This window comes from Lissotriton helveticus, chromosome 3_2 (assembly GCF_964261635.1).
Source record: "Lissotriton helveticus chromosome 3_2, aLisHel1.1, whole genome shotgun sequence".
Classification (NCBI taxonomy): domain Eukaryota; kingdom Metazoa; phylum Chordata; class Amphibia; order Caudata; family Salamandridae; genus Lissotriton; species Lissotriton helveticus.
Genome location: NC_136062.1, coordinates 259,925,744 through 259,997,832, shown reverse-complemented (window position 1 = coordinate 259,997,832; position 72,089 = coordinate 259,925,744).

The following is a 72,089-nucleotide window of genomic DNA, read 5'->3' as shown; positions in this document are numbered from 1 at the left end:
TGAAGAACGCGTTTACTTCGGCTCCTGTTCTTGTGCATGCCAACCCTGACTTGCCCTTTATGGTGGAGGCTGACGCATTGGGAGCGGTGTTGTCCCAAAGAAATGAAGACACCGGACAGCTTCACCCCATAGCGTTTATGTCCAGGAAGCTCAACTCTGCTGAGATGAACTACACTATAGCAGAGAAGGAACTCTTGGCTATAAGAGACGCCTTTCTGGAATGGGGGCATTGGCTTATGGGTGCGCGTCACTGGGTTATCGTTTACACTGACCACCGAAACCTGCAGTACATGCGAGCCACCTGTCACCTTACTCCAAGGCAATTACGCTGGATGCTGTTTTTCGAGGAATACCATTTTCTGTTAACCTACAGACCAGGGGTGAACAACAAGAAGGCGGATGCCTTAACACGCCAGGAGAACCCAACACTGCATGCCATCACGCCGAAAAGAGCCATTATCAAACCATCCAAGGTGGTATGCGCGACACATACCAACGATTTCCTGATGAAAATCAGACAAGGAACACAGACTTGTGTGTGGAAAACGTGGCTCCGACACCATAAGGACTGGAAAATGAAACATGGCATACCTATGAAAGGGTCACAGGTGTTAATCCCTACCATCGTTCTGCGAAAAACTGTGTTTTCATGGTGCCACGACTCACCCTGTGCTGGACATGTCGGATACGTCAAAACATTGGAGAAAGCGTTGCGACAATTCTAGTGGCCCTCCATACGTCCTGATTTGCAAAGATGGGTGAAAGAGTGTTCCAAATGTGCCCAGATGAGATCCGATAGGCAGCAACCCCAAGGGTTGTTGCTTCCTATGCCCACTCCTGAACTTCCTTGGGAAAAATTCTCTGTTGATTTCATTGTGGGCCTTCCCAAAGACCAGGGCAAAACAGCCATAGTGGTAGTAATAGATTACCTCACAAAGATGGGCCATTTTATAGCCTGTAACCAAGTCCCCACAGCAGGACAGTTGGCACAAATTCTTCTGGTTCATGTTGTTCGTTTACATGGACTCCCAAGGGTTATAGTCTCAGATAGGGGAACACAATTCACCGCCCGCTTCTGGAAGACCTGGTGCACAGCCTTACAGATTTCCTCTTCTCTTTCCACCAGTTTCCACCCCCAGACTGACGGACAAACTGAACGTCTTAACCAGGCACTCAAACAATTTCTATGTTGTTATGTGCAGGATAACACCGATGCCTGGGTGGATTGGTTGTTGGTGGCGGAAATAGCGTACAACAGCACACAGCATTCATCAACACTCCACACCCCTTTCTTTAGCTCTTATGGGCATCATCCCCGGTTTAATCCTATGCTGCTTCCCAACACCAATGCCAGGCTGCCTGACGTCAAAGAAAGAATACTGAGGGTCCGCCGTATTCTCCTTGCCACACGTGCGAATCTTATCCGAGCCAAGTGTAGGTACAAGGTTCAGGCAGATAAGCGGCGTAGGCCTGGCCCTGTATACAGTACTGGGGATTGGGTGTGGTTGTCCACCAAGCATATACGGTTCAAGAAGCATAGCGTTTTTAACCCTAGGTTTATTGGTCCGTATCGTGTGATGAAACACGTCAACCATGTGGCAGTGATGCTGCGCTTACCGGCGCACCTCAGGATACATCCTGTTTTCCACGTGTCTCTCCTGAAACCCTCGCTGTGTCCGGTGCGATGTGCACCCTTGCCTGTGTGTGTGCAGCAGGACTATGAGTATGAGGTTCAGAGGGTACTTGATTCTAGGTTGGTGAGGGGTAGGGTGCAGTATCTGATCTCTTGGAAGGGGTATGGGCCTGAGGAGAGTTCGTAGGTGCCGGCCCACGAGGTACATGCTCCCCGTTTGGTGGCTAGGTTTCACCGTTTATACCGGGTAAGCCTGGTGCCGGTCAGCATCCCTCAGGAAGGGGGATGTACTGTCACGAACTGTGTAATGTGCCGCTGACTCTGCTTCTGTTGTAGTTTCCCCATATGAGTGCGGGACCAGAAACTACAATTCCCGACATGCCCGAGACGTAAGGGCCGTGGCGCGCGTCACCGCGCTCAACCAGGAAATAAATATGCAGCGAGGGAGACAGACGCTGCCGATTATTCTTGCCGTGGACCCGGTGTTTGTGGTGAGCCTCCAGCTACGGATGAAGAAAGTGCTCAGACTGCTTTCAGCACACATCCTTTTGTACCCCGTGTTGGGTTGGGTACAAACTACAGATTTAGCGGACTAACGCGAGGTGAGAGTCCTTCTCCTCGTTTTGGTCTTTCCGTTGTTGCTCCGGTAAGGAATCTCCAGGATCGAGAGATTCCACTTTTGGGGTACTTCAATCCTGAACTGTGAGGGTTGTGAGCTACTATCATTTAGTTTTCCTTTTGTTATAAACATTCGAACTGCCTAAGGAGACGGTGTGAGGGAACCAAACTTTGTTGCTATCTGTTTGGCGACATTAACGATAGCTGGTTCCACTGTTTCCAGAATAAGTTCGTCCAGCAACATAAACATTGCATATGTACAAGGAACGTGTACAACAATAAGGTACAGATCGTATTAAGAGGTATTAATTGATCCTGTTGCCCACATCTTCGTTTTCTCTCCACAACCTTTTGATTTTGTCTCAACCTCAGAAGAGAGATCACAGGGGATTCAGGGAAGCCACAGACCTAAGAACTGTACCTGAGACATGTTGGTATGATGCGAAGAAACTTGTTGCATGTTATATTGTCAACACTTCAGTGTTCTCAATCTGTTCTTTGTTTCCTTATGGTAGGTCTGGTCCCTGGTATTTCCTTTATCTCTTCTGGTATTTGAGGCTACCACCTTTTTCCTTTCCAGGTAGGATCTTAGACATACTGTAGCTTATAGGTAAAGGAAGGAAACTCTTTTGACATGTGTACAATCCATTGTGTGTATACTTAGTGCACTTGTATTGTTGTTACAGCTCTCCCTCCCTGCTGTCCCCTTCCTTTCCCTCCCTCGCTCGACTGCCTTGGTGATCTGTATGCTTTCAGCTAGACACCGGGGACGTAGGGAGGTGGAACCCATTTATCTTCAGCACAATTCCGAAGACAGGAACGACTGAGCCTGACAATGTGGCATAAGACCACACACCCAACAATTAGTGGTGTTCATTACTAACTGGTGTTGATGCAGAAGCTGTACAAAGGAATTATTAGTAAACTCTGACCTCCTAACCAGTTCATGTTCAGGTAAAGTATGGAAAGAATGCAAAGAAGTAGTAGTAGGAAGAGACATAGGTTGGGAGGTGGGTATAGATGTCAATTGGGTAGCAAAAACAATCCAACCCACAAAAGACAACGTCATGCTTAAAAATACTAGAAAACACGTTATTAAGAACATATAGACAACAGGAGAAAGTAATGACCACTATTACAAATGAAATTATCATTTTTCACAACTCTAAGCAGAAAGAAAATCCTAAAATTATCTAGTAACATTTTTATGGCTCCTATGCATTTCAGTAACTTATTATATGTTCAGGTGAAACAGTGGTGATCCTCATCAATGCTCTGAGGTGAAAAGGGGATAGACTTTCACAAAGAATGGATTTTATTCTGCTTTTACTAAACAGAATACTACTTTAAAACAATGCCAGCAAAACAATAAGAATCCTAATACCCATTTTATGCAATCACACGGGAAATACCCAGAGTCCGTCCAAGCCTCTCCCGCAGGCTTCTATTGTTCATCAAATCATCTTCTGTTGTTTTCTTCCGCATGGGCCTCTTCATTCAGGCCTTTCATGAAAAATGGTCCTTCTCAGTATCCGTTGGAGTGCCCTCCTGGCAAACACTCGCAGCTTATTTGAAAGTCTCAATGTCTCAAGGCAGTGCACCAATATCTCTCCTCTGCGGCAGGCACTACATATAGTGTGCTCTTCATTGATCAAGGGCACAGATCATCTTATGCAGATCCGGGTCCACATTCTCAGGCTCCAACACTCATTACTCAGTGTCAGAGAATGCTCAGGCTGCTCTTTCATGGGCACCACAATGTAGTGCCTTTTGCCACTCTTGGATCCTCGGGTGCACTGCACTTCCATTGGAGCAAAGGAAAAAGGGTGTGTGGCCAAAACTCAGGCCAAGGGGCTCAATGGACTGCCTACTGTCAGAGGTTACCAGTACATGACAGGTGAGAAAACTGAAACAACAGAAATCCTTCTCTTTTGCTCTTTTGCACTGAAACTTGTTCTGTGATGTCCAATGCCGTCTGAAGGAGCAAGTACGATTCTTTGGAGATACCATGGATGGTGCTCTGGCGATCACTTTCCAGCCTTGCTGCTTTTCTGAGTGCTGAGACTGTCACTGATCGGAATTAGCTTTTCATCAAAGGTCCGCAGGTTATTATGACTTAATCCCGCAGAACCTAGTGACGTAGGAAATGGGACACATTTGTTATGTTCCTTCAATTTAGTACAAAACAGTTTGTTTTTAACAAGAGGATTGCAAGCAGGTTGACTGCAATCTGCGAGGGAGTGGCCATACGCCATGAGACAATTCTGGTCTAGAACACACTGTCATTCTCATAGAATACAAAAACAAAGGCAATAAGCAAAACAGTGCCTCTAATTTCTTCAATTGTGTTTCCATGTGAGAGCATATCCTCTCCCATCTAAGGGTAGATAACTATATGAGAATTTTATCTAAATGGATGTCCTCACACATAGTGACATCGTCTAATGGGGTAAACATATTTTTTCTCTCAATGATTAAGTCTAGGTGTTCCTAAATTCCTTATCTAGAACATCTCAAAAGAGAAATCGCATAATACAGATTATCAGGGACGTGAAGTAGGCCTAAAGAAACTTCTTAAAAACCAGTCTGGTCATACAAAAGGGAATTATACATAATATAGGGGTTTCTGGTACATTACTGCAATCTGGAAGTGTGAACCTAATACAATAATAATAATAAAAGAAGGCTAACTGGTGAAAGAATTATGGAAAAGGGAAAATGGGACTAGGACACAGCTAAAATCCCCAATTACTAGGCACGATGCAACATCAATCAGAGGAGAAGTGACGAAAGAAAAATCTATAGGCATAACAAGAAATTACTTGGGTGAACAAAAATGAAAAATAGTTCAGAAAAGTTAGCTCTACCGCTGGTCGCTACACCATATACGATAATCTCAGCTAATGTTCCAGTTCCTTCTTTAGGGAAAAATGAAACCTTGTTTCCTTTATGGTACAAAGCCATACACTACTTAGGAAGCAGAACAAAACTGACTAATGTAATATAGAAATTAGGTCACCATGTACAAGAGTCACAAATCTATAATTTTATCCTTACGTCCAATCAGGATACATAAATGTAGGGCTGCCTGTTCCTTAAGGGGAGGGGCAGTACGTGACTAACAGCATGTGACACACTTTGATCCTGTATATCTCTTTTTTATTTTCCTTCAAATACCATTAAAGCCAAATTTGACATACACTGATGAAGTGTTGTCTGTCTATCTGTGAAATTTAGTGTCAGAGCAAATCTACCCAACTGTTGTGCAGGATACACATCGTCATGTATATCCCTTCACAACACAGGTAAACTTGTAATAGTGTCAAAAGCAGCAACATAAAACAAAAAACATGCAAAAAAAACGCACAAAATGGACATGTCAAGCCATCAGATATACTTGCTGTATATCAAGCACAAAAAGCATAGACAAAACAATAGCATATATAAATGAGCGGTGACGCATAACACCGTGTCAGGTTTAAAATCCTTACCCTCCTTTTTGACAGTAGATCACCAATTAGTGGATATCTGCTGTCAAATACAACTTTCAGACACACAGAACAAGCAAGAACAATTCATGATAGTGTGGTAAATTAAATTTACTTATTACCTCATTTCTGAATTTTTATGCTTAATAAATCATAATTTCTTGTCAATGCAAAGCGAGGAGTCCGTGGTGCTCAAATGAAGGAGGAGGAGACCAATAACTCGAGTTAAGGGGAGCGCTTCCAGCACCAAGCGGGCACAGGAGCAATCTCTCAAGTCCCTCTCTTGAAGTGGGGGTTTTATTTTCAACAGCAGGACATTTATACAGTCTTGGTCATGAGGCAAAATAGAGGAACAAACAGGTCATGGCAGATAGAGGAACAAAAATCAGCAAGAGGAGCAGATTGTGAAGAAATGGGGGCGTGTCTTAGGCTTTGTGAGGGGACTTGCGATGTGAAATAGTCTGACAGTTGGAAGGGGGAGGCTTCCTCATTTGGGGTTTGTGCTCGTGCTTCATGTCAAAAAGAGGAACTATCTTGTGTAAAACAGAGACCATCTGCTCTCTGGCTTGCAGTAACTATTTCTTAAAACAGGAACTATCTGCTGGTTCTGGGAATTGGCTGAAACACAGGAAGGGGTGGTCAATGAACTAAGATGCCAGGTGCAGGGTGTCTTACAGTTAAGAACAGGAACTATCTGCTGCTGGTTCCCAGAATTGGCAGAACCACAGAAATGTGTGTGTTCACAGTGTACAACCTTGTGCTTCCTCTATTAGTTGGGGGTGGTCACAGGGCAGTTGGTGTGACAGGCTGAGGTACCAACAATGGACAGGATGTGGCTGAGTCTCTGGCACAACTGGGGGAAGGCACACAGGCAGGCTTCTTGGAATTGGCTCGACCACAAGGAGCAGGGGGTTGTGCAAGATTCAATGGAGATGTGAAGGACAGTTTTCAGACAAGTTGCTGAGAGCATGTCACACACAAAATGGGTGTTTGTCTGAGAAAAATGGCTGTCAGGCAGAAACAGGGAAATGATGGGGCACAATTGCCAATTTTATTTCCACATTCCCTCCTTGCCCCAGAGTGTACCTACATTACATCTCAATTTGCATGAGATCATTAATACATTCTTGTAGCATAATTCTTCCCCTTTCTCTCTGCTGGACAAGAGGTTTAGGAATGCAGTTTGCAGCGCATAGACCGCACAGGGCAGGGACACATTGGATGCAAAGGCAGCATCCAGTTATTATCAAGAATATTATACCTGCTGCTGACAGCAGTTGCCATCCCCAGGACGATATTATCTTCCAGAACCAGTCAGACCACGTCCAAGTGCCAGGTTCTTGATGTAAACTTACGGCTATCTTGTGTAATTTTGTTATGGCCGTGTATACAGATGGGGAATTATCAGGAATAAATATACAGCAGCTAGAGCCTATAATTTTACAGGCTCCGCCTCTGTCAGCCAAGATGATGTCAAGGACAAGGCGATTTTGGAGAGTAACCAATCGTATGGCAGACTGCTCCTGGGTTAAGCTCCCATGGGCAGACGCCATCTGGTTTACAACAGCCTCTAAGGTCCTTGTCAACCTGCGTATAAGCTTGCTGTTCTGTACAGGGCCAACAAAGAAGAAGAACCCTTTGTTAAAATCTGTATACTGTTCCCATGAGGTTTCCGTTTGGTCAACCAAGGAGGTATCGATCGTTCTTTTATGTCTGACATGGGGCACTAGGAGGTCTCGGTGGTAAGTGGATGGGGCCACAAAGACAGGGGGTAACAGGAATGCTATATAGCAAGTTCCCCCCCAGTTCAAGGGCAGCTGCACATAGGCCGTTTGGCCACAGATGAAATAAGTATGGCAAGATGCTAGGAATGAGGACTTTCCTCTGTCTTCAAAACTTATAGTGGTATGACAGTCACTGTGTCCTAATGGAACAGAGCCATTTTTCTGGATGCACAGGTGTCCTTTTACTGGTGAGACCGAGATGGAAGGGGGACCAGCATTCTTTTTAGGTTTGGTATTTAACATCTTGTAGGACATGGTCATGTTCCCTTGCTTGTATTCTTCACTTTCTAGGACTGTACTTGTCGCCTGAGGATCTCCCTCCTTATTAGGGTAACAGGCAGTATTGAGTACCTTGTTTAAATCCCCCCAAGCCCACCCATTCTTGCATGAATTATTTCCGTCAGGGCAGGAGGTGGGGGTAGTATCGTCAGCTGTTATTAGGGCGAACCAGGCTTCACAAGTTCCATTATAAGAGAATGGGAAAGGAAAAAGAGGCATCCCTCCCTTTTTCTGATGAGGTGGGATGCGGCCACATATCCAACAATTGGTGCTATTACTGGCCTGCTGAGTGTGGTGTAGCATCTGTATGAAGGTATTGTTTCGCAAGGCTAGTCTATGGGCTTGTTCATGAGGGGGTAGGTCGTGATAGGTGTGTTCCTGAGTGCTGTTGGGTGTATGAGAGGTGTGTTGTGTTGGAGGAAAAACAGTGTGGAGAATCCAACCAAGACACGTCATAACTGCCATGAGGAAAAATAATACTGTCAAACATATAATAGGACCATTATGTCTTTTTCTAGAGTTCATTTTTTCTTTCTCCCACATAGTCAAGGTGTTAAAATCCATTCCCATGCTCCAACCGCTTCACCACTGGACCGACGCCCAATGGACTTAATTAGCCAGAGTCCGAATGGCAGACCTTAACTTTGATTTGTAATCCTGTTGTGGGGTTAGTTCCAAAGGCAATAAAGATTGTTCAGTCACAATGTCAGTGGGATTGGCAGGGCCCTCAGCAACAGTGTCTTTTTGTCCAAAATGTTTCCGGCAGTGGCTTGCGTGGAGCCAGCCCTTCCTGCCCTCGACCTTCACTGCTGTCCGTGTTGTTAGTAGTACGAGTCTTGGCTTCTTCCACCTGGACTGGAGGGGGCTGGTCCGGTCGAAGTTCCTCACGAGGACCCAGTCCCCGGGTCGGATGGTGTGTTCTTCCGGGTTGGTTTTGTCAGGGTAGGTGGCAGCAACCTGAGAACGACAAGATTGGAGTGCAGACATCAAGGAAGCCAGGTAGTCAGTCAGCATAGTACTGTCAACATCAGTTATTCTTTTAGGCCTTGGCGTACCCCACATATTTGGTGGTCTGCCAAAGACCACTTCATATGGAGATAAGCCAGTCCTGGAATGGGCTACCATACGCATGTAAAAGAGGGCAACCGGTAAGGCTACCATCCAGTCCACGCCTTTGTCAGTGCATATCTTGGCCAATTTTGTCTTCAAAGTTTGGTTGTGTCTTACTACTAGACCTGCTGCCTGAGGATGTCTTACACAGTGAAACTTCCAAGTGTACCCTAACAGAAGAGACACTTGCTTCATGAGTTCAGAGGAAAAAGGTTGGCCGTTATCTGAGTAGATGACACGGGGCAACCCATACCTCGGGAAAAACTCTCTAACTAATTGTTTAGCAGTTGTCGTTGCAGTGTAATCTGGGACGGGATAGGCTTCTGTCCATCTGGTCAGAGCACACACTACAACTAGTACATACTTGTGACCTCTACATCTCTCCATCTGGATATAGTCCATCTGGAGAACTTTAAATAGATGGTCAGGGGGTTGGAATCCTCCCTGTTCCACCTTTGTGCCTTTTCCTGGGTTGAACTGATTACAAATCATGCACGTTTTAACTTTTTGTTTGGCTGCAGTTCTCAAATGTTTGTTGTGCCATATATTCTGTATGCTGTCTAACATTGCTTTTCCTCCCAGATGCGCTGGTCCATGTATGGTGTTTACCATAACCTGTACCATGGCATCCGGTAGAAACCATACTGCTCTTTCAGGTGTCATCCAGCCTTGATCTGTAAGGACCCCTCCTTTTTCCTTCCATTCTAGCAGTTCCTGTGGTGTGGCGTGACTTTGGACATCCTGGATGTCAGAAAAGGGGTCTCGTATTGTATATTGGCGGTGTGGTATACTTAATTCTGTGTTTGCTGCTAACTTGGCTGCACTGTCTGCAGAATCATTTCCTTTTGATATTTCATCTGTTCCTTTTGTGTGCGCTTTACATTTTAGCACTGCGATTTTCTCTGGTAACTGACTGGCCTCTAAGAGGGCAGTGATGAGTGTAGCATGCTGTATTCTGGACCCATGTGATGTGAGAAATCCTCTCTCTCTCCACAATGTACCGAAGTTGTGTACAACTCCAAAGGCATATTGTGAATCAGTGTAGATGTTAACTGACTTTCCTTTTGCTAAGTGACATGCTCGTGTTAGGGCTATGAGTTCTGCTGCCTGTGCCGACAGTATCTCTATCTTGTGTGCTTCTAAAGTGTCTGTACAATTTGTGACGGCATAGGCTGCTGCTAATTCTCCTGTGGGGAGTCTCATACATGAACCATCAACAAAGAGTGTCATTTCTGCCTTAGCAAGGGGAGTATCTTATACATCTGGTCTTGGTTTGGTCACTAAATCAATTATGTCAATACAATCGTGAATTTCTTCAGTAGGAGAGGTCAGTGGCAACAGTGTTGCTGGGTTTAAAATGTTACAGCGTCTAATCTCAATGTGTGGCTGAAAAAGTGTCATCTCATATCCGGTGAGTCTGGCTATTGTCAGATGCTGTGTTTGTGTTCTGTTTAACAGAAGTTCTACAGCGTGTGGGACCTGAACTATCAGATGATGTCCCAATACAATAGAATCGCTTTGTCTAATAGCTTGTGCAGTAGCTGCTACTGATTTTAGACATGCAGGCAATGCTTGTGCTACTGGATCTAATGTGCTTGAAAAATAACCACATGGTTTATGTTTGTCTGCTTGAAGTTGGGTCAGAACTGATAGTGCTGTACCTGAGTTTTCTGTTACAAATAATGTAAAATCTTTGGTGTAATTAGGTGTTGCCAGCACTGGGGCTTGACACATAGCTTTTTTAAGAGACTGAAAGGCTTGCGTGTGTTCATCTGTCCAGGGTAATTGTGGAGTAGCGCCAGCTTTGAGTGTTGTCAGCTGCACTAACGGTTTGGAAATGAGTGCAAATTGTGGGATCCACTGTCTACAATATGAGGTGAGACCAACAAAGGCTCGAACTTGTTTCTGTGTTGTTGGTTGTGGTATTTGTAGTATGAGCTGGATGCGTTCCTGTGTAAGCTGCCTACCCTCCTTTGACAGCAAGTGCCCTAAGTATGCCACTTGCTGTAAACAAAATTGGAGCTTACCAGGGGAAACTTTATGGCCATTTGCAGCTAGGAATTCTAGTACTAGTACTGATGCTTCAGCACATGCTGCGTCAGATCTGGCCGTAATGAGGATATCATCAACATATTGTAGCATGGCTGTATCCGTGGGCATTTGAACAGTATCTAGTTGTCTTTTTAATGCTTGACTATATACGCTTGGACTCTTTGTGAAACCTTGAGGAGCTCTTGTGAATTGTAAACTTCGTCCTTGTAAGGAGAAGCCAAAAAGGTATTGACTGTCTGGGTGAATAAGTATGCTAAAGAATGCGTTTTTCAAGTCAATGACTGAAAAATGCGTTGCTTCCGCATCTATGGCTGTGAGTAGGGTGGAGATGTCTGGAACCACAGGGTGTTGTGGAACGACACATTTATTGAGCTCTCTCAAATCCACCACTAGTCTGTAGACAGGTGGTGTTCCTGGTTCCACTTTTTTATGGACTGGTAAAACAGGGGAATTGCAAATGTTAGAAGTTGTTTCCTTAATCACACCTGACTGTATTAGGTCCTGAATAATTAACATTAATGCTTGTTCAGCCTGAGGTGGAATTTTGTATTGCCTTATACGTGGTAGTTGGGCTCCCTCTTTCAGTGTAACCTTGTGAGTCGTTATTTCCATACATCCTACTGTGGTGGAATCAGTGGCCCACAGGGTGTGTGGCAAATCTTTCAAACGCTCATCTAATTCTCTACTTGTGTAGTGGCCCTTGAAATCTCGCAGAAATAGTCTGACATCTGTAGGTGAGCAAACAATGACAGCTCCTAATTCTTTCAATGTTTTTATACCAAGCAAGTTTTCTGGACATGATTTTGTCAATATAAGATCTGTAGTTGTCATGAGGGGACCAACCTGCAAGGGCAGTGGCTTTGACGTGACGTTTGTCACAGGTTGTCCCGAGAAACCCAGAGAAATACTTTTTGAACCCGAGAGAGGAGCCTCTGGGACCTCTTGATGGCTTATTGTTGTTTTACTGGCCCCAGTGTCTAGTAGAAACTTCCTATCCTCCCCAAGAAGTCGGACCTCTATAAATGGACCTGTCTGATCTACTGGAATGGGGATTAGGGGCAGTTTGTCATCTTCTCTCTCTGGGCAACATCATGAGAAATCTGGGTAATATTCAGTGTAGGCGCTGTCTATAATATTAATTTGGGCCATTTGTGTTGTCAGTGGAACTGAAGGTGTTGAACTGTCTAGGGAACCATTCTGTTTTGGCTGATATGGGCGTGGCTGTGTCTTACCAGTAGCCAAATTGTGCTTTAAGACCGGGCAGTCTTTAACGAAGTGTCCCATCTTCTTGCAATAATTACAAGTGCTTTTTATATTTGTCTGGCTACTTGGTGTCTGTTGACGCTGGGGTGCAGTTTGGGCTACTAATGCTTTCATCTTTGTATCTTTCATGCGTTTCTTATCATTTTCTTCTTCATCCCTAATGCGATTCTGGTGATATTGTAGCATTTGTAACACCTGTGGAGGTGTATGTGCTTGCCAGGTACTTTCTACTTTTAGTACTCTGTCCTTAATGGCTGTCAAGGCGTTATCTACTAATTTGGAAACAAACAGATGCGGGTAAGCTTCACTTGTCGGCGTAAGGCCGCTATTTACCGCAAAACACTTTTCAAGTCTAGTGTAATAATCTCCTATGTCTTCACCATGTTTCTGTTTGCAGGAGAAAATGGCATCCCAGTCCTCCTTTTTCACTGTTAGTAACTGTGGTAGCACCTTTAAAATAGTGCCAGGAAGTGCTTTTAGTCTGTCTCCTATACCTTGACCTGCTACTCTAGTATTTTCGTCATTCTGAAGTTCAGTCCATCTAATGTGTTCACCTGCTACTTCCCACTCCTTTTCTCTTAGTTTGTCATATATACCTGATGGCAACAATAATTTCAGAATTGCTGTGATATCAGAAAGAGTATATGTTCCCATCATTAATACATCTCCTAATTCCTTAAAGAATCCAGCAGGATCCTTTGAGTGGGAGGGAACCATCTCTTTCATCCTTAGTAACTCAAGCTTTGTCAAGGGTACATAAATGAAGACGCGTTGTAGCGCTCCATTTGTGTCAGTTCTGGGGTGGACCTCTCTCATGGGGAACTGGCGTGTTTGAGGAAGTCTATTAGTTGATCCACACGTATTATGGGGAGATCTATATCCAGTCACTTTCTGGTATTTCTGTCTGAAATCTATAAATGTGTTGAAAAAAACTGAACTATTGTGGAGGAACATGTTATCAGCGCAGTCAGACAGAAAATCTTCGAGTCTTGGATCATGTTTAAAATGAGTGTCATTGAGTGTGATGAGATGTTGTACCATGTAGAGACTTGCTAATCTTTGATGTGAGCGTGGTAATGCTAGAAAAAGCTGGGCTATGAGATCATTGTCATATATCTTATATTGAGAGAAGGCAGAGGGTGTTGAATTACTGGAACCTCATATGGAGGTGGAGTATCTAAGAGAAAATTGGTGAAAGTATCCTCTGGTAGTGGGGCTGTAGGCTGTGCTGATGCAATGTTAAGGTTTTCAGGTGCAGATGGCAATACAGGATAAAAACCAGTAGAAATGGCTGATTGTTCCCTGTTATTCCTTTCACTAACTACTTCTTTCCCTATTTCTTGTAACTGTTCTTTCTTGGCCTGCTCTGACATTCTCTTACCCTTTTCAACTTTATGCAATTCCTTCTGTTGCCTCCTATGGGCTTCTTTTCTCCATAACTCTACTGAGTCACTCTGTGACTGGCGGACTCTCTTTTTCTTCCATAACTGTTCCTCTAATTGTATAATACATTCCATGTCAAAAGTACCATTTTCAGGCCATCTATATCTGAGTTCTAGGTTTTTATTATAATCCACCCATAAATGTTATGTTATGTTATGTTATCTTTATTTGTTATGCGCACAGCTGCTCCAGCTAAGGAGCGTCCTGGCGCAGTGACAAGGTAGGACAATAACACAACAAGAACAGAAAAGGCGTATGGAGTAACTGGGTTTAAAACAGAAAGGTTTTGATTGCTCTCCTAAAAAGCATAAGGTCTTCCATCCGGCGAATATCTGACGGCAGAGAGTTCCAGATGGAAGCCGCTTTAACGCGGAAGGAGCGCCCTCCCGAGCGGCTGAGCCTGAATCTAGGGACCACGGTGAGGGCCTGACCTTGAGAACGAAGGGCACGCGTGGGTACGTAAAAGGTCACAAGGCTGGACAAAATTTGGGGGCCAATACCTTTCAGAATTTTAAAGGTTAAGCAAAGAACCTTAAAATGAATTCGCTTCCTCACTGAAAGCCAGTGAAGGGAGCGGAGAACATTGGACACCGAGCAAAATTTGGGCAAGCCAACGATTGCTCTGGCCGCCGCATTTTGTACCCGTTGTAGACGGGTAATTTCCGCCTGATTGGCTCCAACCAGGAGAGAGCTGGCGTAATCCAGGCGCGAGATGACAGTGGCCTGGATCACCAGCTGCCTGGTAGGAGCATCAAAGTATTTGAGGACAGGTCGTAATCCTCGCAGCAAGCCGAAACAGCAGGCGGCTGTTTTTTTGGTGTGGCCGACAAAGGTGAGGCCGGCATCCAGCCAGACTCCCAGGTTTTTCAGCTCAGAGACCGGGGTCGGAGTTGGTCCCAGTTCCGGCGGCCAACATTGGTCCCCCCACAAGTCCACTCTCTTCCCGACGACCATAACCTCTGTTTTGGTGGCATTGAGCTGGAGACAGTTAGCTGTCAACCAGCTGGCCACCGCCTTCAGTCCGTTCTGAAACCTGGGGGCATCTTGCTCCGCGTCCCCGCTGAGAGTGACCGCTAGCTGAGTATCGTCGGCGTAGGAGACCAAAGTCAGACCCCACTGCCTAGCGACCTCAGCCAGCGGTCTCACGTATAGATTGAATAACGTGGGACTCAGCGAGGACCCTTGCGGAACCCCCATGGCCAGTGGCTGGAAATTGGACTTAAAAGGAGGGATGGCCACACAGAAGGAACGGTCGTCAAGAAAAGAGCGGAACCACTGCAAAGCCCGGCCACCAACGCCACGGTCCTCGAGCCGGTGCAAAAGGATGGTGTGGGAAACCGTGTCGAAGGCGGCGCTGAGATCTAATAGTATCAGCGCCGCCGTCTGACCAGCATCCAGCACCGCTCGGAGATGTTCAACCATCACAAGAAGGGCAGTTTCCGTGCTGTGACCAGCACGGAAGCCATGTTGTGTGGGATCAAGGACATTGGTCCGGGCGAGATGTTCCGACAAGGCGATGTTAACATGGGCCTCCGTTATCTTTGCCGGCCAGGGTAGCAGTGAGATGGGGCGATAGCTTTCCGGTTTTGAAGGGTCCAGGGTAGGTTTCTTAATGATTGGGGACACCACCGCCTGCTTCCACTTAGTTGGAACCACACCTGACTCCAGCGAGAGGTTGACTAGGGAACGCACAACAGTACGTCCCATAAAAGCCTGATCTCTGAACAAGGCAGGTTTTACTGGGTCCAAAGGAGATCCAGACTTAACTCGCAAGGCAAGTTTGTCAAACCTCTCCGGAAGGAGTGGAGGAAATGAAAGCAGGGGAGGATGGACTAGGGCCCCATTCTGAGTTTCCAGGTCATTCCCTATACTGGGGAAGGCCCGATAGATGTCCTGGACCTTTCCCAGAAAGTAGGTGGCAAGGGATTCACAATGAGCGGTGGATCCCACAACCGCAGAGGGAGGCCGTCTCGCTAGGAGGTCTTTCATAGCCCTGAAGATAATCTTTGATGGGTTAGAGCTATTACGGATTTCGGTAGCATAATATGCCGCACGCGCTTGGCATATTGCCCGATGGTAACTCCTGACGGAGGCGACATATGCAGCTTTTAAATCAGCCTCATAGGTCCTCCGCCAAGCTCTTTCCGCCCGTCTACAAGCTACCTTCAGGGCATGAAGGGCGCTGTTATACCAGGGACTTGGGTCTCTAGAGCTGATTTTACTAGATACAATTGGTATCAAAGAATCCAGAGCCCTGGTTACCCAAGAGCAAAAATGGTTGTAGCCCTTTCCCACGTCATCAGAAGGATTTGGCGGTTCTACCGCTAGGAGGCGGTGGAAGTCCTCAAGTCTAAGTTTGTTCCAATGCCTCCTAGGTACCCGTCTGGCCAAAGAGATGGAAGAGGCCGAGGGTAGAGGACATTGGATGGTCACCAAGGAATGGTCTGTCCATACTAACGGGGAGACAGATATAACTTTAGTCTCACCCAAATTAGTAAAGAAGGGGTCCAGGATATGACCCCCTACGTGAGTGGGCTGAAGAACCCGCTGGGAGAGCTGAAGGGCCTCTAAATCTGCAGAGATGCTACGTACCGCCAGGTTAGAAGGGATGTCAAAATGTAGGTTCAGGTCACCCAAGATGGAATAGTTAGCACAACCTATGGCTAACGTGCTAACAGCATCGGGGAGAGAATCTCTGAACACCACGTCACTCCCTGGCGGGCGATAGACCACCATCCCAGAGAACGTAAATTGGGGGCTGACTGAGATTTTAAAAGAGGCACTCTCACACCCAGCTATGTTGAGACCACTCCATATGCAGGTGTAACAAGACCTGACTATGAGGGCAATACCACCACCTCTTGATGATCTGTTTAGGGTAAACATAGAATATTCAGGGGGGCATGCTAAATTCGAAATAGCAGTGTCCGTATCTTGAAGCCAGGTTTCCGTCATGGCAAAGACGTCAGGGGCTTCATCCACAATTAAGTCATAGATGTCTAAATAATGCTTTAATGCCGATCTGACATTCAAATTTAATACCCGCAGAAAGGGCAGCGAGCCCCTAGTACGGGGGGCTACTAACAAGCCCTTTCGAAGGATAGACCCCGGCGGATCAAGTGCCCATCCGTTGCAGCAGCATCGGTATGGGCCACTGAGCGGGTGCACAGGAGGAAGCCAGCACCGACACGAAGCCCGACCGATGGAACGTAGCATGTCGCTAGAATATGTAAGCATGGCGGCTCAGGCAAAGATCTTACCTACCACAGTTTACCTACCCGCAGCGTCCCGCACGGCCTTAGCGCGGACGGGCGCAGACGGGCAGGACTCTGGCACGACTCCGGCCACGCGGAGGCGCGCCCGCTACGCGATCCCGCTACGCTAGGGGAGGAGCGTTAAATAGGCGTTCCCTCTTTAGCGCATGCGCAATGAAGCGCTGGCGGAAATAGCCGCCTTTACCCCAATCTAAGATGGCGCCCACCGCCCAATCACAATAAATAAGTGCACCGACACCATGTTTTGCATACATGAAGTGTCCTGGAGTATCCCGAGGAGGAAGGGGAATTTCCTTCTCAAGAATACTCCTTTTGGTTGCCATCTTACGTATTTTCGAGAAAATAGGCATGATGGCAAGACTTTCAAAGATTTTAGAAGTGAGAAAAACACAAACAGAACAAATATCTTTACCGTACCCACGAAAGAGGTGAGTCCGTCTTTTATACTAGTTTAGTAGTCCTCACAAAATAAGTGAGAAACACACAAAAACATGTATCTTTACCGTGCCCACAAGGTAGTGAGTCCGTCTTTTATACTAGTTTTAGTAGTCCTCACCAAAGATAGGTGAGAAACCAACAAAACGCGTATCTTTACCGCCCCCACAAAAGCTGTGGGTTCGTTTTTATACTTTTCAGCAGTACTCACCGAAAAATAACTGGAAGGCCTCTTGAAGATTTTGGAAAAACGCGGTGCGCAGTTTCAAGGTGGGATTTGTAGAACCTCGGACTCGTCTGCTTCGCAGGTTGGGCTTTGGTTCAGGACGTTTCGCTATTTCCTCACCGCCTCGTGTGGATGCTGGGCCGCAGTCGGTCCCCCTCTTCGCCTCGAGGGAGTTAGCGGGAATTCCCCGCGTTGTGCACTTTTGAAGTCCGTCAACGGTCAGGAGGGGACAGTACCGGGTCCAATATCGCCGGCGCGTGGGGGTAAGGGAATGTCCCTGTTCTGGGCGCCAATTAATGTGGTAAATTAAATTTACTTATTACCTCATTTCTGAATTTCTATGCTTAATAAATCATAATGTCTTGTCAATGCAAAGCGAGGAGTCCGTGGTGCTCAAATGAAGGAGGAGGAGACCAATAACTCGAGTTAAGGGGAGCGCTTCCAGCACCAAGCGGGCACAGGAGCAATCTCTCAAGTCCCTCTCTTGAAGTGGGGGTTTTATTTTCAACAGCAGGACATTTATACAGTCTTGGTCATGAGGCAAAATAGAGGAACAAACAGGTCATGGCAGATAGAGGAACAAAAATCAGCAAGAGGAGCAGATTGTGAAGAAATGGGGATGTGTATTAGGCTTCGTGAGGGGACTTGCGATGTGAAATAGTCTGACAGTTGGAAGGGGGAGGCTTCCTCATTTGGGGTTTGTGCTCGTGCTTCATGGCAAAAAGAGGAACTATCTTGTGTAAAACAGAGACCATCTGCTCTCTGGCTTGCAGTAACTATTTCTTAAAACAGGAACTATCTGCTGGTTCTGGGAATTGGCTGAAACACAGGAAGGGGTGGTCAATGAACTAAGATGCCAGGTGCAGGGTGTCTTACAGTTAAGAACAGGAACTATCTGCTGCTGGTTCCCAGAATTGGCAGAACCACAGAAATGTGTGTGTTCACAGTGTACAACCTTGTGCTTCCTCTATTAGTTGGGGGTGGTCACAGGGCAGTTGGTGTGACAGGCTGAGTTACCAACAATGGACAGGATGTGGCTGAGTCTCTGGCACAACTGGGGGAAGGCACACAGGCAGGCTTCTTGGAATTGGCTCGACCACAAGGAGCAGGGGGTTGTTCAAGATTCAATGGAGATGTGAAGGACAGTTTTCAGAAAAGTTGCTGAGAGCATGTCACACACAAAATGGGTGTTTGTCTGAGAAAAATGGCTGTCAGGCAGAAACAGGGAAATGATGGGGCACAATTGTCAATTTTATTTCCACAATAGAACCAAATACACAAACATGAAAAACGCATGGACATTTCTTTCCAAAGGAGTTACGCAAAAACACATCTTATTTCAACCAACCAAACTCACGTGTCTTGTCAGCCTTAAAATCACCCAGAGCAATCCATGGATGATCTGTGAGCAGAAGCAAAAAAAAAAAAAATACACAACACACAAAAGAGAAAACATTTCTCATAACAAACAAATATTCTGTATAACTTGTAATCAGAAGACCAAACATGATACAAATTAACAGACACAAAAATAAATTTCCATTACTTAACTGTTACCATCTTGTCAGTCAGGTTGCAACATTAAACTAAAACTAAAATTCTTTCGCTGACACTCCATGTTAGCTTTGTGCCATAATTTATTTCCACTTTAAAAAATAATTCTTAATTGGCAAATCGTTCTCACTTAGGCATGTAGCCTTCAAAATTTCAATAAAAAAAAGCTTTGTCTTATTTTCTGTCTAAGACTTAATGCAATGCTTCATTTTCGGTCAAATAAAAGCAACTAGCAGACATTATTTTTTTAGAGGCAGAGATACAAATATATCATTTCTGAAGAGCATTTAGCATGTGTTGGGACTTTCAAAGAAACCTTTTTCATATTTTCCCTTTGGAATTAAGTTCTTTAATTTTGTGGAGAAACCAGAAACCCTTCCTTTTAGGGGCCTGTTTAGCAAGGTCATTCTGCATTTCACAGAGACAAGGCCCTAATTTAAAAGGTCACAAATGTCAACATGACAGCCATTGTTTACAGGGAAACTAAAGATAACACCTCAGCGCGACTTGAGCAGCCTCTGCAGCTCTACTAGCCCCCACCCTCTGCTCATTCTGAGGCTGACAAAGGCAAAAGGCCTTCCTAATTCCTCCTAACCTGCAATAATTCACTCTATTTTGAAAAATAATGTCTCCTTTTTAGGCGCTAAAAAATTATCTCTGTTTCCAGATTATTAAACAACATTTACTGTGAATAATTCACAGAACCTAATAACACACATACCAATTTTAGAACAAGTGCTTGTTGCAACGGTACTTATTTCATCAACCTTAAATGAATCTCACTGGGCCATTTAAAAGCAAACCCCAAATGAGGACAGCCTGCAAATTTGTATTATACCTAAATGTATGCATTCACTGAAGCCTAAAAGCAATTTAAAGCTATTATAAATGGCAAAAAAACCCAAATTCGACTTTGATATTTGGGGCACTTAAACATAAATTTCCTATAAGTATGTTACATATTAATCATCCTCAGAATGTTCTTTGCACATTACAGATATTAGACATTAGACATATCTCATGTAAATCCTTAGAAAAATGAGTTTTTTACGCCTACGCTAAGTGAGATGTCATATGCTAATGTCCTCATTATGAGGTGCAACACAACTCAAATTAAATTATAATGCTAGGAGGTCACAGTATGAGCATTAAGCTTCATGAATAGTAAAAAACGAACTTTGTAGCACTTATTTTTAATAATTATTTTTCATAATTTTAATTTTATTTCTTTAAGCATTTAGACAGTTTGCTTAATAGACTGAAAACATAAAAAAAAAAACCACACATTTGAGCTCATTTTAGACATAAACAGAAAGGGGTCAAACACTCAGGACACACAATACAGCGCGCTTTAGCAATGTATTTCGTGAATAGCGCCAACGCTATTCACTTACAGAAATTGCACTAATGAGAAAACCACATAGACATTTAAACACATATTTAACCCACAAACCAATACTCAGAACAAAAACAAAGGACAGCCCACAGACTGTACTTAAACCAAACCATTTGTAAATACTAGTTGTAAATCATATTTACAAGAAACGCTTCTCAATTGTGTTTCAAAAGACTGCAAAAACAGACTGCTGCATATCCAAGAAGCCAAAACACACTTAATTCACTAGCTTTGGCTGGCAGAACACCAAAGAATCGCTCTGCATATGTTCATTTATAAAATTGCGCAGAACAAAGGATCCTTGTTTTGTATTATGTCAAATTTTAATTCCCTGGGGATACAAAATCACCAAGGAAGAAATATGTTTGTATACTTAAACCTATTTAAGTATTCCTTCTAGGAGAGCCGGCTAATTAATTACACATCACACTATGGTACCTTTCAAATAAAGCCACACATTCTTCTATGTGAGCTTTTAAACAGGCATGCCAAAAATATTGCAAAATATACAATATTATAATCAATGTAGTGCTTAATGTACTTTTCGTATGTGCACCGTTCAACTAAACCAAATAGAGAAAATTCTCCTCATTACCTGTTCTACACAAATTGCAATTCGCATATACAAATCTATACAAATCCAAAGTTGGCCAACACAAATTCCAAAGTTCCAAAGTTCCAAAGTTACAGTCCTAAATTTGCTAAGACCAGGCATCTTATAGCTCACTAATCTAGCTTCAAACTTCAAGGGGTTATCAAAAACGATATACTCGCAAATATACGAGCCCCTCGGCTTTGGTAATTGCAATAACCAAATCAAAACCAAGAAACCAACCCCTCGGCTTTGGTATTTGCAATAACCAAATCAAAACCAAGAAACCAAACAAAGTCGTGGGAGCGACCCACTTGTACTTCTTATTCTTATTAATCAAAAGGTTATCCAAATTCTAAATGTCAAGTTCTACATGACCTAACGGTCTTTTTTAGAATACTCACGCCAAAAAGGTTCTCAGTCAGGAGTGACATCATGTGGAGGATCAAAATCAGGAAGATCAGAAATATACTGGGCTGCAGAGACAAAGAATCTCCAGAATCCCTGTGCACAGAGTACCTCCTTAGTAGAATCCTGTTCTGTCCTCCTCAGTAGATTTCAGTCCTCTGACAAGATCACTCCCACAGATAGTCACTTCTCTGATGAAGCCCACGTTGGCCGCGCCATTTGAAGTACTGTAGTCTTCATTCTCAGGAAATACTTACTAATAGAAAAAAAAAGAACTTGGCACAGAAGCTGAAATATGAAAAGACATCTTTATTAAATTTAATAAGTGAGGCCACGTCACACAGAAGCCGTAGCAACTGAATGAGGTAGTCTAAAGAGTACAGAGCACAGAGGACTTTTATATGCTTAGGGTTACAAAGCTCCGCATAAAAGAAAAGGGGCAGTCCTTGCGTTTGCAAGCATGCAAAATGCCTAACATTCCTTCTTACACAAGCTGGACAAACCCATAATAAAAGGACCACAACCCATATCATAAACAGACCATAAAAGAAGGAACAGAAAACAGATAAGAAGCAGGATAAGGGGGTGTGTGTGTGCATACCAAACTCTACAATGTCCTGTGCTTTGATCCTCAATCTTGATCAGCTAAAGGGCAGGAACTGCTTTAACAAGGTCAGCTTCAGGCAACAGGGTCAGTTCACTCAGGTCAAACAGGAGTCAGCACGAACTCGAGCTAAGGTGTACATGTCCTTAAAAGATTTGTTCAGCCACAGTCATCGGCCTATGTGAGGGCAACCACAAAATGGCTGCCATACACAAAATGGAACCCACGGGTTCAGAATTCACAGACCCCCCCCACAAACACGAGTGCAGTGCTTCAAAAGTGAAGACCGGTGGCTAAAGGCCCTCCTAGAGCAGAGCATGTGCACTGCCTAGGTGAGACCTAAAAACCATAGGTGGCATCTCTTTCTCTGTTCAAGCAGCCAAACTAGGGAATTCATTACCCCCAAACATAAAATCTTATCTTCAAAAGACTCCTCAAGAGATGGCTCTTTCCTACATAACCACCGTCCTCAAACACAAAGGTACAGTATATCCCAGTATATATAAACATTTAATTTAATATATGTATGTATGTAGAAATGTTTATTTCTTGATATAAATATGTGTAACAATATTTACTTAAGTATCTATGGGCCGGATGTAGGTCGGTCGGTAACGGCCGAAAATCGGTATTTTCGGCCGTTACCGACCGGTATTTACGAAATGGTATGTAGGGCCACATATTTTACAGATTCGGTAAATTTACCGATCGGTAAATTTACCGAATCTGTAAAATACCGAATCGGTATTTTTACCTATTCGATAAATTTGATATGTAGGTGCGACTCTTCTGAGTCCCACAACCCTTACCGAATCTGTATTTTACCATCAAATATATTTGATGGTAAAATACCGATTCCGGTGTGCATGCACATGTGTGCATGCACACCTGTGCCATATGACAGGCAGACCTGCCCTTAGGGCAGGTATGCCTGCCACATGGCACCCAAGCCTCTTTTGGGGGTGCCAGAGGGTGTCAAAGTGACACCCCCTGCACCCTTGTGGAAATCTGTATTTACCGATTCGGTAAATACCGATTCGGTAATGCCCATTCATTCCTATGGGCTGCAAAGCCCATAGGAATGAATGGGCATTACCGGTCGGTATTTACCGAATCGGTAAATACAGATTTTTACCGATTTGGTAAAAGGAACATCTGGATGTTCCTACATGTCCCCCATTCTTATTTACCGATTCTTAATTACCGAATCAGTAAAATTCGGTAATTAAGAATCGGTAACTGAGTCCTACCTACATCTGGCCCTATATATTTATCACTTTACACCTATGTAAAAAAACAAAATAAAAAAATGTTGACTCTCACCAATGCATTATCCTATAGTTCACCCTATACTTCTCTCAATATATCTTCTACCTCCACTCTCTGACTCATCCCAAACTTCATTCTACTTCAACCTCCAAAATAATCCTTGTTAGACTTTTCTCTCCTTTATTCCTCCTTGGATCACCCAAAACCTAATTTTAATGTCATGATCTCCCAAACAACCCTTCTAAATTCTTCCCTCACCTATCCCTCCATTGACCCATCCTAATACTCATTTCACCACTATGATCTGCCTAATCTATTTCTAGGGATTCTTCCCTCCTCCATCTCTCCTTATACCATCTTACAACTATGATCTCCCAATAAACACTTTCTATACTCTTCTCTCTTCCATTCCCTCCAGATCATTTTCAACCCAATTAACGGACTCAAATGTCCACCGCTCAAAAGAACTCAAACAATTTCACTATTCTAATCCACTAATCCTTTTTTAGTTCCGTAGTAGTGTGCTACTTGCCAAAAATCACTTTGTAACCTCGTCAGGGGTAGTAAGCACTAAATAAATACAATTACAATATAATGCAATTACTAAAGACAGTTTTTGGACATTTGTAAGCTTGATGTGACTCGACTACAGCAATGCACTCTACGACTGCACCACCCAGAAACTCCAGGAAAAAGCGGCAGGCAGTCTCGAGTGCCTCTGCCAGACTCATCCTGAACATCCCACACCGCAATCACATCACCTGTCCACCTGAGAGACTTTCACTGGCTACCTGTCAACAAGGGTCTCACACACACCTCAAAAGCACTCTAAAATGCCAGAACTGCATACCTCAACTACCGCCTCTCCTTCTACACTCCCACCAGGCATCTCCACTCCACCCAACTGGCCCTGGTCACTGCCCCACGGATCCGCAAGACCATGGCTGGAGAAAGATCCTTCTTCTACCTCACTGTGAAGACCTGGATCTCCCTGCCTCTGCAACTCAGATAATCACCATCGCTGCCGCAATTCAGGAAGGACCTCAATACCTTTCTCATCAACTGAATCGCAGACCCAGCCCTCCTCTCCACCCAGCACCTTGAGACCCTCACAAGTGAGTAGTCACGCTCTTTAAGACCTTGATAGATTGTTTGATGCTGAAAAAGTTAACAATAAAGGAGCTTATTTAGAGTTTAGGGGATGAGATACTCCGACATAAGTGTTCTCAATATCCCATTCACCATATTGCAGGTGTCATAGGCTATAATGCACTTGTAATACAGCGGAAACTATGTTCACCACATGTGTAACATAGTTTCCCATCCGCCAAACTCTAAATAGGCCAGTAAGTCTGGATTGGGTTTGCTTGCATTGCCATGCCTCTGCTTCTTGTTATTATCATGGAATTGTCAAGGGCATGCCCAATATAGCGGCCTAGACAGACGTCTTTGGCTGAGCTCCCTCTGAGCCTGACTTCCCTCAACCTGTGTCCTCAGGACCACATCAAGGCTGGTTGGGGTGCTTGAATTCCTCTACCTTCAACATCTGCTGTCATACACTGTCATCGGTGCTGCCAGAGGGCCTGGAGATTACCTGTCATGGTTCCCCTGAATGGCCGCGAGGGCTGGCTTAGAATCACAGCCGCAGCACAGCATCATGAGCAGTACGGAGCCAAGGAGCTGAGGAGCACCTTGGCGGGTCCTCCTGAGACAGTGCGGGCATGGGGAAAGCAGTCACCCTTGTAGAACCCAGCACCCAACTAAGGCACAAGCCCAGGCCCTAGTGGCTGGCGTTAGTGGGCCGTGTGTAGAGTGTGCAGCCTTGGCCGGGCTTAGATCATAGGTGAAGGGCATGGGTCCCAGCATCGACATAGAGTGGTCTGAGTCCCTCACGGGGCAGAGAAAATTGCAGCTGGGATGGTAGCTTTGAAGTTTAGGACCGTGGGCCCAAGGCCAACTGAGTGATTGGGGAGCTGCGCCCTCCTACAATGTAGTCAGAACTAACTCTGGGAGAAGTACTACGCTACGATTGCGTAGTTTGCGCTACTTCGCACTATGCAAATTGCACGTAGCACAGTGCAAACACGCGTAGCGGTCATTTTTTGCTTGCTGGCGGTCCTCAACGTCAAGTTGCGACCGTGAGCGAGCAAAATGACATCCCAGCGAGACTTTTTCCTCGTTTGCCACCAGCAGCATCAAGTTGCTGATCGCGTATCGGGTATTTGCCGTGTGATCTCATTATATGCAGATGATGCATTGATTTACTTGCAGGACCTAGAATCCATGTTGCAAGGGGTGATGTAACTGTTGGAGGAGTTCAGGTTGATGTCCGGTTCCAGGGTAAACTGAACCAAATCCTGGCTGTTTTCCCTCCTCCCCATTCCTGAGCCTGAGATGGGTGATCTCCCCAGGGCATGCTTCCAATAGCAGTGCCATACTTTTTAATATCTAGGCATAAGGGTATAATACTCAAACACCAACCTGTTTGAGGGGAATCTATATAGGGCCCTTGGTTTCGTGTGCAGATTATTATCATTTTATTTTTTATTTTATTTATTCAATTTATATAGCGCATTATCACCTATAGGTCTCTAAGCGCTTGTACATGGAGACACTGGACATTGCAGGAACAGGCAACCGATTTATAACACGTCCCATGCATCTTGGAACAGCACCGTTTTTAACATCCGACGGAACGGCAATAGATTAGATTCCTTCCGAAGGCTATATGGCAATTTATTCCAGACTGCCGGGAGTACGGTCGAAAAGGCACGCCCACCCAAAGTAGACAGGCGAAAACAAGGGCTGACCAACAGGAAATCCTCGGACGAGCGCAATGTCCTCCTAGGGGTATACCGCAGCAGTCTGGCTTTGATGTAACTAGGCGCATTGCCATATACTGCCTTATGCGAGATGCATAGACCTTTGAACATTACCCTCTGCTTGATGGGAAGCCAATGTAATTGGCGCAGGAGCGGCATAGCATGCGTGCTCCTAGATTTCTTAAATATCAATCTAGCAGCATTGTTCATGACTATTTGCAGTCTTGAGAGTTGTTGCTGGGGTAGCCCAACATAGAGGGCGTTACCGTAATCCAGCCGTCCTAGGATCATTGCGGACACCACGCTCCTTAAGGTAGAGAAAGACAGCAATTGGGTGATTTTTCGAAGTTGCCTAAGGAGGCCAACGCATGTGCCCACCACCGAAGACACTTGCTTCTTCATAGACAGACTACCATCAATATGGATTCCCAGACTCTTCACCGCGGCTGCCGGTACTGGAGTCCTACCCAACTCCTTTGGCCAGAAACGGTTGTTCCAAGGGTTGCCTGAGATGGTAATAGGCAACACTTCGGTTTTATCTGGATTGATCTTCAAGGAGTTGGTAGACATCCAATTGATTGTAAATTTTAAGATGTTATGCAGCCTGGCTTGGGCTCCTGGCGAATCCTCAATTTGGATGATAATCTGTGTATCGTCAGCATAGTTATATGTCTGACAATCCATCTGATTAAGAGCAGAGATCAGTGGCTGCAAATAGATGTTGAAAAGGAGCGGCGAAAGAGCAGAACCTTGCGGGACTCCACAGGTTATGGCCGCTGCTGTAGAAACTAGGTCTGACAGCTGAACCCTCTGCGATCTTCCCTGCAGGAATGAAGTAGGCCAGCCTAGTGCAGTCCCCCCGATTCCCAGATCTCTCAGACGCTTCAACAGTTGACTATGACACACCGTGTCAAAAGCGGCGGAGAGATCAAGGAGCACCAGGGCCCCGGGGATCTTCTTATCAGCTCTGCATCTTAGTTCATCCAGAACGGACAACATCACCAGCTCCGTGCTGTGATGAATCCGGAAGCTAGCCTGATTTCGCTCTAACAGATCGTTTGTTTCCAGGTGTTTCGAGAGATGCGTCAGAACATGCTGTTCCACCACCTTAGCTAAGAAGGGTAGTTGGGAGATGAGCCTGAAGTTCTTTAAATTTTTAACATCCGCCCCTGGCTTCTTGAGTAGCGGAATCAGCCGGGCCTCTTTAAAGGAGGTCGGAACCTGTCCCGTCTCCAATGATCTATTTAGGAGATCAAAGACGTCCTCCTCAATCCCTGGCATAGCCAGCTTAAAGACACTAGGAGGACAGGGATCCACCTGACTTCACTCTCTCCACCAAGCTAACTAACGTCTCCTTAGTGATCAAAGGTAGTGAATTCAGGGAGTAGCGGGCCTCTGGGATATCTGGCATAATTTGGAGTGGACAGTCAAGGGTAGGGGTACAAGAAATTTCAGTCAGGAGATCTTCAATTTTCTTCGTAAAGAAATCCTGAAAGTTCTGGCAGTCCTCCTGCGAGAACTCAGGCTTCTGCTCTTTATTAATCCTCAGTTCCGTGAATACCTTAAAAATTTCTTTCTGCGGATCACGAGCTGTCGCAATTCTGGTCTCAAAAAACTCCAATTCGCGGATAAAGCTTATAAAGCGCGAGCTCCTGCACATATAAACTCTGTGCATTCGTGTTATAGTCCCTCCGCCAGGCTCTCTCCGCTTTCCATAGGGCCTGCTTACTAATTCTCAGGGTATCATTAAACCAAGGTGCTCCCGCCCCTTTGTCCATCCATTTCACCTTTTTTATCGGCGCAACAAAGTCAATGGCCTTCTTTAATTTGTCAGATAACTTTTGACTGCCAACCTCAATATTCTCACAGATTGTATTTGATGCGGTGGAATTTAGTAAAAGATCAACCAGCTCTTCCTTCTTTACAGTATTCCACCTCCTCACCATTTTCCACGCCGCTCTGGGTTTGCCTCCACAGCTATATGCTGTCCTCTGGGCCCTAATTAAATAGTGGTCAGACCATACACACGGCGTAGTAACAACCTGACCAGGGGCCGGATCCGTCGTCCATACCAAATCTAAGGTGTGGCCTTTGTCGTGCGTAGGGCCGGTCACCAATTGGACCATACCTAGGGCCGTTAGAGCCTCTTCTAGATGGTGAGCTTGCCCTTCTTTAGGAGATATCTCCCAATGGAAGTTAAAGTCTCCCATCACCATCAGATTCTTGTACCGAGATCTGAGGTCATGGGCTACCTCCACAAAGAGATCCATAAACGTTGGCTTAGTCCAAGGAGGACGATACACCAATAGGATAACTAGACAATAGGTGCCCATTTCGAATTTCACACCCAGAACGTCTGCTCCGCCGATATTTTCAGCGCAGACTCTTTCCGCCCTCCAACGACTATTATAAAGGAGAGCAACACCACCTCCTCTCTTTGTGCCCACACGACTATGGCAAATCGCCAAAAAGTTCGGGGGGAGTGAAGCCACCACATCTGGGGTAGAAGATTCCTCAAGCCACGGTTCCGTGACCCCAAGAATATCCACCTCCCCGTCCTGTAATAGCGAAAAAATCTCCAGGTTGTGCTTCTGTAGAGATAGAGTATTTAAAAGACCATACTTCACAGTCATATCTACAATCCTTTTCCCCCTCCCCTCCCGTGCCCGCAAAGATTTAAGCAGCCCTTCCTGGCGTAGCCGAATCAGACATTCATAGCTAGGCTGCAAGTCTCCCAAATGAAGCTTCATTAGTGCGGCTCTACTGTACCTAATAATTTGGCCAGGGGTAGTGGCCCCTGGTCCTGGTTGGTCTTGGATGGTCGTAGATGGGCTCGCCTTTGGCGAGCCTCCGGCGCGCCCGCTGCGCGCATGCACTGCGTGCTTGCATATGGCAGGTTTAAATAGGCGTCTTAGGTGTCCGCCGTACAGCTAGAATGCTGCTCCAAGATGGCGCCCACAGACGTCCCAACTATCCCCAAGATGGCGGTCAGGGATGATCGTAACTATGACAGGAGACCCGCTAAGCAGCGGTGAGGGAACAATTAAAGTGCAGGTAAGTGGGCATCCAAACCTAAAAGATAGTCAGTGAAAACGCTATCCCACCAGACTCCTATTAAAATATGATTCCTAAAAACAAAATGCCTCGCTAAAGGAGCTAAGCAACGCGCTATTCCTCGTAGCCTTATCCTTTACAATTACAATGTTACCTGATAGAGGTGTTAGATGTTTCTCTCCTTATTGCCAATGGACCGGGTGGCCATCTCAAGATGCTGGTGTTGCCACTGCTTCTGTACTACTTTTTATCTCTTCCGCTCATACGCCCCTTGCTTTTTTGGACTGAACTCAAGTCTGAACGCAGCCCGCCACAGAGGGCTGCGAAGTAAGGAAACCAGGACATAAAGACCATCTTCATCCCTCATGTTGTGCCAACTGTCGACAAACCCTGCCCAAATCCCTCTGGCAACCAATTGCATCCCAAAAGTGCCATAAATCCATCCCACTTAAGGGAAAAAACTCCTCGGTCAAATGCCTGCTGCTCAATACAAGATCCCTAGTCAAACATAGTCTGGAGATAGCAGAAGCCATCCAAGAGGAGGACATTAAGATCGCATTTATCACGGAGTCATGGACTGATGCAGCATCAGGGCCTGACATAGTCAAAGCTACCCCCCAGGACTATGTGTGTCACACCCAAAACAGGGATAAAAGAAGAGGGGGTGGTTTAGCGATCATCTATCATAACAGCATCAGAGGCTCCTTTCAACCCGGTCCCGCTGGCCTTGATGAATCGCTGCTTTTCAACCTCACGCTCTCAGATCATCAATCCTTTAATGGTGGTCTGATATACAGACCCCCAGGTGGGAAAGCCCAATTTTTCACAGGATTAAATAGTGTACTCGAAGCCACAGCATCTGCACAAATGTTCACCCTTTTGGGCGATTTTAACTTTCACTTAGAGTGTGACACTGACGTAAACTCCCGGGAGCTAATCGACCTACTGGGGGGGATTGATATGACGCAACGGGTATTGACCCCTACACACAAAGCAGGACACACCCTAGACGGGATTTTTACAAATCATCCCAACCTAAAAGTCATATCGGTTCTTCAAGTATCATGGTCGGATCACTCTGCAATTCTATTCACCATATCCCTCATCACTCCTATGAAACCTCCTAACACAAAAAATGCCCCGAGACAGGTCAGAAAATGGAAGAACATCAAAGGGGACAATCTGGAAATTACGCTAGCAAACTCCCGGACCCCGCCCCCTGACGATGTAGAGGAAGCGGCCAGATGCTATACAGCCTGGCTGGATCATGCCTGCTCGCTCTTGGCACCCCCTAAAACTACCTATTCCACCCGGGCCTCTCCAGCAGCTCCCTGGTTCACAGAACAAATCAGGGAACACAAAATACGGTGTAAAAAATTGGAGAGAATCTGGCGAACAAACTACAGCGAGGCAGACAAACAAACTCTTAACTTAGAACAAAGAAGCTACAGAGAAAGAATTTTGCAAGCAAAAAAGGCTTTCCTAACGAAACAGATAAAGGAAGCCAGCAACACCCCCAAAAAATTATTTCAAACGGTTTCACTTCTAGCCAATCCTAAAGCCACAGAAATCCCCCCCAGTCTTCCGCTCTGTGAAAACCTAGCTAGCTTCTTTCGAGAAAAGGTAGAAAATATTTTCTTTTCACTAGACAGTCGAGTTACGACATCCCCGCCGAGGGAGGGCCTGAAGCCCTTAGGCCCTTCAGCCAGACTCCAACAATTCAAGCCCATCACTGAAAAGGAAGTGGCTACGCGCCTTTTAAAAATAAAATCAGGCTCGCCGCATGACCCCTGTCCCACTGGCATAGCCAAACTAGCCCCAGATGCCATTGCAAGGGGACTTACCCCACTTTTCAATCAGATGCTGGAGAAAGGAGAATATCCCTCCATATGGAAGCGAGCATCCATCCTGCCTTTGCTAAAAAAAAAACAACCAGGACATCACCAATTTGAATAATTATCGGCCGATAGCACGACTTCCTCTCCCCGCAAAAATTATCGAAGGCAGCCTTAACTCACAACTTAGCGCCTTTTTAAACACAGGGGACCACCTTGACCCCTCACAACACGGTTTTCGGGCAGAGCACAGCACGGAATCCGCTCTGATTAAATCAGTGGAGGACATCAGGCAGGTGATGGACGCAGGAGGCAGAGCGGCCCTGATCCTGCTGGATCTTTCCGCGGCCTTCGATACGGTCCACCACTAAAGGTTGGTGGACCGGCTGAGGGCCTGTGGAATCCAGGGAAAGACACTCAACATCCTACAGGCCTTTCTGGCCGACAGAACCCAGGTAGTGGCCCTAGGAGACTACGAATCCCACCCCTTTGTGCTGCCTTGTGGAGTCCCTCAGGGGTCTTCGCTTAGCCCTACCCTTTTTAATGTCTATGTTGCATCCCTAGCCCCGGTGATACGTTCATTTGGCTTTCATCTCACAGCATATGCAGACGACACTCAGATTGTGGTGTCACTCTTACCAGGAAATGTTGAAAATACAGCAGACAGATTTAAAAGCTGCATGCGTGAGGTGGATTGCTGGATGGCACAAAACTGCCTTAAACTTAATTCCTCGAAAACAGAAGTACTGCTCTTCAGAGCCACGGATAACTTCTGGTCCCCTAGCTGGTGGCCAGACGAAATGGGTCTTCTCCCCTCCCCGGTGGATAAAGTAAAAAACCTGGGCATTCTAGTGGACAATTCCTTGTCCTTTAAACCCCAGGTTAACGCACTCTCCTCCTCCTTGCATTATGTTCTTAAAACTATAAGAAAAATTCTTCCTTATGTGGAGAGGGAACATAGGAAAACCATTGTTACAGGTCTAGCTCTCTCCCGCTTAGACTACTGTAACAGCCTGATGCTAAACGCCCAGCAGAGTGTCCTTAATAAACTACAACTACTACAGAACGCAGCTGCCCGCCTGATCACTGACACCCCCAAATTCGCATCTATCAGTCAGGACCTGGTGACTCTACATTGGCTACCTGTCCGCAAGCGAATTGTTTTTAAGGCACTATGCATAGTTTTTAAAGCCCTACATGAAATGGGCCCCAGACATATGAAACTGCTCTTTCGATGGCACATACCGGCAAGAACACTGAGATCAGGGGAACAGGCCCTGGTCACGGTCCCCAGAACTAAAAGAGCTCGCTGGGGAGGCAGAAGCTTCTCCCTTGGAGCTGCCGAGGCCTGGAATAAACTTCCACTTAGGCTTAGACAATCCCAGGACCTGATGATATTCAGGAGAGAGCTCAAAACCTGGCTTTTCACCCACTAAGCTCCACTTATTCTTGCACCAGCAGTCAGCGCCAGGACACCTCCGGGTAACAGAGCGCTCTACAAATGTGAAAATAAATAATAAATAAATAATAAATAATAAATAAATAAATTTTCTGGTTGAACTGATTAGGGGAAAGGGACGGTGCAGAGTAGCTCTACGCAAACTGTACAGTCCTCTGCTGGATGGGGGGCTCAGCGCACCTTACTTCACAGTATACTTTGTCGCTGCCCAACTACAGTTGCATCTGCAGTGGCTTGGGTCAGCCCCATGCGGCGAGAGAATTGAGATCACACGCCTCTTGTCGGGCCAGGGTATACCTGGAGAATCACCATAAATAATGGTGGCCTGGCGTAGCTGGCAGTAGTATGTTCAGGGACATAGTACTCCTACCCCATATTCACTCCCAATACCACTATAGTAGATGCCGGCTCTCCAGGACTTTATCCGATGTGGCTAGAAGGAGACGGGGGTGACTCGGACTGGGGATTTGTATGCAGACGGGGTGATCCAGCCAGTCCCAGAGACCTATGAGGTGTTCTGCATACTGGCTGGGCAATTTCTGTCTTACAGGGCTGTCCATCACACACTAACCTCAGCCTGGGAACAAGAGCAGATGGGGCCTGAGAATGCGCTCCTGCTCCACACCATGTCGGCCTACTGTGGTTACAAATAGAGCGATCACAGCTCTGTATGCATCTTTCTTGGGACAAGGACAGAAGCCGATTTCCAAGTCCAGGGACCACTGGACATTAGACCTTCACCTCCAATTGACTGGCAACACACAGTTTGCCCAGGTACTGCAGCAGATTAAAGAAGTCTCTTGGAACTCATGCTTTAGTTTCACCCAATTTAACTATCCACACCAAACCTGCTGCAGACCCCACTGCTTATTACGATTGTTGCCTTTGACCAACCCGGATTTCCCACAACGTGTGGTTATAGAAGCAGGATATTTCCATATGGTATGGGACTGCCCGTGAGTGCAGCAGGTCTGAAAAGAAGTGGCGAAGATTAAATCTATAAATCCCTATGGGGCGAGCAAGGGAGGTTTCACCTCAATTATATCCTCCAAAATCTATACAACACAAAAGAGAATCATGAGGGTGTTTACAGCCAATTCGGTCCTATCAGATGTTTTTTACTTCTGCTGGGTATCAGTCATAAAAACTTTTTTGAGAGGTTGTCTCACCCTCAACTTATCGGGGCATGCTTCATCATTTGACGACCTCTCACACTGGAATAGGAGCAATGCCTCCTCCTATTGGGCCCGTCCACTGCTGTAATGAGGTCCCAGATTAGGGCAGTGGACGGGGCCCGGTAGGTAATTCTGCCACACCAACTTTCTGACGAATGTGTGACTATCGACGAGGCTCCCCGCACACTTTGCTATGAAGTCCACAGTTGAATATGACTGTGGTATCCGCTGAATTAACAGATAATTTGCGGAATTAATAGAGGGACTGGTAGGGTTGCAGTTATCACCTGCTTGCATGGTCTAAATGCACACCATTGCCTTATAGTCGTTTACCCTGTAGAAGAGAACCTCAGACCTTTTAGGCTCATATAGAGGTAGAGACATGTTGGTAACACGTAGATCTGAGGTCAGGTAATTCATGGTATTTCACCATAGGACCGCCTTGTTTTAGTGTTTTTAAACATACCAGAGGTACTCACCGAATAAAGAATACTTTGAGTATACTTCTAGGTATATTTTATATTTACAGTTGCCTATAAAAATAGCAGGACCCACTGTATTGTCCTGAGCATAGATTTATAAGAACCCGCACTTTAGATTAATTCCCCCTGGTTGAGTCCGCTGGGGTGGCATTGCTCCTACCCCCCGCCCCCAGTGTGAGAGTTTATCAATTGATGAAGCACAGCTCCATTAGTTGAGGGCAAGACAACCTTTCAAAAAGCTTTTTATAACGCACACCCAGGAGAAATAAAAATAAACCTAATCGGACTTAGTTGACCCTAAACACCCTCAAGACTCTCTTTTGTGTAGTGAGGGATACCGCTACCCTGGTTGACACTTTGATCTCGCCCTCAACGGAGTCCTGCTCGATGGGTATTACATCCAGAGCCAAGAGAGATAAGTATCTCCACAGATTCATTGATTTGGCATTTGTGTTGTACAAACACCAGATTGCAATGACATGGAAATTGCGGGTTGTGCTGAATGTGCTGATCTAGCTTCACACCATGTTGAGCTGGATGAGGGCTGAGGCAGTGGTGCTATTGGATGCCCGGCAAAGGGGAGCGGGGGTGGCTGCGAGTAAGGGATTACAGTTTGGCACATATTTTGCAGCAGATGAAGGACGACGTAAGACCTCCATAGACAGGACACAACCTAGACACTTACCCAAGTGCTGACACACACAATGTGGAGGGACACATTAATGGGGAGTGAAGGGAGGTCTGCAAAACATGATATATTTGTTTAATCCTAAATTGCCTCTTATGTTTGAGCTGGTATTGAATATCGTCCACAATGAGAGGGGGAAACGGCCACTACAACGCGGCCGTTTCAACGAAAACCTTAACCACGCATGCATTACAACGCATGCGTGGTTACAACGAAAGCCTTTACCACGCATACGTTTACTACGAGGTACGTAGTAAAGGCATGTGTGGTAAAGGGTAGAATTAAAAAAAGGAGGGTTGGGGGGCTTCCCCCCCCAAAAAAAACACTAACCTTTAGTCGAGTTGTGCAGGCAATCGGCGTATTAGAGGAAGGAAACGGCCGTTTTTTATCTACTACGTATGACGTCACCACGGAAAAATACGTGGAGAAGGATATGCGTGAAAATAGCATTCCGTTGTAACGCATGCGTGGTAAAGGCATGCGTTACAACGGAGTTCGTTGTAAGAACATACAACCAATGAGAGGCCCTGGTCAAACATGGAGGTGAAGAGTGGTGTTCACTGTTACTGGAAAGAATCAACTGATCAACTGTGAAGATGACTATATGAGAAGCAGGTTGGGGGAGCTTGTATATTGGCATATTTGTATTGTTGTTGAAATTACCAATAAAGAAAAATGCAGAAAAAGAAATCAGGGAATTGTCTGAATGAGTTGTCTTGTCTGTTATTTTCTGTGCAGTTCTAGCCCTTTTCTTGGCCTCTCCCAATTTCCTTCAGACATTACCTCTTCGTCCCTCGTCCCACTAATTAGTTATGCGGTAATACACTTCCATGAGACAGGAAACTCTAGGAAATGAGATGCTAAAGATAGGACACAATACAATACAATACAATTTTAACTTAAATGCTTGCATGGCCGTATATTAACCCAATGCATATAAGTAGCATTGATATTTGTCTTGATATATTAGGTGCTTTAAGTGCTCCAACTATAGGAGCCTTCACATCATAAAAAATTAACCCAAACCAAAGAACCAAAAGAATGCAAAAATAAACCACACTAAAATAATACATCCAATGCGATTTGACTAATCCAGAGAATCCATTCAAAACCCTAAAATATTGAATAAATGCTCCAAGAAAACTTTAATAAAAAAAAAAAATATATATATATATATATATATATATATATATGTATGTATATATTACCTACTGGCGGTCGCCAGTAGGTATATATAGTTAGGATTTTTTCTCTATGGGATTTTTGAAAATTCTATGTCTAATAACTTTGGCGTTTGTGGACGGAATTGGCTGAAATTTTCAGGAAAATGGAACATTTTGTTTCTGAGCAGCAACTGAAAATTTGGGGGGGGTTTGTCAAGGGGGGGCTGAGAAAAAAGGGGGGTCCCAAAACGTGTTTTTCCCATGTTAATTTCCATAGGGCGGTTGGCCTCACTTTTAGCCCGATCGGCTGAATGGATTTCCACGAAACTTGGCAAAATTGTAGATATTGTTTGCCCGATGTGCCTTTGCTAGGTCTCAAGATATGTGCTCCTGTGAATTTTGAGTAAATTAGGTTTAAAAAAAGATATATATCTAGAGCCGCGCCCCGGTGCGCGTACCGGGGAGCGCTCCGGGCGCGCCACGCGACTTGCGCACGGCAAGCTGATTGGTTCTCGGGTGTCTGTAAACATTCGAAACAGTCTGCAGCGGCCGCCATCTTGTGTCTCGGTAGGATTGAGACACAAGAGGTGGCAAAAATCAAAGGGTGAAATGAGCAAAAGGGGGCAGGGTACACCCCCCTGACCCCCTAGTTTTGATGTGGGGGCCATAAAAGGGTCCCGCGGGTAAAAAAAAAAATTAAAAAAAATTCGATTTTCGCGGGGGGAGCGCCAGGTACACGCACCGGGGAGCGTACGGGGGAGCGTACCATGAAGATAAAAAATTACACTTTTAAAAAAAAAAAAAAAAATAGCATTTTTTTATAAATTGGAGGTAGTTCTGAAAAGAACTTTTTTTTGTTTTTGTTGTTTTATATTTTTTTAGACTTTTTAAAACGATTTTATATTTTTTTTGGATTTTTGTCAGGGGAAAAACAAAAACAGGGATTCCAAAACTGCTCAACAGGAGCAAAAAAATGTGAAAATTTAGGGACTGGCAGGGCAGCGGTGTTGCTGTTTCTTTATGGCAATGAGTTCAACACTCTGCTCCCCATAGCAGAGCAGTTCGTCACACTCCGTGCACAGAAATTTGATGCCTGCAAACACCGGCTGAATGTTAGGGACCATTCTTCCACGGGGTGGTCCCGAAGGTGTTGCTCCACCAGTGGAGGTGCTGCCGCCATCTGTGGGTAAATTCCGTGCCAGCTCTCTGACACTCTCCCTGGCAAAGTTGTTAGGGTGTCTTCTTTTCACATGCCTGATTAAATTAGCATTTCCAAAACTATATTTTTTCAGAGGATTGCCTCTGGATAAAGTACTACCACATATTTTGCAGGTTACTTTTGGAGCGTTGACTTTTTTTTGTCCCTCAGGGATGTCATAGAATTTCCAGATGAAATTTTTTTTTTCTTCTGCTGAGGAGGGTCCTCATCTAAAAATCCGTCGGAATCACTGCTGGATGACTCTCTTGCAGCCATTGCTGTAGATCAGAAAAGTAGGAAATGAACACAGTACACAGAACAGCTCTTGCTCTCTCCAAGTACAAAGCAATAGTGAGAGAAATGGGTGGGTTTCACACAATTTGGAAAAAAAAAGTTATGAACCAATGAAAAGTGTTATTTTAAAGTCACATGGTTTGACGCGCTTACGCTACGCGCCCCGGGGCGCGTCCCGGGGCGTGTTTCGTAAGCGCATCAGGGCGTTTACGTTGCGCGATCGTATGCGCTTCCGGGTGCGCTTACGCGGTGCGTCATAAGACGCATCTCGCAGCTACGCGATACGTGTCTTATGACGCAAGGCGTGGCGGCTACGCAATACGTCACGATGTTGTTTTCGTTCGCGGCAATAGCGCTATCGGGACGCTCATCAGTACGCGCCCCGGGGCACGCCGTAAGATTGCGCTTACCCTTGCGTTCACTGGTCCGCGCCCCGGGAGCGCACCAAAAAGAATTAAAAAAAAAAAATGACATAATTATACAATATAAAATTCGATTTAAAATTTATTATTTTTAAAAACTATAAAAATTTGCTATTAAAAAACCTATGAAATTCACTGAAAAAACCATAGGTTATAGACCATATATAGTTAGGAATTAGCATTTACAAAACCTTGAAAATTCACTGAAAAAACCATAGGTTATAGACCATATATAGTTAGGAATTAGCATTTACAAAACCTTATTTTACTCACACAAAACCATTGAAATTCCATATATAGTTAGTTGCACTAACTATATATCGCGCACCCGCAATCCACTGCTGATGATGTCACATATTACATCATTCATGACATGGTCAGTGACATCACTGATGACATCACTGATGACATCTCAAATGACATCACTGATGTCACTGACCATGTCATGAATGATGTAATATGTGACATCATCAGCAGTGGATTGCGTGTGCGATCTAACTATATATGGAATTTCAATGGTTTTGTGTGAGTAAAATAAGGTTTTGTAAATGCTAATTCCTAACTATATATGGTCTATAACCTATGGTTTTTTCAGTGAATTTCATAGGTTTTTTAATAGCAAATTTTTATAGTTTTTAAAAATAATAAATTTTAAATCGAATTTTATATTGTATAATTATGTCATTTTTTTTTTTTAATTCTCGTACTCGAGCAGTCCTGTGGCAGAGGACTTGCTCGCGGGTGGCATTTGACTTTTGATTTTAAAAATACCTTTGTCTCTCCATCGCTGACTACAAGCAGCCCAGCCCAGCCTCGCCGTCCTGCTGATTACGAGCGCTGGACGCTACTCTCTTTTTAAAAACCCCTCCCAACCTGCCCTGCTGACTCCGCCCACCCTGGTCATCAGCCTATTTAGGCTCCGCCCCCTTTTTCGCCACTGTACTCGAGCAGTCCTGTGGCAGAGGACTTGCTCGCGGGTGGCATTTGACTTTTGATTTTAAAAATACCTTTGTCTCTCCATCGCTGACTACAAGCAGCCCAGCCCAGCCTCGCCGTCCTGCTGATTACGAGCGCTGGACGCTACTCTCTTTTTAAAAACCCCTCCCAACCTGCCCTGCTGACTCCGCCCACCCTGGTCATCAGCCTATTTAGGCTCCGCCCCCTTTTTCGCCACTGTACTCGAGCAGTCCTGTGGCAGAGGACTTGCTCGCGGGTGGCATTTGACTTTTGATTTTAAAAATACCTTTGTCTCTCCATCGCTGACTACAAGCAGCCCAGCCCAGCCTCGCCGTCCTGCTGATTACGAGCGCTGGACGCTACTCTCTTTTTAAAAACCCCTCCCAACCTGCCCTGCTGACTCCGCCCACCCTGGTCATCAGCCTATTTAGGCTCCGCCCCCTTTTTCGCCACTGTACTCGAGCAGTCCTGTGGCAGAGGACTTGCTCGCGGGTGGCATTTGACTTTTGATTTTAAAAATACCTTTGTCTCTCCATCGCTGACTACAAGCAGCCCAGCCCAGCCTCGCCGTCCTGCTGATTACGAGCGCTGGACGCTACTCTCTTTTTAAAAACCCCTCCCAACCTGCCCTGCTGACTCCGCCCACCCTGGTCATCAGCCTATTTAGGCTCCGCCCCCTTTTTCGCCACTGTACTCGAGCAGTCCTGTGGCAGAGGACTTGCTCGCGGGTGGCATTTGACTTTTGATTTTAAAAATACCTTTGTCTCTCCATCGCTGACTACAAGCAGCCCAGCCCAGCCTCGCCGTCCTGCTGATTACGAGCGCTGGACGCTACTCTCTTTTTAAAAACCCCTCCCAACCTGCCCTGCTGACTCCGCCCACCCTGGTCATCAGCCTATTTAAACAACTCCCCATGCGTCAGCGCAGCGGACGAGCGCAGCGGGCGCGTCGGTGGCGCGCCGGAGTCGCGCCAGAGTTAAGCCCGTCTGCGCCCGTCCGCGGCCGATTGCGGCCTAGGGCTACTACCCCTGGTCGAAAGATCTACTGGACTAGGGAACAACTACTTGGTTTCCGCCCCCACACTGCCTCCTCCTGTATGCACGGGATGATGAGCAGCGACAGGGTATGCCCTCATTGCAGCTTTCGCATGACTACTATGCCGCGGGACACTACGGAGCAGGCACTGTCCTGCGGCCTCCTGAATGTCAGGTCGTTACGTAAACACAGGCTCGATGTGTTCGAGCTGATTACGGAAAAAAAACTTGATTTACTGTTTCTAACTGAAACGTGGTTAGATCAGTTTTCCGACTCTGACATTATTGAAGCTACACCGGAGAATTACTCCTGGGTCAGGCAAGATAGGCCTGAGGGGGTGGGAGGGGGGATTGCGATTATTTTTAAGGACACTTTGGGTTGCTGCTTAGAACGCACGCCGATCATGGAGAGTGAGGCGGGTCTCTTCTCGATTAAAATTAATGGGGCCATGACGCTTAATGGATGTCTGGTATATCGGCCCCCAGGGGCCTGCACTAAGTTTAGGGAGAGCCTGTTAGAAAGCCTCATGGAGGCGACCCTGCGCAGGGATAAATTTCTCCTTTTAGGAGATCTCAACTTGCACCTCAACTGCCCTGAGGCTATCGGGGTTGAGGATTTTGGTCGGGACATGCTTGCCCTGCAACTGGACCTGAAACTTAAGTCGCCTACGCATCGACTGGGACACCTCCTGGACCCGGTCTATGCTAATTGGGAAGGTGTGGAAGTGTCAGGTGTTGAACCCTTTCCCTGGACCGACCACTTCCTGGTGGCATTCTCCATACAGAGTAGAAACTCCAACAAAACCAGCCAGGTACCCGCTAACTATCTTAGGAGGAAGTGGGCCAAATTCTCGGTGGCAGCTTTTAACCAAGCCCTAACTAGGGACGGTTTGCCAGGGGGTGAGGACATAGAAACAGCTGTCCTCAATCTGAATCAGCGCATTACGGCAGCGCTTGACCAGACAGCCCCACTCTGCCGCCCTACTACTACAGGCGCTCGGAAAGATCGCTCAGCTCCTTGGTTCAGTGCTGAGTTGAGACTGACAAAGGCAGACTGTAGGCGGGCAGAAAAAGTCTGGAGGGTGTCTTATGACAACCAGGCCAGGGATCTATTTCTGGAAAAAAGGCGCATTCACCACAGGCTGATAAAAAAGTCTAAGGCAGCCTATTTTGCGGAACAAATTCAGGGGGCGGAAAACTCTGCCAAGGAACTTTTTGGCATCTATAAATCCTTGACGTCGGTGCAGGCATCTACAGAGCCGGAGAGCTGCTCTACGGAGTCTTGTGACCGAATTGCAAACTACTTCTCCGCTAAAGTAGAGAAGATTTATTCAACTTTCCCTATTCGGCCTATAGGGCTGGACCTAGAGGAAGCAATAGGGCACACAGAGACGGCAGGGCATATTACACGCTTTTGCACCCCTCCTCCTGAGGAATTATTAGTGGTGTGCCGCTCTGTAAAAACAGGTTCCCCGTGGGACCCGGTGTCGCCTAAACGCTTGGCAGACAGTCTGGTAGTCCTGGAGCCTTATATAAGGCATATCCTCGGTGTATCTTTCGGGTCAGGGAAGCTGCCGGTCGGATGGAAACAGGCGGTGGTGCTCCCGCTCAGGAAGAAACCACATTTAGGCTTCGAGGTATTAGAAAATCTGAGGCCCATCTCCCTCCTGCCTTTTCTGTCAAAAGTGGCGGAAAAGGTGGTTAATATCCAAATTATGAAGCACGTAGAGGAAAGGGGACTGCTCCATGCGACGCAGTTTGGTTTCAGGCCACGTCATTCCACTGAGTCCGCCCTCCTCATGGCAACGGAACATCTGAGAGAGGGCGTGGATGCAGGCCAAACTATGGCTCTGATCTTGTTGGACCTCAGCGCGGCGTTCGACACTGTAGCACACAACATCTTGCTACAGTGTCTGAACAGAGGTGGCATCTCTGGCACCGCGCTGAGATGGATCCAAGACTTCCTCAATGAGAGAAGTTTTCAAGTCAGGCAGGGAGACTGCTATTCTAGGGGGGTGCCTTTGGGCCAAGGCGTGCCGCAGGGCTCGTCCTTGAGCCCTACCCTTTTTAATTTGTACGTCGCGCCTGTTGCATCGATCGTGGAGAGTCATGGCCTCCAACTAGTCTCTTATGCCGACGACACGCAGCTGGTAATCTCCCTGTCGCAGGCGCCCTGTCTTGCTGCCGATGGCTTCCGTTCGTGTATGAAAGATCTTGCTGAATGGATGGCCAACAATTGCTTGAAGCTGAACGGCAGCAAGACAGAGGTGCTGGTGGTAGGGAGAGCCCAGTCTGCCTGGTCGCCGGCATGGTGGCCCTCCTGCCTTGGCCCCACCCCTACCCCGTGCCTAGAGGCGCGCAATTTGGGGGTGTGGTTTGACGTAGGGCTTACCTTTGGCCCCCAGATTAATCGGGTGGTGGGAGTCTGCTTCGGGATTCTGAAGAAGCTGAGAAAGGTCCTGGACTTACTCCCGCTGGAAGCACGTCAAACCCTGGTTCATGCCCTGGTAACAGCTCGGGCGGACTATGGGAACCTGCTGTACCTGGGAGCGCCAGAAAAAAGCATGGCCCGGCTGCAAGTGCTGCAGAATGCGGCTGCACGGCTGATACTCAGACTGCCAAAAAGGGCGCACTCTAAGGCGGCCCTCCAGCAGCTACACTGGCTCCCTGTAAGGAGAAGAGTGGAGTATAAAGCCCTATGTACCTGTCACCGTATTTTGAATGGCAGGGCACCCGTCCCCCTGACGAATTTGATCGAAGCCTACATACCAACACGGGCACTTAGATCAACAGGGGGTGGCTTACTGAGGACCCCAAGAATCAAGAAGGCCCGCATGGGAGGCAGGTCTTTCAGATATTTGGCGGCAACTTACTGGAACAAACTGCCAACGGACCTGCGTCTGGAACTAGATGAGGCCAGATTCCGGGCAAAATTAAAAACCTATCTTTATAGCAAATAAGGGCCCGTGATGTTTTTGCTCCCTGTCATCTGTCTACTCCCACTCTCAGCGCGTGGACACGCCGGTGTGCGTAAGGGCAGCGCTCAATAAATGTCCCAATAAATAAAAAAAATAAATAACTATATATGGTCTATAACCCATGGTTTTTTCAGTGAATTTTCAAGGTTTTGTAAATGCTAATTCCTAACTATATATGGTCTATAACCTATGGTTTTTTCAGTGAATTTCAATGGTTTTTTATTAGCAAATATCAAAAGCTTTAAAATGTCAAGTACGTGTGCGCTGCGAGGCCTCAGGGTAGTTACGCGCTATACAAATGCAATTTTTCATTTCATTTCATTTCATTTCACGTGGTAGGTAAAAACATTTTCGTGTTTATGCACGCTGATGTGCTTTGAACGCTGCCCCCCCCTCTTTTCTTTTAGGAGTATTTTCTCTTTGCAGATAGTGAAGGGTAGGTAACGCAGGCCTTTGCCCCCGTTGTAATCCGTCGTGCCTGCTTCCCTCTCCATTTGATTGATTGTTATCCAAGCATTTACTGTTTTGGAATTGGTTCTCTTTGGTTCATTCTCTATTTATAAACAAGCACAGAGTCGCAATACTCTGTTTAGTCTTTGCAGATAGTGAAAAATCGTTAGAAAAAACAAAAGGAATCAAGCAAAATCAGTAGGCCACTAATGGGATCTCTTTTTGACCTCGCTAAAATAGAAACATTAGGAACAACCCCTCATGAGAAATATGAAACTAGTGAGAGGAACCGAGCTCGACGCCATGATGGCTGCAAGACAGCTCGGCTCCGCCACCCACCCACCCAAAATAACGACAAACCCTATGCAAATATTATAAATATATACAACACACCAGCAAAGTAACAGGGTAAAATGTTTTATTAAATAACTATTTACATGGCAGCCTGCTGCAACATCGATCCAAATGCATGCCGCCGTTCCCGGGATTTCTCCCCGACTACTCTGCGGCCTACGAGATGGAGAGGCCGGGGCGTTGACTAGGCGGGGCCTCCGGCCGCAACCACAGCGCCAACGATCACTGCTGACGGAGGGGAGCCTTGCCAGAGAGACCACTGATCTGAAGAACCGCTGCCTGCGGTGCCTCCCTGAGCCGCTTGACGGAGGCCCTCGAGGGGCGGTGTGGTAGCGCGGACTCGGAGGGGGCGCTTGGCTCCTGCCCCCTCCCCAAGTCTTGTTGCCCTGGTGTGGCCTGAGATCGCCCCCGACATAGGCGGCCGGCTCCCGGGGTCAGGCGGAACTTTTTGCCTTTTGGTGACTCTTCCATTCTGGACCTTGTCCCACAATCCGTTTGACCTGAAGACACGTCCTGCGGTGCCCTGGTCCGACCATCACATATACCTGCGCCAGGAGACGGCGTGGGGTGCACTGGAAGGGAGAGGCGGCGCGAACGAGCCTCCCCCACCTCCCCAGGTGGAGGTTTCTCAGCTGCACCCCAGCGCTTCACTCGGCCAGCTGAATTGCGCCCGCTCTTGCGGCACAGTGCCTCGCTCGGCCAGCTGAGTTGCGCCTGCTCTTGCTATTACAACGTCTCACCCGCCATCCGGCTGAATTGCACCCACTCTTGCGGTACAGCGACAGGCGGCTGCCACGGAGCTCACGAAATGGCGGTCGGCTACACAGACTTGGGCCTGGCCTGCAAGGATGGCTCTGGGCAACCCTGGAACTCGGACGCTTGACTGCTAGGGCATGGGCCCCATTCCCAAAAGCGTCCCCTCAGCCTTGAAGATTCTACAAGAGTCACCGGGGCCCCCGACTCCCGCAGACTTCCGGTGGGGAGCGACTGCCATGATTGCTCGCGGAATGGCCACGACGTAGCCACGGGGTGCTCTCATGCTGACGCCAGCTTCAGTCTGAAACATCCAGAAACACTGTAGTATCGCGTTGTCACGTAATGCGTCATATGACGCGCCGCGCTAGTGCACCTGGTGCGCGAAGCGAGGCGCGAAGCGCAGCTTCCCGGAAGCGATCCGGGGCGCGGCGCGGAGCGCGTAACGTAAGCATAACAGGTCATGTGACTTGTTAATAAAACTTTTCATTGGTTCATTTCACTTTTGGGTTCCTAATGATGTAAGGCTAGGTCATGTGACCTAAAAATAACACTTTTCATTGGTTTAGAACTATTTTTTGTCCCAAATGATGAAAACCCCTCCTTGTTTCCTCACTCTGACTTTCATCTTTGTGAGAGGAAGACCTTTTTTCATCACTTAGCAATGGCAAGTGTTGTAGCTTCAGCTGGTGCATCCCCACCACCACCACCACCTCCTAGGAAGAGAGTACCACCTCCTCAGGTGGTGGTTGAGCAAGAGGTGCCCCCCCCCCACCTTCTTGTTGCCTGATTCGGCCAGCTCAATCGATCGAGCATGAGATTCTGTTGTGATCTGAAGAACCGCTGCCTGCGGTGCCTCACAGAACCGCTTGATGGAGGCCCCCGAGGGGCGGTGTGGTGGTGCGGACTGGGAGGGGGCGCTTGGCTCCTGCCCCCTCCCCAAGTCTCGCTCGGCCAGCTGAGTTGCGCCCACTCTTGCAGCCTACGACATGGAGAGGCCGGGGCGTTGACTAGGCGGGGCCTCCGGCCGCAACCACAGCGCCAACGATCGCTGCTGACGGAGGGGAGCCTTGCCGGTGAGAGCCACTGATCTGAAGAACCGCTGCCTGCGGTGCCTCACAGAACCGCTTGACGGAGGCCCCCGAGGGGCGGTGTGGTGGCGCGGACTGGGAGGGGGCGCTTGGCTCCTGCCCCCTCCCCAAGTCTCGCTCGGCCAGCTGAGTTGCGCCCACTCTTGCGGCCTACGACATGGAGAGGCCGGGGCGTTGACTAGGCGGGGCCTCCGGCCGCAACCACAGCGCCAACGATCGCTGCTGACGGAGGGGAGCCTTGCCAGTGAGAGCCACTGATCTGAAGAACCGCTGCCTGCGGTGCCTCCCTGAGCCGCTTGACGGAGGCCCCCGAGGGGCGGTGTGGTGGCGCGAACTCGGAGGGGGCGCTTGGCTCCTGCCCCCTCCCCAAGTCTTGTTGCCCTGGTGTGGCCTGAGATCGCCCCCGACATAGGCGGCCGGCTCCTGCGGTCTGGCGGGACTTTTAGCCTTTTGGTGACTCTTCCTTTCTCCCCGACTACTCTGCGGCCTACGAGATGGAGAGGCCGGGGCGTTGACTAGGCGGGGCCTCCGGCCGCAACCACAGCGCCAACGATCGCTGCTGACGGAGGGGAGCCTTGCCGGTGAGAGCCACTGATCTGAAGAACCGCTGCCTGCGGTGCCTCCCTGAACCGCTTGACGGAGGCCCCCGAGGGGCGGTGTGGTGGCGCGGACTGGGAGGGGGCGCTTGGCTCCTGCCCCCTCCCCAAGTCTTGTTGCCCTGGTGTGGCCTGAGATCGCCCCCGACATAGGCGGCCGGCTCCCGGGGTCCGGCGGAACTTTTAGCCTTTTGGTGACTCCTCCATTCTGGACCTTGTCCCACAATCCGTTTGACCTGAAGACACGTCCTGCGGTGCCCTCGCAATGCGGCCTGGTCCCTGAATGTGTGCAGGGGGACGGTATTGATTGGATCAAGATGGCGGCTTCACACAAAGCTGACTCAAGTGTTGCTGCTGATGCTATGCAGACAAAAACTGGTTTTCAGTTTGTACATTCTTCAGGATTTTTCCATCCAAGGCTGGTTGAGAGTTTGTAGAACGATGGCTTCAGATTTTCAACATACTACTCTTCAACATTCTTCATAAATGTAACAATGTGAGACTCACTAGGAGAACGGCCATTTATCTTTCCTTTCAAAATGCTGCCAACAATATTTTCTGAATGGAAGACACCATCTTGTAGCATAAAGGGCTGCGTCAAGGGTGGTATTGCCCAGAATGTCTTGTTTTCTAGTGCTCGTAATGACGAAGCCAGAACTGCCGAAAGGGATTCTGGTCCTGCCTCTACTTATTAGAGACATTGAACTATACTCTGGACCTGCCTGGCCTCGACCAAAATGGCGCCAGTATGGGAGCGACTTGCAACTCCTTATGACGTTCTAGTTACTTAGCCTTGACGTTATGGGGGATGTATGCGGTCTTTGTGCACATGGCGGGCGGGGAAGGGTACTGACTGGGAATACGGACAACCCTATTGATGTCGATTTTTCATTATTGATTATTGACTATTGTATTAATAAAGCTTCGAAGTAATGTTACCCATGATACTCGCCCATGGTGTGCGTATGGACGATTTTATTGTAACTGATCCTGTTATACTTTCAATTATAACATCAACCTTCACTGATCCTGCAACCGTTTGTCACGTTTAGTTTTTTCAATTAAATGGCTCGCTTGTTACATACTCCTATACCCCTGGCTTTTGAAAGACACCATCTTGTAGAATAAAGGGCTGCGTCAAGGGTGGTATTTTCTGAATGTCTTGTTTTCTAGTGCTCATAATGACGAAGCCAGAACTGCTGTAAGGGATTCTGGTCCTGCCGCTACTTATTGGAGACATTGAACTATACTCTGGACCTGCCTGGCCTCGACCAAAATGGCGCCCGTATGGGAGCGACTTGCAACTCCTTATGACCTTCTAGTTACTTAGCCTTGACGTTATGGGGGATGTATGCGGTCTTTGTGCACATGGCGGGCGGGGAAGGGTACTGACTAGGAATACGGACAACCCTATATACTTTCAATTATAAAATCAACCTTCACTGATCCTGCAACCGTTTGTCACGTTTATTTTTTTCAATTAAATGGCTCGCTTGTTACATACTCCTATACCCCTGGCTTTTGACCCTTTCCTACGCGCGGTCTGTACTACCGCCCTCGGGCGATCTATGTAATGAACAGACTACTATTGCCGAAACACAAGGGAATGCATCTCAGAGAGATAAGTCAAGTACGTGGTAGATAAAAACATTTTCGTGTTTATGCACGCTGATGTGCTTTGAACGCTGCCCCCCCCCCCTCATCATTTAGATTACCACCGCCCATTGCACAAAAGCGTACCGGGCGCTCCCCACGCAAAAAAAATGATTTTTTAATTTTTTTATTTTATTTTTATTTTTTTGCCCTGCGGGGCCCTTTTATACCCTCCACATCAAACCTAGGGGGTCAGGGAGGATCTACTATGCCCCCTTATGGTCATTTCTCCCTTTGTTTTGGCCTCCTCTTGTCTCTCGATCCTACCGAGAGACAAGATGGCGGCCGCTCCGGACTGTTTAGAATGTTGACAGACACCGGAGAGCCAATCAGCTTCGCTTCGCGAAGTCCCGTTACGCGTCAAGTACGCGAACCGGAGCGCTACCCGGAGCGCTGTTACAGATATATATATTTTTTTGAACGTAAATTTATCAAAATCCACTGAAGCACATATATTGAGACCTAGCAAAGGCACATCGGGCTACCAGTCCCTACAATTTTGCCAAGTTTCATGCAAATCCATTCAGCCGTTCGAGCTAAAAGTGAGGCCAACCGCCCTATGGAAATTAACATGGGAAAAACGCGTTTTGGGCCCCCCCTTTTTTCTCGGCCCCCCCTTGACGAAACCCCCCCAAATTTTCAGGGGCTGCTCAGAAACAAAATGTTCCATTTTCCTGAAAATTCCCAATTCCGTCCACAAACGCCAAAGTTATTAGACATAGAATTTTCAAAAATCCCATAGAGAAAAAATCCTAACTATATATACCTACTGGCGACCGCCAGTAGGTTATATATATATATATATATATATATATATATTCACTGAAAAAACCATAGGTTTTACACACGTTATAGTTAGGAAGTAGCATTTACAAAACCTATGAAATTCACTGAAAAAAACATAGTTTTGACACCAGTTGTAGTTAGCTGGAAATTTTACTGATATAAAACCAATGAAATTCCACGTTATAGTTAGTTGGACTCACTATAACTTGCGCGTGTAATGCACTGCTGATGACGTCACATATTACATCACTCATGACATCACTGATGACACCAACCTTGTGACACAGTGACAGACCTCCTTTCACTGTAATCTAACCCTTGAAACACATATTCAAAAATAGAAACTAACATTTAAAAAAAAATGGAGATACCCATACCAGTTACAACAACCAATTCAATAATTCCACCATCTATATACACATGCACTAATTCACCAACAGTTCTATATAGTCACTCATACATATATACACTAATCGTATGTAGTGATACACCTACACATCCTGTTACACACTGACAATCATCCAAAAGTTATTCACACACATACTCACACATGCAAATAAACTATTGAACATCCATTTATTTGCATAAACAGCTATACAGACACTACCACTTTACTTCTAAGGAAACTTACACATACTTACTCTCATAAAAAATCACTTATAGAAACACATACTAATTTAAACAGGAACTCTTACAATCCCTCACTCTCACATATAGTCACTTATATACATCAATATTCACATATACTACATTAAAACATATGTAGTTACTGATAAAGACACTAATAAGACAGTCATTCACTCACTAACACAGACATATACACACTAATCCACCCATACAGTCCTTCACATATGCTGTCTTGAAAACACATACAAACAGAGACTCAGTCATTCTTGCATCTATGTACTAAGTAATACATCCACCAAACCATGCAAACACTCATACTGATACTAAGAAAAACATCTAATAACCTATATACATACACATGTACCTACTCATCAACCCATGCAGCCACTTATACACAAAGTGAAACACTAATACATATATTTAAATATTTAAGCATTACTCAGTAATATATGTATTCACTAAGATATTCAATAATATATACATATGTAACACATATTTATTTTTCAGAAAGACACACATTCACTGGATGGTGTCATCAGTGATGTCATGAGTGATGTAATATGTGACGTCATCAGCAGTGCATTACACGCGCAAGTTATAGTGAGTCCAACTAACTATAACGTGGAATTTCATTGGTTTTATATAAGTAAAATTTCCAGCTAACTACAACTGGTGTCAAACCTATGGTTTTTTCAGTGAATTTCATAGGTTTTGTAAATGCTACTTCCTAACTATAACGTGTGTAAAACCTATGGTTTTTTCAGTGAATTTCATTGGTTTTTAAAATGCTAATTCAGAAATATCTCGTGTATACAACCTATACTTTTGTCAATAAAGTTCTGGCAATATTTTTTTCGGAAACAAGCCGTTTTCTTCACTGTTCAAGTTGCATAGAGACTCCTTGTAAAGCGATACAGAATTAGAAAGTCTGTACCTTGCCTTTTTTTCAACACATTAAAATTTGCCTGTAAATAAAAATTGCCTTTCTAAACTTTCGTGCACGACCCGGTGTGCGCACTCTCGGCAACAGTTCTCAATAAAATGGATAGCGCATTTCCAGGCTTTCGTTATGCGACCGACTGCGCGCACCCGCCTATATATTTCGTGAAAACTTTGCAATCTGAGCTTATTGAATTTCTTCATAGACCCATCAAAGAACTTATACTACGTCAAAGACACTAAACCTAGGCTTCTTTTTTATTATTATGAGAATTTACATTAAATGGAGCCGAATGTCTTTTTAAACTTTCGTGCGTGACCGAATGTACACACCTTGGTATTTTAAAAAAAAATATAAAAGGTTTTATACTTTAACAATTGTATGCTTGAATCGAGCTCAGAAGATATATTAAATCCGGATGTGTTTGGATTTACTCCTTTACACGTTTTGAAACTTAGCTGCATTAGACCGCTACTTCCAAATGGCGTACGTGACCAGATACTGTCACCGCCTACACGTCCCGAGACGCGCATGTGAAGTCATGTGACTCGAAAACAACACTTCCAATTGGTTCTTAGTAGTTTCTATTCTGCAATTTACACCGAGGACTCCACCCACTTCCCTCACTATCTTTTGTACTCTCAAAAGAGAACAACGTTCAACATCTTTCGGAAGACTTTGCTGAAATGGCTGCCGCCCCGCATTCATCTTCCGAATCTGAAGGAAATGAGCGACTACCTTTAAAAAGAAAAAAGGAATCTTTTATTTGGCAATTTTTCACTTATCCTGAAGAACAAAAGAAAGTGAATGCGCCAAAAGTTACCTGCACGATATGCAATTCGGTTCTCTCAAGAGGAAATCCAAGAAAAAAATATTCCTTTTCCATACATACCATGGTGCGGCATGTCAAACAGCTGCACCCTGTGGAATTTGCAAAGGCATCGACAAGAGCCCTGGCCACGCTATTACTATCAGAGGTGGCCAGCACATCTTCTGGTGGACGACCTGTATCTCCATCGAGTGCTGTGATGGACTTGAGACCATATCTTGCAAAGGTGCACATGAAATGCAATGAATGTGGAGAAATTCTTCTGTACGGAGAGCAGAGCCTCATTCTTACTAAACTAAAAATTGAGAGTCATAAATGCCTCAAGAAAAGATACATTTCTTCATTTCATTTTGATCCTGTCTCACACATGAAAATGTTGCAAGTTTAAAAAATCAAAAACAACATAACACTTGTTTTAAAAAAAAAAAAAAAAAAAAAAAAAGTTATTTTCAGAACTAACTCATTCTACCAAAAAGAGCTCCAGGAGCATATTATAAAGGGGGTTTATCTCCGCTTTTTTGGCTTTCGTTCGTGCGCGACCGTGTGCGCGCACCCGCATATGTATATTTCGTGAAAACTTTGCAACTTATTAAATTTCTTCATAGACCCATCAAAGAACTTATACTACGTCAAAGACACTAAACCTAGGCTTCTTTTTTATTATTATGAAAATTTACATTAAATGGAGCCGAATGTCTTTTTAAACTTTCGTGCGTGACCGAATGTACACACCTTGGTATTTTTAACAAAAATATAAAAGGTTTTATACTTTAACAATTGTATGCTTGAATCGAGCTCAGAAGATATATTAAATCCGGATGTGTTTGGATTTACTCCTTTTCACGTTTTGAAACTTCGCTGAATTAGACCGCTACTTCCAAATGGCGTACGTGACCAGATACTGTCACCGCGTACACGTCCTGAGACGCGCATGTGAAGTCATGTGACTCGAAAACAACACTTCCAATTGGTTCTTAGTAGTTTCTATTCTGCAATTTACACAGAGGACTCAACCCACTTCCCTCACTATCTTTTGTACTCTCAAAAGAGAACAACGTTCAACATCTTTCGGAAGACTTTCTTTTCACGCGATAATGTGAAATACTGAGATTGTTACAGGATTTTCTATAAGATATGTGTTCCCATTGCTGTAGAAGCACTAACACCGTGGAAAATTCCACCGATAGCAGTGATATTTTTAACGCCGAGCACCGGCAATTTTTATCCCTTAGAAGCCTTCCTATTATGAAGGTTTATCTCCTAAGTCTCTGATTCTCAAACTGTGCAACGCGGCTCCCCTGTGTGCCGTAATGAAGTGCTAGGGGCGCCGCCCACACTCTAGTGTGACTAACCATCTATAAATTCCACAGACATCTCTACCCTGTTATCTACAATTGTGAACATCAAAAGGAGCTGCGCTACGCCCCTGTGAGAGGCCTCACTCCCACTGCTGCAACGGCTTGGCAGTCCTCCAGATGCACAGGAACAGCCCCTCCGATCCATTGAAGTTCTGTGTCGTGAGAGGCCTCACTCCCACTGCTGCAACGGCTTGGCAGTCCTCCAGATGCACAGGAACAGCCCCTCCGATCCATTGAAGTTCTGTGTCGGTCTCAATACCACTTACGAAATGAAAATAAGCACTGAAGAATATTCAAGTATGTAGTACTCCTCCTGCTACAGCATACAAAATGCATTCTATTACCTATAAAAAAAGTCAAACACCCACGCTACAATCATATAGAATACTTCCTCTAAAGAAGCCTGTGAATAACTTTAAAACATCAGGTTAACCTTTTTTTACTCTCATCATTGTCAAAATTTTTAAATGAAACGGTTTACATTTTTACTTTTTATTTCCAGTAAATTTTAAAAATAAATGTTTATAGTTCCATAGGCTCAAGCAGGTCAGCTTCCCATCCTATGTCATACAATTCTGACAAATCGGCATCCTCATCATGTTCTTCATCATCCTCAGGATTGAAATCATCTAAGGGATCTACTTCCACTGACGTTTCAATGACAAGTTCAACGATAAGATCGACATCAACGGATTGCTCATTATCACTCATGGTTGATGTTGTTGTTATCTTTAAAGAAAGAGAAGAACAATAAGATGTTGCAGAGTAAGAGACAAATCTCAGAGACTATAATAGTAAAATTGTTTAACAAGAGTAACATTTTGCAGCTATTATTTAGCCATGTCCAGCGATGCTGAGGAGGTGAGGCCTATGTCCAAGTTTTCAGTGAACAGGACTCATCTCTTCTTAACCTTGGATAAGCCTCACCGACTCTGTGTCCCCTGCTCATACTTAAATGTAAAGGGGCAGATTTATGTTAACTGGCGCATCCCCAGAGATGCACCAGTTAATGTGCACCACTGCTCTGCCACCCATGGTGTGCCGCATTTACAATGTGGAGCGCCATTGAGCAAAAACAGCACAGATGCATCACGCATCTGTGCCGCAAAAGCGGCGCATTGCAGGAATCACGTCGCAAGTGCGACATGTCTACTGCAATGCACAGGAGCAAGCCACACATTGCATGGTGCATCACTCCTTATGCCTGTTTCAAACAGGCATAAGGATTTTATTCAGCAATGCTATAAAGCTGACTCAGTGAAATCTTCTAAATTTCACTGTGTTAGTTTTACAGGGCTTTCATACATGCACCTCTCGCCATTTTGTCGGTGTTGGCGCGTTTTTTTTCCCTTACACAATAGCATAACAGAAACGTGATAGTGCTTCGCATGCAGAGAGCTGATTGATAAAGACATAATGTCTAACCACTAGCATTTTCATATATCGTTCCTAAACTGAAAGGCCAGAGACCTTCTTCCATTTATTAAAATATAATATACTTCCTCATAAGAGTGTATAATTAATTTTGCAAAACCATATTCATTTTTCATCAACTATACCGTTTGTATTCTATGTACTACTGACTATACCGATTACTTTGTTTTTTGCAATGTCTCTACTCGTATTAGATTGGAAACTTGCCTTGAAAACAGTGCATTTCTGAATAAACATTTCAAATATACACGTTCTCTCTTTTAATCCATAATCTCAACTAAAATGATTGTATACTGAAACAGTATTCATGTGTTCCACTTAACTTCAGCTGTACTAACTTAATATTTTCTTTTGTCGACCTGATTTACTCATACTAGAACCCACAGGCCTATAACAGCCCGTGAACCCTTTCTTAGTAGGTCGCGCACCATGCAGACAGTTGTACCTCTGTAAAAAAATAATTTATTACTCTTCTCAAGCACCGTCGCAGTTCTGCTTCACTCAGTGTTAATCACTGCTCCCACGCTTCTACAGACCAGACGCTATGTCGTATTTCACTCCTTATCACGCTTTAATCTCCACAATAACAAACACTTCTCCGCCAGCCACCAGAGAACAGAGTGCAGATGCAGAGGCACTAAGTAGTGAAATACAACATACCCTCTGCTCTATGGAAGCAACCGAGCGGTAATTCTGAAAGAAAACATTCACTAGCGCTTCAAAAAAGCATTTCAATTATATAAATAGTTTTTTGAAAACGTTCCAATTACTTTGATGCGACTATCTGTGTGTGCCTCAACAGCAAAGTTCCTCAACCCGGACTGAAGGCAGACACAGACAGACACACACACAATAAGATAACACAGGGCAACGGAGACGGAAAACAGAAGAGAGATGAAGATGCAGTCAAACAGCAGGAGTGAGAGAGATATTTTTATACTCCGTTTGGTACCTCAATTTACGAACACATTTACGGCACAAATCTGTGTACAACCTCATGGTCAGAACTTTTCATTTTATTTTACTCGACCACCTCCCCCTCTCACCCCACCAGTACAAGCCGCGGCCACAAACTACAATGTAATTTTGTCGTCTGTCAGAAAGTTTAAGAATTCATTAAGCATTACCACTTTTTGAAGACGGTATCACATGTAATATACCAACTTTTCATTTTATTTCACTCAACCACCTACCCCTCTCACCCTACACCCACCAATGCAGGCCGCGTCCAGAAACCGCACTCTAATTTTGTCGTGTGACAGAAAGTTTACGAATTCATTAACCATTAACATTTTTTCACGACGGTATCACATGTAATTTACCATTTCTCTCTCTATCTGCATTATCTGTCTCTCTGCTAATATCATTTTTTCACTTCATAAACAACTTCTCTCATTATATATAAAGGCTTCAAAATCACACAAATAATTACTCTTTATATTAAACATATTTTATACTTCATATATCACATTTAAATTAAAAATAGTTTTAGAAATACAACACATTATGACAGCCAAAAATGACTTTAGTTTCAAACTATGAGGAAAATCAATCATTGTTTGTGAGTAAACCATATTTTACGGTACATGACAAAACAAACAGTTACAGACTTACCTTTACCAATGCTTTGTACGATGTACAACAGTGACAGTCACAAAATAGATATTCGTTTGACGGAATCTCAATTATGCTGCTATCACTGCAACCAAAATTCAATGGCACAGATATACAGTCAATACAGACTCATATATGTCTCTTCAGCCAATCATATTTCCTCCCGCAAAATTTTGTATTCAAATTTACATTTCAGTTGGTTGTCCCTCACAATATTTTCAATGTCACATAAAAGTCACCCATCACCCACTGCCATCTCTGGCTGTTTCCATGGTAACACCTCATTCTGCACCTGGCTGAAGGCACAGGTCAAAAGTTCATATCTCAACGTTCTACAGCAAACTAACAACACTGTTTTCCCTCCAGAAACACCTGCCTATCCACAGCTCTGTTACATGTCATTTTTTTCACACCCAATACTACTTTTTCTTTTACATAACATTAACATGCAACGCAGTCTTCAATCTTCACGTATTAGAATCAACCAATCATTTTTCGTTTTTCAACCACACCAAGCTTCATCCATTTTTTTATCCTGACTTTCAGCTTCTAACTGCCATTCCACTTCCAGAACCCATCGGAGTACGAGTGCATCTGCCTTGAAAATGAAGGTTTGGCTTTTAGGACACAGCTATATTCACTGGAGTGGAAAATATGCAGCAAGCAGACGAATTTCCAACCTTGATTTACCAAATGTGCAGATAACGTGGATTGGGCACAGAGGATTAAGATGTCACCAATTAATACCATTGGTGAAAACTTTTATGCATCTCCCAGAACCAGACCTTATAATTGTGCACTGTGGTGGGAACGATCTTGGCACATTGACTGGGGTAGGTCTGGAAATGCTTCTAAAAGACACCTTTCGACAATTGATGACACTTTTTCCTCGAACTGCCTTGGTATATTCCAATATATGCCAAAGACAGAAATGGAAGTGGTCCAATCAACATTGTGCACAAATTGAGAAAGCAAGGAGACATGTTAATAAATCTGTTTCTGCTTTCCTCAGAGATTATAGCATGGGTTCTATTTACCACAACAACTTGCGTTACCACATGCAAGACATCTATAGGACAGATGGTGTTCATTTCACGGATGAGGGAAACAGAATCTTCCTCTGCAACATCAGACTCTGCATCGGTACTTACTTATAAATGCAGAAAAAACTCAATTAACACAAGGGCTCTTTTCAGAGCCACCTTATATCAAAGCACTCAAACTTCTGATTTATCTCCATTTTCACACTCTTGTAAATAGGTGTGCGCGCCCGGGTGCGTGCACCCCGCAACTTAAAAAAAAAAATATATATATTTTCGCGTTTAAGGGCCTTACTGCACACCCTGAGAGAACCTACGCAGCAAAATCTCTACCTTCTACCCTTTCCATGTTCCAACGCTTTGAAATGACAATATATTTACTCGCAGTGACAAATTGGCGGTCAACACTTCCTGATTTCCTTCAAATCGAACGTTAACAGACGTCACGCAGCAAAAAAAAAATTCCGCTCGCGCTCAGCCGCTTGAGTGCGCGCACCCGTGCGCGCTTATAGATATATAATTGACTTTAAGTTTAATTTTCTCAGCAACTCCTGAACAGATTTACACCATTCCAAAAAAAGCGTAATCTGCGAGCCGGACTCTACAGTTTTGCCAAATTTCTTATAAATCCATTCAGCCGTACGACCTGTAGCCGTGTCTAAACGTCCTATGGAAAATAACATGGAGAAAACACGTTTTGGGACCCCCCTTTTATTTTAGCCCCCACTTCACCAATCCCCCCCAAACTTTCAGGGAAGGAGCGCAGCGGACGGAGCCATCTTCTTTGAGAAATTCGCAAAGATTCATCCACCACGGCCAAAGTTAATCCAAATAGAATGTTGAGGATTTCCTATGGAAACTAGGTCCTAACTACAACTACCTACTGGCGACCGCCAGTAGGTAATATATATATATATATATATATATATATATATATATATATATATATATATATATATATATATATATATATATATATATATATATATATATATATATATGTGGTTAAAATATAACCAAGTATTCTTCCTTGAAAAAATAATGCCTCCAGAATAAAAATAGTGTTCGATATCCAAAATAAAAACCTGTGAAGCAAAAGAAAATGAGAGCCCACTCAAACAACGTTTACAACTCTGGTGCGTGGCTAGGCTGAGGACCAAGATGACTGCTTGTGCCTGAAGCTCCCGAGCCTGCGCCAGTAATCATCGGCCTTACCTGCGCCAGGCCGCCCCATTCTGGGCCATAACAGCATATGGGGGTGTGCTATTCACCAACCCGGTGAACCACGGCTCATCTTCCTGGTCGCTTACATCGTAGCTGGCAGCGTTTGCGGCCCGACACAGCCCTCAGAGGCCCAGAGATGGCCGGGGTCGCAGTTGAGCCTGAGGGCAGGGCTAGGGTCGCGCCAGGCCGCCGTGCTCTAATTGAGGCCTGAGCGGCGTGGATGACCCCGGCTGTTGGTACCTGGACTGGTGAGATCAAGGACTTCGGGACCATTCATCCTCCCTTGCACCACGCTACAGTTCTGACACGGCGGTGAGTCCTGTCAACGCTCATGTGCCGCTATGTATGCTGATGTCCGTCTTCGAGCCATTAGCGCAGTGCAGTTTTAATCGGCTCCTGGTGAGCGCTGTGGAACTGGCCCGATATTACCTGCTAGTGTCCTGGAGCCGTTCCTGAATACACTGAGGTTGGATGCTGGTGCACACACTTCCTCACTGATCCCGCTGTGCGCTCGAACTGGGGCCAGCTGCGCTGACCCACAGAGCATGTCGCTTGCTGTCCTGCAAACTGCTCCTTCTGCTTGATGATGTCTAAAAGTACTGATTGTATACATGACTTATCGCGTGGCGCATGGATGGATGTCAGCCCTCATTACTAACAATTCTGGAATTAATTTAGTCAGACATTACCTCTGTTTCATATAAATCCTTCTTTTTTACACTAGTGATCATGGTCATCTGGCGCTCTCCCCTGAGTGTTGCCTCCCCCCCAAGGATTACTCCATTTGTCATATATATTTCTGGTTGGGTATATTTTTGATGGGATTCACCGGTAGTGGGTCGTAAGCTATCCGATGTGGGTGGTGGAATTTGGGAATCATCATGTTTAATCATTTGGTTGCTATTTTGTATAATATGCAACGGAATGAATATAGAGTGGAAGCTGCATTGCCTGACATTCAGAAGCCTATAACCTTATTTTCTTTTCTTTATTTTTCTAAATGCCTGTATCCATTACTAAAGTCGAAAGGACGACTTTAAAATGCACAACTTGGAATGTACGGGAGTTATCCAAACAGCGGAAAAGTCCTCAAGTCCTGTAATACCTTACCAGGCATGGCTTATTTAGAGGAAACCCACTGTGCACATAGCTCCCTTCCAATGGGCGGGGATAAACATTTTTTAACCAATTACAGCACATACTCGAGTGGTGTGTGTAGTCGAGCGAATAGGGCGATTCCTTTTGAACCGCAGGAAACCATAGCTGACCTTGAAGGCCACTATCTGTTTGTCTCATGCATGCTGGCAAACATGCCCCTCCTCTCAGCTAACGTTTATGCGCCCAACGTGGAATGCTCTGACTTCTTTGCTGAAATTTCTGCACATCTAAATCGTATGCGGGCCCACACAGTGCTTTTAGGGGGCAACTTCAATCTCACTTGAATCCCTCATTGTATTCGACAGGGACGGGACACATTACCAAACCACATTCCCTTCAGACATTTTCACTTTCATTCAATCCTCTCTCCTTGGGGAGGCCTGGCGTTCCAATTATTCGACCACCAGTAGCTACACTTTTTACTCCGCCCCACATAGATCCTGATCTCGCACTGATCATTGGTATCTAACACCGAATCTAACACTCAGACTAATGGATGTGGAACACCTCCCCAGAACTTTATCAGATCATTCGCTGGTGCTCCTCACACTCCAACTGCCCAGGCCAGTACTGCCTAGAGCGCCCAGGTGCTTTTCTGTGAGCGCTCTTCTAGATGACTTTTTCTGTGTTGAAGTGCGGGATGCAATAATTGAATATAGTACAGCAATACTTAACACTTTGGGTTGCCTTTAAGGAATACTTTAGAGTGGTGTGTATAGCCAAGCGTTCAGGAGTCCTGTGCTCCACATGGGGGTAGCTAGCAACCGTTGAACGGGCACTGAGGGATCTTGACACATCAATGAAGACTGACGATTCGCCCACATTGCTGCATCGGCGGGCTTCCTTACATCAGGAGATTCAAGATCTGGCAACTTGTGAGGTCAACTACCTAGGTAAATATGCCTGTGCAGGGTCTATGGTGAAGGGAGAGGCCAGGCTGCACTCTGGCCAGATTGCTTTGCCCTTGTAACAGGCTTCACTGATCATAAGCCTTCAACTTGACGATGGCTCCCACATCACCAACAATGAAGATATAATTGATGCTTTTCTTAACTATTATACTCAGCTTTACACATCACTTTGCGATGCCTCTGTAGACACAATTGCAAATTATCTGGTAGAGATTGCCATGGTTTGGCTAGACGTGGGGCAGCAGCAATTTCTTGCTTCCCCTATCTCATGCGACAAGAGCTCACAGGCCTTTGACAACCAGAGCGGCACGCGTGCCCTGGGACTACATTGCTTCACTGTAAATTTCTATAAGACTTATAAAACAATATTGGCCCCTGCTCGACGTCTTTGACGCACGGAAGCCTCCACCTGACACTCCACAAAGCTGTCATCACCCTATTGCTCAAGCAAGGCAAACCCCGGACAAATGCACCTCTTATAGGCCATTGCCCTTATTAAATCATGACAATAAAATGTTAGCGAATAATCTTGCTCCCTACTCATGGACAAAATAATCAATCCGTTACAATCGGGATTTGTCCCGAACTGCTCCACATCAGTACATTTGCAAACTGTATTCGTTCCTCTTAATCAGATTAATCCGGAGCTACCTGCAGCAGCAGTCCTACTCAACACTGAAAAGGCGTTCTATTAATTAGAATGGCCTTTCCTAGTTGCTACACTGTTCTGCATTCTGTCCATCAACTGTTGTTTTTGCATTTGTCACCCCGAGTGGGACAAGTATGCTCAGACATGAGTCTCGTGCTCTCCACACCACTGGAGTCAAGCTATCCTGGCTGATGACGGCTGATAGCCAGACACCGGTCCTAAGATGCTTGATTCCGGTCCAGGCAAGACATGGCTTGGCAGTTGGGGCTGGACTGTTCCCATGAGGCTCAGGGTCAAGGCTGATTTGCATATGGCCATGTCTGAACTGGGGCGGTGTGGTGAGCAAAAAAACGATGGATTTAGGCCCAGATCTCTGTACTGGGGTGAATGTATGACATTGTTCTGCATTCTGTCCATCAACTGTTGTTTTTGCATTTGTCACCCTGAGGGGCAAGGGTATGCTCAGACGTGAGTCCCATGCTCTCCACACCACTGGAGTCAAGCTATCCTGGTTGATGACGGCTGATAGCCTGAAACCGGTCCTAGGATGCTTGATTCCGGTCCAGGGAAGACATGGCTTGGCAGTTCGGGCTGGACTGTTCCCATGAGGCACAGGGTCAAGGCTGATTTGCATATGGCCATGTCTGAACTGGGGTGGTGTGGTGAGCAAAAAAACGATGGATTTAGGCCCAGATCTCTGTACTGTGGTGAATGTAAGACATTGTTCTGCATTCTGTCCATCAACTGTTGTTTTTGCATTTGTCACCCCTAGTGGGACGGGTATGCTCAGACATGAGTCCCGTGCTCTCCACACCACTTGAGTCAAGCTATCCTGGCTGATGACAGCTGATAGCCAGACACCGGTCCTAAGATGCTTTATTTCCGGTCTAGGGAAGACATGGCTTGGCAGTTCGGGCTGGACTGTTCCCATGAGGCACAGGGTCAAGGCTGATTTGCATATGGCCATGTCTGAACTGGGGTGGTGTGGTGAGCAAAAAAAGATGGATTTAGGCCCAGATCTCTGTACCGGGGTGAATGTATGACATTTTTCTGCATTCTGTCCATCAACTGTTGTTTTTGCATTTGTCACCCCGAGTGGGACGGGTATGCTCAGACGTGAGTCCCGTGCTCTCCACACCACTGGAATCAAGCTATCCTAGCTGATGACGGCTGATAGCCAGAAACCGGTCCTAGGATGCTTGATTCCAGTCCAAGGAAGACATGGCTTGGCAGTTTGGGCTGGACTGTTCCCATGAGGCACAGGGTCAAGGCTGATTTGCATATGGCCATGTCTGAACTGGGGTGGTGTGGTGAGCAAAATAACGATGGATGTAGGCCTAGATCTCTGTACTGGGGTGAATTGTTCTGCATTCTGTCCATCTACCGTTGTTTTTGCATTTGTCACCCCGAGTGGGACGGGTATGCTCAGATGTGAATCCCGTGCTCTCCACACCACTGGAGTCAAGCTATCCTGGCTGATGACGGCTGATAGCCAGAAACCGGTCCTAGGATGCTTGTTTCTGGTCCAGGGAAGACATGGCTTGGCAGTTCGGGCTGGACTGTTCTCATGAGGCACAGGGTCAAGGCTGATTTGCATATGGCCATGTCTGAACTGGGGTGGTGTGGTGAGCAAAATAACGATGGATTTAGGCCTAGATCTCTGTACTGGGGTGAATGTATGACATTGTTCTGCATTCTGTCCATCAACTGTTGTTTTTGCATATATCAAACATAGCACAGACTTAATTGAAAAACATGTTTCAAATATTACAATGCAGTTTTTTAAACTTTTTTTACAAAATGTGAAATGCATATATATTAAAAATACAGAAAAACAAATAACAATACATTTTTACAGGAATTTGAAAATATATTTAAATGTGTATTGCGAAAAGCTAGCTCTGTGTAAAAAGATCGGTAAAACTTTGAAATAGATTGTATTATTGTATACAAAAATGTATGCACACTAAAGTTCTATATCAATATTGAAATTGTAATTTGTTTTACTCTAAAAACAACTATTATTTTGTGTTATAAAAGGATACAATAAAGTTGTAATTAGTTCAACATATTATTAAAAATTGTATATATTAAAGGATGGATTTAGAAAATGTATACAACTAGGTAATGTAAGAACTATAGATAGTAAAACATATGTAAGTAAACAGAATACTTATTAGGTAAAAATGTTGTAAGTAATTAAGCTACAAAATTAAAAATGATTACCAAATGGTAACACATTATGATGGTCAAACCTACTTCTGCAACTCCAAAGTAAGCCACATTGATAAAAGTACTAGACTTTGAAAACATCACATTTTATATTATCACTTCAAACCTAGCTACAGGGGGAACATGTTGGACCTGCCAGGGGGTTCACATTTAATATTCACGCTCCAAACTTAGCTTCATTGGTTAAAGTGTTGGACATTGGGAGGGTCAGATTTACTATTTCCCCTCCAAACTAACGACACAGGGGAAAGTGCTAAACATTGGGAGAGGTCGTCAGATTCAGTATTAATACTCAAAACATAGCCACCTTGAGGCTACTGTTGGACTTTGCATTGGGTCAAATAAACTAATATGACTCCAAACTTAACCACGTTACAAAAAGTGTTGGACATTGGGAGTTCAGCTTTACCATTCCCACTCCAAACGTAAACACACTGGGGAAAGTGTTGGACTTTGAGAGTGGGGGTCAGCTTTACTATTGCCACTCCAAACTTGACCACATTCGGGAAGGTGTTGTAGTTTGGGACTCAGATTCATTATTCCTAATCCAAACCTAAACATTTTGGGGAAGTCTAATACTTTGGGAAGGGGCAAATTTACTATGTCCACACCAAACTAAATAACTTGAAACCATTATTAAATAAAGACCATTGCCAATCAAATACTCAGCAAGAAAACAAAATTATAAACTTCGATAATACATAAAAAGTTACACATGTAAAATAATAAAAACATGATGAATGTTTAAAAAAAAATATTTAAAAGAATTTAAATTATTAAAATGAATTTGCAAACAGTAAGTATATCTATACATTAAAATTAATTATTATTTTATGTTTAATCAAAATATTAACATGTTTTATAAACTATTAATTATAAACCTAAATTAATTGATTAAATTAACAAAACACTATACAGCCAATTACCTAAAATAGAAAATATAAATGATGCATCGTAAGATAAACTGAATACATAGTTATCATAAAAGAAAACAAAGATAATAATGTCATACTTCTTTAACAATTTAACAAAAAATAAAACTGTCGAACATTACTAAAACAATTTTATTTATATTTTATGAAAATAGTACAAATAAAAAAACACATTAATATAAATATATATAAATAACTCTCATTCCTTTTTTGCCTTCTGACGAATTACTCCGGAACCAAAATCCTTGGGATTCACAATAGGCAAGTAGCTAAGTTTCCTTAATCATGTCAAGAACAGCTACATACCAATTGCACCTCTTAAAAAATATCAAGAAGTCCATCCCACCAGAAGACTTCAGATCATCTGTTCAAGCTGTGATACTTTTCCAGACAGACTGCAGCAACATAGCACTGCCAAGTTAACAGGGCTATGCAAACCACAATCTTGCCCCCTTAAGCCACATGCTGCAGTACAGTTGGTAACAAACATAAGTAATCAGATCACATATCTCTGATCCTTCAGCAACTCCAGTGACTACTGCTAGAAGCACATACCAATTTCAAGATTACCTGCATAATACTCAAGGTGATGCTACCTGCAAGAAAAACTCCACATCAAACAGACAGAAACTAACAAAAGAAATAGCAAGACTGACATTGGAGGCTCTAAAAACAAGGACAATTAAGATGTGAAGTATACCTTTTCTTGCTTTGACACCAGATTTTGGAACCAGATTTCCAAATCCATAAGAATTATTCTAAACCTCTTTATCTTAAAAAAATCTTAAAATGCTCCTTTCCAGGTTCTATCACAGTCTGTACTTATAAAGATTATCTGAAACATCGCTGTTGTATCAGATTTAACTGTGGAGTAAAAGACTTTGAGCTTCATTACGATGGCAGCAGCATGAGCGTCCGACCGCCATCGTAGCACGATGGAGACTGGACGACAAGTAGTCGGCGGCTCCTCCTGTCATATAATGAGGTGACCACAGTGAAGGCGGTCAGAAACATGCCTTTTACTATTGTGGCTTGGGCTGCGGCCCATAAAAGGGCCGCAGCACAAGCTGCAGTAGTAAAAGGTATGTTTTTAAATATCCATGCACCGTGTACCAGGCACCCTCTGTTGCCTGGTACACGGTGCATGGATGTTTGGTGGGGCACCACGTGTGCCCCCCCCCCCCCTGGCCAGATTGCAGAGACCCCAAGGGGCGAGGGCTCTGGTTGGGGCCCCCAAAGTCCTTTTCCGACAGCCTTTCCTTGGCGGTGGGACCGTCACAAAAAGGCTGTGGTAAATGGACATTGTAATTCCTAATGCGGTGCTTGCGCCGGCACCGCCTTCAATGTAGGGACTCCTGTCCGACTGCCTCCCCAACATGCTCCTAAAGAGGCCCTATGAGATCAAGGTAGGAAGATTCAGTAAAGGCCGGAATCAGATAGTCAGCTCTGGAAGTGAGTTCCACAAATGGTTGATGTGTGTATTTAATGCGCTTTCAAACTTCCAAGTTTGTACCTATAACTAGTCTACGCTGACAGACTGAATTCTTAGTGGAAATCATACGTAGCAGTCTCCTAAAATGAGGCAAAACTTTTGGACCTCAAAATTACAGGGCAAGCATGATGTAGGTATGCATTGGGTCAGATTCAACTCTATAGGCTTACTTATTCATTCAATGTAAGAGTAAAACAAAAACCAATACAAATCTTGATTAAAATAGAAACTAAAAATCAGGATTTGCTTTATCTAAAGGATAGCACATCTGGTTCTGGCCCTTCAGCAAAACATCGTTTGTTCACATGTGCAAGATAAACCAAGTATGCTTTATCAATGGAGCAGGTGCACAAATCCCTATGCTATGATTCACAAATTCACAGATATTAAATAACAGCGGGTCGAGGACAGATCCCAGAAGGACTACCAAATTCAGAGCATGTGGGCTGGGCAACACACTAGCCGAAAAGACTTGGAAGATGCAATCAGCCAGAAAAGAGTCAGCCAAAATAGAGCCATCCCTTGAAGACACAGATGAAGTAGTCTTTATAAGAGGATGGAATGTGACACAGTATTGAATGCCGCTCCAAAATTGATTAAAATCAGCACTGCCATAGCACCCTGGTGTAGAAGCCGTGTAGAAGCCGTCTAAGATGTTTAGTGACTCCTAAGAGGGCAGATTCAATACCGTGTCCTGCTCTGTAGCCAGACTGTGAGGGGTGTAATGCTTTTGGGACAATACAAATGTGGTCAGTTGCATATTTATGTCTTTCTCTAATACTTTGAAGAGAACAGGAAGCATCGAAATTGGGCTAAAATTGAACCAGTTTGAAGGGTCCAAGTTATTTTTTAATAAAGGCAAGACCATGGCATGCTTTCATGCGGGAGAGATGCGTCCCTCTTGTAAAGAAGAATTCAAGAGTCTAACCAGAAGTTGTAGAATGTGTAGACTCAAGACACTCAACTTAGATGGAGGGAGAGGAGGATCTTGTGGTGTTCCAGACTTTATTGACTGCAGTAGGGCCAGAAAGAGAAAAGTGTCCAACAGGGCCAGTGATTTCATTATTTGGGGAGTAAGGTCCTGATCTGATGGATTTATTTAACCGGCAGGCAGTGGTGTCTGGGAGAACATCCATAACGACGCGGTGTTTACACCGGACTACCATTACAATGCTGGTTTTACAACGCAAGTCGTTACCACGACTTGCGCTGGAGGGCGCTCTAGGCTAAGGAATAGTAGGTTTACTATTCCAACACCTTCCCTACTGTACGTAGGCTGGTGTTGGAATAGTAAATCTTACTATTCCTAAGTCCAGAACCCTACAGCGCAAGTCGTGGTAACGACTTGCGTTGTAAAACCAGCGTTGTAATAGTAATGCGGTGTAAACACCGCGTTGTATTGACATACAACCGGTGTCTGTAAGTTGGTCTATGGAATGTTCTCCTCCAGCTGAGATTTGCCTGTCCTTGCTGTCATTAGTTAAGGTTGAATGTCTGTCAACTTATTGATGAAAAAATATGAAAGCTCCTCGCATTGTGGTTGTGACAGCAGAGGGGGGTGTGCTATATTACTGGGGTCTGAGAGTTCTTTGACCACTTTAAAAAGTGTTTTACAGAAGTTGTGGGCCGGAGAGATTTTATCAGAGTAAAATGTGGCTCGGGCATTTTTGCAGTGCACATGATAATATTTTAGGTCCATTTCATATAAAGGCTTTTTATTTTCATCAAACGTTTTTCTCCGGGACATTTCCAGTCACTTACAGAGTTGTTTCTCTTCACGTAGGGCCTGCTTAAACCACAGGGTGGGAGAGTGGAACCTAGATGAGGATTTGAGTTTGACTGGCAGGATAGCTTTCATAGAATCTGTGATCTAGTCACAGACCATGGGTTGATCTAAGTCTACCTTCTGCACCAGATTGGTGATGTATTCAGTAATCGGCTACTGAGTGAGGGGATGTCTAGTTTTGATCAGTTTCTGGACATGACTTGAGGCCCAGCTGCCACCAAAGATTGAAAACAATGATTACGTTTGGAGAAAAGCACTGCAAAGTGGTCTGACCACAATAGTGGTAGAGGTTGGGTCTGAAGTAAGATCTTTAATGTCCGAAAAGATGCGGTCTAGAAGGTGACCTGCCTTGTGTGTGGGTGTAGAATTAATTAGATCGAGGTTCAATGGGCCCTATGACGGCCTGTCCTGATTTGCAGGAGTAATCTTCAAAGTGAATATTTAAGTCTCCAAGCAGAGTAAATTTGGCCCTCTTGAGTATGTAATGAGCGAGCAGATCGGGAATTCGCGAGCACCACTACTCTGTAATGAATGTATATATTATTTATATATATATATATCACATTTTAATTCAATAGTTAATATATTTTAATACAGAGATATGAAAACATTACCTTGTATTTAAAAATAAAAAAATTAAACATAAAAAGTAATTTATATTAAATACATGTGTCATTTTAAATAAATGTACTAAATATTAATTAAGAATAAAATTGCTAATGAGTGTGTGTTTTCTTAATATTTAAAATTATTATATTTATATTATTTAACTATTTACTTACAATTAGTTTGAAGATTAAGTTTGCTCAAACTTTTTATTTCATTAGTTCTAGGTTAAAAATAATTATTTTGCAAGTATATTTTGTATTCAAATATTTGTAATTAAAAGAATATTACATTTTGTAGGTTTTCCTAATACTTTCTCATAGGGAGATATCCGCAACGGTGGCTGAGAGCTCCACATATTTGTAAATAAATAACAGTAGTAGAAGTCTTCACATAGGTGTAACTATAGACTTGGAAATAGAGAATTACACAAAAGTGTAGATTTACACCTAAGAGCAGGAGTAGATTTACACATAAATACATTTAAACATGTTCATTAATATTTTTGAAAAGACCCCCATCTCTATAGAAACTGAAATAATGTTTTACCTATATATCTTAACAGTTTTTTGAGAATATTACAAATAAATTTAGATTACCTATGATTTTTCTTGGGGACACTAATTAATCTGTGAACAGTCATGTGAATAACTTTCAGAAAACAAAATATATAAATTGAAATTCAGAACAGTGACATTGAACCTTGTTCTTATTATTATAAATAAATACCGTATATATTATCATTAAGGGTTGTTAGCTTTATACAGTTAGCTACACACATTGGAAATGGTATATTTACTTCTGTCAAGGAAAGGGTTCATCTGTTTTCAGGATGGGTTTTAAGAAAAGGTTTCAGGGCCCATCATAGCACGCTGATGGACCTATGGAAATAACTGATTCCATTAAGTTAAATCTGGATTCTGCAGGGGGGGTTCATCGAGTGTCACCCTACTTAAGTGCACAGCAAAAAGCCCCAGAGATGAAAAATAAAATGGTAATTTATTACCATTTTATTTTTCATAGGACCGCCCTGAACCAAGCGTCAAGATTAGGCGGGAATTGCTGAATGACAAAAGGGAGGAGTGGTGAGCAGAGGGCTGCCTTAGCACTTGTTTAAAGTGCGCATGTCTCTTTGGACGGCCGTCCTGCGAAGGCCAGCCATGCATGTGCACTTTAAACCTCTCAGACCATCTGTCTAAAGACTTCTAGGTTGAGAGCATTTGTGCCATTCAGTGCTCTCAGGAGCACAGACAGAGGCCGCTCCCACCAATTAGGGCACTGCTCATATGCTGCCTATCAGCACATGAACAGGCCAGGATTGGTCAAAGTAGGTTGCTGTTTCCTGCACAGTAGTCCTAGCAGAAGAGATTGGAGTGAGAAGGAGGTCGTCCGTCAGGAAGGATCCAGTAAGTGTATTTCTTAATTTGTTTATTTTGCTTTCCCACACACGCACCCAACCATTCCCCCAGTCCCCTTGGGCAGATGCCAGCCACCACTGCCTCTATCCCCTATCCGTCCGATATCTTCTTACTTGTAAATGTTAATCTTCAGAAAACGACAAGCACTGCATGGGCCTCACGTATTCACCTGCGACATTCTTTCATTGTTTTTTAGTAAAATATATGAATGAGCCATCAGATGCAGGCTAAAATTTTAAACAGGAAGCTGGACTTCAAATCTGTGACTGTGCGGTTGTGCTCATCAATGTGGCATTTCAAGACGAGCTCTAAGCTAGAGGGTAGTTTTTAAGGCTGGAGGAAACAAACTGCTGCAATCCTGCTCCACCAGCAGCCATGTCACAATTCTAGTCACAATCCACTTTGACTGCTCGCACCCGTAAGAGGAGCCTGCTTGCTCCTCGAATTAAATATAACATCAATTAAACATAAGTAGTTTCTGGCAAAGCAGAGTTATTTTATATGCCTGGGGGATCTGTGAACTGCCACAGCCATGTTTGCTTGGGGCAGCGTGGATAAGCATCATAGGGTATGTTGTAGCTCTGGGTAGAGTGTCTCCTCTTACAATGAGCAGCACAGCCCTTTTGGCTGGCACCTGACAGGCTGGTATTTTGAGCCTGACTGTGGTACGAACACACGAGCAGCAATCCGGACAGGTTGGCATATTAAGCATTCTATCAGTAGCTTAACACAATTTTATTTAGAATCTTAATTGGGACATAAACAGTGATAAGTGTCGTGTCTCAAATGTAATGAAGACAGACACGTGTGTAGTTATTTAGGAGCTTTATTATCTACTTGTTATCAGGTCCCCGTCCCTACTCTAACTGCCTTTCCATCCCGGTTTCCTGCTCCTCCCCTTCCTGCTCCTCCCATGAATCTATCCCAACCACTAGACTGCTGCACACGATACTACATATCCCCCTTTCTTAACAAAATAGAGTTAACTTCAAACATGTTTCTAGTTCCTTGACTGGCCGCACAAGTCTGCGGGGTGTCCTCATGGGTCACAGACACGTTGCCGTTCCAGGCTTAGACTCAGTCAGCTCCCCAGGCGTTGGCAAGGTATAGGCTGTTGGAGACACTGCATTGTTCGGCTGTCGGCCGCCTTGACAAGAGTATCCTTGACTGTGGGAGCGCGCCTTTGAACATGCGAGACATTGTGTGTGATCTTCTGGTTCTCAGATTCGTTGCGATTTCCAATAATCTTCCGAGTTATCCACTCATTTACAGATTCTGACGCAATCGTGGTTGCCTTCTGTGAAGTGACAGTTGATGGCTCAGCTCGATGACGGCAATCTGTCTTTCTTGGTGGCCCTCGTTCGACTGATGCTCGATCTCCTTCAAGAGTGGACGGTGTTCTGGTTCTCTTTCAAACCTCTGCATGAGTTCTTACTTCTTTTTGTCTCTTCCGGTCGGGGACAGCAATGTCCTCTTGTTCCGAGTCGTGCATACCAGGCAGTAAGGCACTATCTGACATGGGTGGCTCGGTTTGGTCTTGGAACTCATTTGTTGACCCTGTTTGTCTGACCCACTTCCACTCGCATTTGGGACTGGTGGACTCTTTGATCATCCAGGCATGTGTATGTTTCTTCCTTATCCACCCATTTTGCCTTCCCTGCTGAGTGGTAGGATAGTCCTTTCTCACCCGGTGGGTGCTGTCTCGTATATCTGGTTTCCTTCTGCAAGCGCGATGAGTCAGCCTCGCTGACCCCTTCAGGGGTGCCGATATATTCTTTATGTCTTGAAATAGCTGTGGCTGACATGACATGTTGTATTGTGAGGTGATCACATATTCTGAGTCATTGGCGTGAGATATGCTGCTCTGGACAGGGAGAATGTTCTCTGATTCTATTGTGCATTTTGGTGATTGGTGCCATGCGCATTGTAGGGACCTTGACTCGGTTGACCGGAGTGACCGTACAGACATATTTTCTGAATTGGAGGAGCCTTCTGCTGATTTCTTCTGAGAACGTTTCTTTGAGAGCGTTTTGACTGATACATTTCTTGAGCTGGTATTCTGTGATGACATGCTCCTGGAGTCGGAGTCATCTGTAAGACATTTTTGTGAGTGTAGCTTTTGAGGTGTCCTTTGTGTTGTTGCTGTGGATAGGTTATTTGCTAGCCACGCGTTTATTTCTTTGGTCTGGTCGTGGAGCATTTGGTCTCTGTCCCTCTCGCATGATATTAACTGTCTCTCCCCAGTTTTCTCATTGTCCTGGATGTCTTTAGTGCACATGCCTATCCCTTTCCGGTGTCTGAGTGGCTTACCACGCCTCATGTGACTTGTTTCTTCCTTTCGTTTGTTGGGTGCACTAACGGCAGTGACACTTGTGTAATGTGTCTTCCTGCTTGGTGCTTCTTCAGAAATGTCTACAACATTTGATGGGCAGTGGGTTGCTCGGGTGTGTTCGTATACCGGTGTCCAGAGTTGACGTGACTTGTCCACTCGTCTGTATTTGGTCCTTTCCCCATATCCATTGGGCAGACTGTCATCTGTCTCCTTTGTGTGGTCTGTCCCACTTGATGCTTCATCCGAATAGTTTGTAATGTCTGTTGAATGATTCAATGAAGACGTAACAGCGAGGCTGTCGTAACCATCCTTCACCGCCTTTTGTATTGTTAACTCAGGGTGTTTGACGTCACTTGGTTTCTTCCGTTGTCTTGTCTCTATTCTGCCTTCGCCCTCCCTCTTTCTGGTTTTGTTTGTTTCTTGGGCTTTCTCCACAGACATAATAGACGTCTCCATTCTTTTATCTTCGTGACTTGCATTCGGGTGCAGTTCTCTTGCTGATTGTCTTGCTTTAACCCGCTCTCCAATGTCAGCCCTCCTGATGATTTCTTTTAGCGAGAACTGCCCTTGAAGGATCTTGCATTTTGTTTCAGGTTTTGAGCAACCTTCAATTACCCGGAGTCGAACTGCTTCCTCATCTGTAAGTGTATTGAAATGGCAGTGGTGCACTAGGCTTTGTAGCCTTGTTATGAAGTTTGGTAATGATTCTGCGGGTTCCTGCCGGGCCGCGTTGAAGGCGATGCGTTCATGATCAACGTCGTCCTTTGTGTTGAAATGAGCGCGTAGCGTCTCTTTGAGTTTTCCATATGTCTCTGTGTCTTTTGCTGAAAATGT